At 46.9% G+C, this 72,089-nt stretch overlaps 2 protein-coding genes across 3 annotated transcripts; one reads left to right on the plus strand and one right to left on the minus strand.

Annotated features, from left to right (window-relative positions):
* Positions 1-18,144: 18,144 nt before the first annotated feature.
* LOC112900532 (trigger factor-like) lies at positions 18,145-35,224 on the plus strand. The gene is made up of 5 exons (XM_025969387.1): positions 18,145-18,309; positions 19,515-19,679; positions 19,862-20,053; positions 20,159-20,317; positions 35,132-35,224. Exons 1-5 carry the CDS (start codon positions 18,145-18,147, stop codon positions 35,222-35,224), a joined length of 774 nt encoding a protein of 257 aa, XP_025825172.1.
* Positions 35,225-48,096: 12,872 nt separating this feature from the next.
* LOC112901326 (trafficking protein particle complex subunit 6B) lies at positions 48,097-52,205 on the minus strand. Of its 2 annotated transcripts, XM_025970213.1 has the most exons (5): positions 52,076-52,205; positions 51,753-51,977; positions 49,611-49,728; positions 49,301-49,529; positions 48,097-48,457 (listed from the first exon to the last, which is right to left on the minus strand). In XM_025970213.1, exons 2-5 carry the CDS (start codon positions 51,902-51,904, stop codon positions 48,429-48,431), a joined length of 528 nt encoding a protein of 175 aa, XP_025825998.1. In that variant the 5' UTR covers positions 51,905-51,977; positions 52,076-52,205; the 3' UTR covers positions 48,097-48,428. The 2 variants fall into 2 exon arrangements, with proteins under 2 accessions (XP_025825998.1, XP_025825999.1); XM_025970214.1 differs by lacking the exon at positions 52,076-52,205 and having other exon boundaries at positions 51,753-52,069.
* Positions 52,206-72,089: the final 19,884 nt, after the last annotated feature.

The following is a 72,089-nucleotide window of genomic DNA, read 5'->3' on the forward strand; positions in this document are numbered from 1 at the left end:
GTCATGATACAACACATGACCCTGTCCATTATCCTTATAGTGATTGCAGAATTGTAAACAAGCAACTCCTATATCGCGCGAGTGACAGGAAATCACCCGACTTTTACCAGTCCTATTTAGCAGAGCATCTAAGCGATAAGGAATCGGGTTCAATACATTGGATTCCTAAGAGATCATGCAACTAGGGTTTCATTTCAACTCCTAGACGTAATGCAGGATATATAAGGTATAAGATTGCGTATTGTAGTAATTTGAAATACTGGGTTATGCACCGGGGCTTGCCTTTACTGGTGGGGCTGAAGTCAGAAATGTCAATATGTTTCGAACTTTGGTTCGGGGCTTCGGTTAATTCCTTGGTGACGTTTATTTGGTCTTCAGGAACATCCGCCGTAGACTTCTGGGAGATCTCGTAGGTACCGTCTCCGGAAGTAGTCATATCTACATGCAATGCAACATTTCATTCAGAGTATGCACATAAAACTACCTTACTTCACAATTCAATTGCAATCTAGCACTCATATAACACACTATTCACATAACAACCAAAAAGATCTGAACTAAACCTAGACAGAGCTATAGGGAAACAACTATTTAGAATCAGCTACTTGTTGAGGGTTACAACAGAGCTGATTAGAGACGACAGAGGTTTAGCTGATTGATAGGTGCATTGGTTCCCTAATTGATCGATGAAAGCATCGATTACTTCAGCAGAGGGATGATTCCTAAAGCAGTTGTGTCTTAATTGAGATGTGCTTAAGTGTTATTCTAGGTAACTAGGTGTGGTTGTATCGACTCGATTACGTCAGCACAACAATTGAGTGACGTATAGCCGAAAGGAGTGTGGTTAAGGGTATGTGACCGATAAGTATAAAGCCGACCTCTTAGTCGATAAATCGACTGATAGAAGTGTGTGGACAAGGATGGGGAAAACTAAGGACCGATCGGCCGTGTTTGACCGATATGGAAAAGCAACTAAGATCGGCTTGGATAGGTTGATGGCAAGAACCCTAAGATTGCGTGTCTACCTTTGATACATCAACTATGTGCAGCCGGTGTAGGACAGAACAAAGAATTGTATCGGCCGTAGCCGATACTAGAAAGGTAACAACCGTATTAGCTAACCAACCGATGGTAGAAGTATCGATTGACAGCTGTTACACACACTGAAGCATAGCCAAGGAAACGGATGCTCAGCGGCTGAACTGATAGCCAACGCTGAAGCATAGCCGCAGAGAAGTTTTGGCTAAGCAGTAGACACACAAGAACTAACGGGGATCCTTATACGACAAGGAACTTAAAGAAACAGCAATCAAGACGAGGATAATGTCTTGATGATAGGGATATGAGCACTCGGGTGACAGGATTAATTAACTGTCACACATCTCCATTTAAAACATATATCCTATAATTATTTCTCAGCTATATCATAAGCATACAATATAGAGCACAATCAAACATTCATTTCCTAACATTTGACCTAGACCACACATCAAAGATTTTCAATTCAAGAGCACAACATAAAACTTGTAGGGTTTGACTTAGGATTTCAAACAAAACTGATTTTACATTTTTATGAACTTTCTATGAAAATCTATGAAATGTAGAAGTTCACTAATTTGAAATAAAGAAAGTTTTGGAAATCTTACAGAAAACACCTTAGAACTTTCTAAAATGAAGCAATTAAGTCCCTGGTCCGGGAAAACAGATAACAGGAAGATAACGATGATATTCCAGCAAAGGAATCGTTGGCATTAAGAAGATTTAGCAGGTCAGGGCAAACCTTGGTTATGAAGGAGAACACGCGGAAAGTGAATTCCCGCGATGAATAGGATCGGCGATAAGATGAGCTCGACGATGACGAGATTCCGTGGTCGACGAAGAAGTTTGCCGGTAAGGGTTGCCGTGGGTGGAAGATGGTCGAAGGGGTAATCCCCGCGGTGACTTGTGGTTTTGCTCGGCGATTGATGAAGATTAGGAGCTGCTGGATGTCGTGGATCCCTGGGATGAAATGACAGAGCCGGATTGGTTCGTTATACCATCTCTTCCGCGAACCTCAAGGTTTTCCGGCTCATAGGCTGAGTCTTCTCTGCTCATGTACATGCAATGCCAAAGCATGGCTGACTGAACACCTCTGCTCGCACAAGAAGAAATCCTCCTTGACCAGACTGCTCCGGTGTGTGCACTGCCAGCATACTTGCACAACCATTCGCAAGGCTGCCGCTCCCGTTCGGCTTCCACACCATCGGCCTCCGACTTGCTTGCGTGTGGTCCGTTGCTTTGCATACGCACGCGCCTGCAGAAATGAGCCGAGTCGGCCACCGGTAGAACACTCTCGCTCGCATCCGTGGACGTGCTAGTCCAAATCCGTTCGGACCTTCGTCTTCGCTTTGCCACCTTTCCTCCGGCTCGCCATGCCACAACTGTTCTTCCGCTTCCACAAAGACCGAGGTCTGTCCGCATCAGGGCTGCGCCTTTCGTTGCCTTCTCCTCAACGGCTTCCGACGTCCTCCATACATGGCCCTACTGTTCCCGTGCGAATCCGCCCTGCACGCTGTGCAGCTGTTCCTCCGCTTCCAGCTGCCTAACCCGTGTTCGCCCGGCCTTGCCGCATCACTCCCGTGCTCACACACACGTGTTCGCGCACCCTGGGCCTACTCCTGCCTCGGCCAAGCCACTCGCGCGCGCGCGCCAATCGCGCCTCCAGCGCCCTCCGCGCGCGCTCCGCTTAACACCTGTCCACACCACCCACTTCCGTACGCCATCGCTTGCACGCTCGCACCACCCACTCGGCGTCGCTCACGTTCCTGCCGCTCCAGCTCTCGTACTTGTTCAACACCAGTTCGCTTGCATCGCACCGCATCAGCTCATGCCGGAGCCGTTCGCGCCAATTCAGCTGCGGTCGTCGCTCGTGCGCTCTGCTCCCGCGCACCCATTCCTCCTGTGCTGCCCAGCTCCTGCTCTCTCTCTCTCTCGCCGCAACTGTTGCACTCGCCTGGCGCCCATGCTCCTGCACCTGCAAATCCCGAACGCCAGAACCGAGCCGCCGCCAGCGTTCACTCGCCCTCGCGCCAGTCCCTTGCCGCACACACTCCTGCGCTAGCTCGCCCGGCCACCAGCCGCCTGCTGCCGCGTGCTCCCACCGCTTGCACCTGACCGAGCCTCACGCGCCCGAGCCACTCTCCGCCTGCGCGCCGCTCTGGCTCTGCGCCCGCCGCCTGCCCGCTCCGCGCTCGCACGCACGCGCCCCCGCACCGCGCCAACCGCACGCGCCCGCGCACTGCCGCGGCCCACCACCAGTGCCTGCTGAGCCTTGCGCCGCTCGGCCCCCGTGCACTGCCGCACGGGCCGTGGCCGCTCGCTCGGGCCGCTCAGCGCCCGAGCCCCGCCAGCTCGGCCGACCTTCGCGCACGCCTGCGCTCGGGCCTGCGCCCGCGCTGGAACCAACCGAGCCCGGCGCTGCCTGCTTGGGCCGGTGGAGGAGAGAGAGGGAAGGGAGTGGATAGGGATTGGGATGGTGCTGCCAGTGAGAGGAGGGAAAGAAGGAGACGGCAGGGAAGAAGATAAGGCACCAGTAATAAGGGAACAGAGAAGGGGGAATGGATTTCCCCAAGGACCTATACGTAAATATAGAAAACTGCAAGGACCTGTTTGTAAAACAAAATTTTCCGTTGATTTAAAACCCTAATGAAGTGATGCCCAAAACGAAAGTTGGAGAGTTTTTCAAACTCTACAACATTGCTTTAGGGCGCAAGTTCAAAAACTCAAAATTCATATTTTTACATGGGAATCTTTGAACAAAAGTCGGATTTGAATTGCTTTTGTCCTAGAGAGCGTAACTTTATAAAATTCAGGACCTAAATGCAAGCATTTATGACACGTCATCATGACGGGATAGACTCGTCATAATGATTGGATAGACGTGTCATGATGACTTGCACTTTTACACTTTAGTCCTGAGTAAATTTTGAAAGTTACTTTTGTAAATCAAACATTTGCATAAAAGGACTTGTACTTTTATAAAATTATATAGATATCCTTATTTTCACCACTTTACCCAAACTTTTTACGCACTTTAACATATACATTTCAAATGAAGCTTTTGGATACACATATATATATATATTTTTACCAAGGGTAAAATAAGAAAAATATGTTTGCAAAACTACCCTTTACTTATTTTGAAATCACCTTCCATCCAAACACATTTTGCAAAAACAACCCTAGGTTTTTCTGTAATTATAAAAATACCCTTTTTACTTGCACTTTAAATTTTCAAAAGCTTCACTTAAACACACATAAGCTTTATACAAACAAACACATATTTCACACTAACAAAATATATGCCTAGCATTATAAATACACGAACTGTCACAGCCTCCCCCCCTAAAAAGAATCTCGTCCCGAGATTCGGACGAAAGACTCTTAAGGGAAGAGAAGCAAATCACTCATCAAAAGTAACAGGAAGCAACCACACCAGGGAAGATTTGGACGAAAGACTCTTATATGAATGAGTTTGACGAGAGAAGAAAGAGAAAGGTGATCAAGTCCTCTCAGATCTAGGATCACCACATGACTACGATAAATGTCGGTGACATTCATCACAAAACTTATGGATAGCAAGTGAGAATGGTATGAGAGATTGATAAGTGATGTTTGAAACATTCCTGCTCAGAGTTTATTATCTGAATGATTCAGATGATGTTGATTGCAAAACATGCCTAGTTAAATCGATGCAATCAAGGGGTAATGATAAAATGCTCTAATTCAGAGTGCAATGCTCGATATATAACCATGAACATGATGCACTGTTGAGATGTATGATTACAATGATGGTGCAACATGAGGATGAGGGATCCCATGCACGACCGAGATGATGCATATGACACAATGCAATTACCATGATGTTGACCAAATGATGCATACACTATGATGCAAGGATGATGATACTTGCAATGTATGCACGTATGAAATGCATGAAGCATGATGCATACTGCTATCATGAGTTGATGATGCACACGACTCGCACCCTGCAACCGTTCTCTCGTAACTAACACCTGGGTAGTTCTATATCCTTAAGCAAAGATCAAAAGTTAGGACACTAGTAAGGTTGCACAAGAAGAGTTTGCAGTGGGGTTACGTTACATATACCTAGTCACCAGTGCGCCCCTAATGGCTTAATCATGTGACTGCAGTGCACATGAGGCCTTAGGTTCCGACATGGCATCATGGTCATGTGATTAAACACCACCACAAAAGAGGAATAGCAACCCTATAGTGCCAACAACAACAAGATAGGTTTAGGAAACCCAAGATACTCCGAAGTTGTATCGGAGGCACACCCGTTAGTTAGTCTACGGATTTTCGATGATGATGCAACACCATGCACTGACCAGAATGGTATGTGTTATGATGCATGACTTTTGCCGGGAGAATTGTATTCCAAAAGTAATTATTGTCATACATCTTTTTAGTTTATCCAAAATCATCTGAGCAAAAATTGAAGGTGCAGCTCTCAGATGTTGTAACCAGAATAACCAACAATATAAGGTACAACATCAGGAGAGGATAGATAGATCACTAGATGATGGATTGAAGGGTTTGATGATAATCATCAAGTTTCAATCATCAAAGGAGAAGCTTAATGTTTCTGCCAAAGCAGATTCAAAACAAGATCAAGGGTTTGATTTGGCTGTCAAGCCAAGATCGGTGATAGGGTTCAAACATAATCCAATCCACTTGATTCACAAAAGACCTTCTCACTCTAGGTTAGCCTAGCAGATTACGTTGGCTCCTACCACACAAAGTCAAAACAGGCATTCAGATACAAGCACATATTTCAGTACATCAACGTAACAACCAAGGCAATCAGGTCAATCCACGATAACATGATGCATGCACGTTCTATCATCCTCACAAACAAAAATAACTGCCAAGTAATCTTGGTCTTACGTGGTTAAGTACGGTGGCACAATATAAATATGTCTCTCCCTATATATATACTAGTCGATAATCCTACCCGTTCAGAACCTATCGAATCGTGGTTAGCATTCCTGTAGAAAACACAATATGTCTATATTGAACCTTTCATGCCAGCATGTCATGAAAGCGTCCCCAATCATTACTGTTCACTATAGAAACAGCATCTGTACAATTACCGCCGTACAGACAATGTTAACATACGTCGTCAAAACAACGTATTCACGGGGGGTACCACAAAATGCGGGGGTATGAACTGCGATCGCCATACCCTGCGCCGAACCATCTACTCCCAATGTAGTCAGCCGAGGTTGGTACATTGGCAGCATCTCAAGTAGGCCACTGCTTGAGAAACAGCGTTCGGTTCGCATCACCGATGGGAAGGCCAAGCTCCCTCAGTTGGCTGAGGATCCTTACCTCCTTACCTCATCATCGAAGATGTCGTTACAGAATGTAAGGTTGAGTTGTGCATGAATTTAAGTTTTGACAGAAAAGTAATGCTGGTAGTTAGGGTTATATATATATATATATATATATATATATATATATATATACATACATACTATAGCCACCTCTATTTCCCTCATAAACATTACCCTAGGGCTTTACGTACTAAGCTCAATTCTTAACGAATCCAACGCGACTTTGCCAAACATTTTGTTGGTCAAACTTTTATATTGAAAATATTTTTAAGGTAAAATGTATCTCCAGGGTAACCTTATAGCTCTGATACAAGCTGTGGCAAAACCAACCTGAATTATACCGGCTCAAGTACGCGAGTCCACTCCCGAGGGCTCCAACGTGCTTCAAACGGTATAATCCCTTGGCCTGTCGGGTAACGTCCCGATAAACCACCGATACACAGGATCAAATAAGGTTACCTCACACGAAGGTGAGTCCAGAGATACAATCACCATCACATTTTTACATCACAGGGATTTACATTACAAGAGTTTTCAAAAGCAGTACATTACAAACTGCTAAATCTATGGTTTTTGGCAGCAGAAAACATACGCGATGATTACGACACGTCATCAAGACGGATGCCATGCTAAGCCCAGGCATGACATCACTCGGTGTCTTCAATGTTGGCCGGGGACGGACCTCACTCCGCGGACCAACCTTCCAGAAGAGCACAGGGCCAAGACAGGGGAAGAGTAGGGGCTTCAGAGACTTTACCTGAAAAACAAGTCACTAACAAGACTGAGTATACTAATACTCAGCAAGGCTTACCCGGGATTGGGTATACTTTAGCCCGTAACTAGACTCATGAAAGCATTGCAAGGGTTCTGGGTTATTTTTAGCTGAAAAGCACTAAGAGTATAATCTATTCTCAAGTTTTAGCTTCCAGATTCTAGCTTGATTAGTTGTCTAGGTAAGCACCTATACTAAACAAGCAAGATAGAAATTAGCATTCATCAAGATTACTTTATCAACAGTTTTACTTTTTACTCTCTGTGGTAAAAGGGATAAGCAGTCTCAATCCTCGTGAGAGGCGGACGGTCCGAATCGAATTTAACCTTGCAAGGTAAACCTAACACACACGCTTGGAATACCAACAGGGCGTTCCGAAGCAACCGTTTCCCTCATATTCCGGGTTATGGATCGGGGCCACCACAAGCGACTGCAGGACCGTTCGCACATCACTCGTGCAGGACATACGTCTGTAGCGCGACTACAAAACCCGTATTCCTGTTTGCCATGCAGAACGTACTCCCACACATCGGTGCGTGTAAACATAAAATAAAAGTCGAGTGGTGGAGACGCGTCCATTTGCCGGGCCAATCGGGTACTAGGCTTACCGCTTACCATATTTCGCGGCATGTGGCTAGTACTTTCAAATGCTTAGCCACCACTACCACACGCTGCGACCTTATCCACTTTTAACAAAACAGACAGGGTAAACCTTCAGGTCATGATACAACATATGACCCTATCCATTATCCTTATTGTGATTGCAGAATTGTAAACAAGCAACTTCTATATCGCGCGAGTGATAGGAAATCACCCGACTTTTACCGGTCCTATTTAGCAGAGCATCTAAGCGATAAGGACTCGGGTTCAATACATTGGATTCCTAAGAGATCATGCAACTAGGGTTTCATTTCAACTCCTAGACGTAATGCAGGATATATAAGGTATAAGATTGCGTATTGTAGTAATTTGAAATACTGGGTTATGCGCCGGGGCTTGCCTTTACTGGTGGGGCTGAAGTCAGAAATGTCAATATCTTCCAAACTTTGGTTCGGGGCTTCGGTTAATTCCTTGGTGACATTTATTTGGTCTTCAGGAACATCCGCCGTAGACTTCTGGGAGATCTCATAGGTACCGTCTGCGGAAGTAGTCGTATCTACATGCAATGCAACATTTCATTCAGAGTATGCACATAAAACTACCTTACTTCACAATTCAATTGCAATCTAGCACTCATATAACACACTATTCACATAACAACCAAAAAGATCTGAACTAAACCTAGACAGAGCTATAGGGAAACAACTATTTAGAATCAGCTACTTGTTGAGGGTTACAACAGAGCTGATTGGAGACGACAGAGGTTTAGCTGATTGATAGGTGCATTGGTTCCCTAATTGATCGATGAAAGCATCGATTACTTCAGCAGAGGGATGATTCCTAAAGCAGTTGTGTCTTAATTGAGATGTGCTTAAGTGTTATTCTAGGTAACTAGGTGTGGTTGTATCGACTCGATTACATCAGCACAACAATTGAGTGACGTATAGCCGAAAGGAGTGTGGTTAAGGGTATGTGACCGATAAGTATAAAGCCGACCTCTTAGTCGATAAATCGACTGATAGAAGTGTGTGGACAAGGATGGGGAAAACTAAGGACCGATCGGCCGTGTTTGACCGATATGGAAAAGCAACTAAGATCGGCTTGGATAGGTCGATGGCAAGAACCCTAAGATTGGGTGTCTACCTTTGATACATCAAATATGTGCAGCCGGTGTAGGACAGAACAAAGAATTGTATCGGCCGTAGCCGATACTAGAAAGGTAACAACCGTATTAGCTAACCAACCGATGGTAGAAGTATCGATTGACAGCTGTTACACAGGAATATCATAGGCTCAAGGAAATGGATGCTCAGCGGCTGAACTTTTAGCCAACGCTGAAGCATAGCCGCAGAGAAGTTTTGGCTAAGCAGCAGACACACAAGAACTAACGGGGATCCTTATACGACAAGGAACTTAAAGAAACAGCAATCAAGACGAGGATAATGTCTTGATGATAGGGATATGAGCACTCGGGTGACAGGATTAATTAACTGTCACACATCTCCATTTAAAACATATATCCTATAATTATTTCTCAGCTATATCATAAGCATACAATGTAGAGCACAATCAAACATTCATTTCCTAACATTTGACCTAGACCACACATCAAAGATTTTCAATTCAAGAGCACAACATAAAACTTGTAGGGTTTGACTTAGGATTTCAAACAAAACTGATTTTACATTTTTATGAACTTTCTATGAAAATCTATGAAATGTAGAAGTTCACTAATTTGAAATAAAAAAAGTTTTGGAAATCTTACAGAAAACACCCTAGAACTTTCTAAAACGAAGCAATTAAGTCCCTGGTCCGGGAAAACAGATAACAGGAAGATAACGATGATATTCCGGCAAAGGAATCGTCGACTTTAAGAAGATTTAGCAGGTCAGGGCAAACCTTGGTTATGAAGGAGAACACGTGGAAAGTGAATTCCCGTGATGAATAGGATCGGCGATAAGATTAGCTCGATGACGACGAGATTCTGTGGTCGACGAAGAAGTTTGCCGGGAAGGGTTGCCGTGGGTGGAAGATGGTCGAAGGGGTAATCCCCGCGGTGACTTGTGGTTTTGCTCGGCGATCGACGAAGATTAGGAGCTGCTGGATGTCGTGGATCCCTGGGATGAAATGACAGAGCCGGATTGGTTCGTTATACCATCTCTTCCGTGAACCTCAGGGTTTTCCGGCTCATAGGCTGAGTCTTCTCTGCTCATGTACATGCAATGCCAAAGCATGGCCGACTGAACACCTCTGCTCGCACAAGAAGAAATCCTCCTTGACCAGACTGCTCCGGTGTGTGCACTGCTGGCATACTTGCACAACCATTCGCAAGGCTGCCGCTCCCGTTCGGCTTCCACACCATCGGCCTCTGACTTGCTTGCGTGTGGTCCGTTGCTTTGCATACGAACGCACCTGCAGAAACGAGCCGAGTCGGCCACCGGTAGAACACTCTCGCTCGCATCCGTGGACGTGCTAGTCCAAATCCGTTCGGACCTTCGTCTTCGCTTTGCCACCTTTCCTCCAGCTCGCCGTGCCATAACTGTTCTTCTGCTTCCACAAAGACCGAGGTCTGTCCGCATCAGGGCCGCGCCTTTTGTTGTCTTCTCCTCAACGTCTTCCGACATCCTCCATACACGGCCCTGCTGTTCCCGTGCGAATCCACCCTGCACGCTGTGCAGCTGTTCCTCCGCTTCCAGCTGCCTAACCTATGTTCGCCCGGCCTTGCCGCATCACTCCCGTGCTCACACACGCGTGTTCGCGCCACCTGGGCCTACTCCTGCCTCGGCCAAGCCACTCGCGTGCGCGCGCCAATCGCGCCTCCAGCGCCCTCCGCGCGCGCTCCGCTCAACACCTGTCCACACCACTCACTTCCGTACGCCATCGCTTGCACGCTCGCACCACCCGCTCGGCGTTGCTCACGTTCCTGCCGCTCCAGCTCCCGTACTTGTTCAACGCCAGTTCGCTTGCATCGCACCGCATCAGCTCATGCCGGAGCCGTTCGCGCCAATTCAGCTGCGGTCGTCGCTCGTGCGCTCTGCTCCCGCGCACCCATTCCTCCTGTGCCGCCCAGCTCCTGATCTCTCTCTCTCGCCGCAACTGTTGCACTCGCCCGGCGCCCATGCTCCTGCACCTGCAAATCCCGAGCGCCAGAACCGAGCCGCCGCCAGCGTTCACTCGCCCCCGCGCTAGTCCCTTGCCGCGCACGCTCCTGCGCTAGCTTGCCCGGCCACCAGCCGCCTGCTGCCGCGTGCTCCCGCCGCCTGCACCTGATCGAGCCTCACGCGCCCAAGCCACTCTCCGCCTACTCGCCGCTCTAGCTCTGCGCCCGCCGTCGCCTGCCCGCTCAGCGCTCGCACGCGCACGCCCCCGCACCACGCCAACCGCACACGCCCGCACACTGCCGCGGCCCACCACCAGCGCCTGCTGAGCCTTGCGCCGCTCGACCCCCGCGCACTGCCGCACGGGCCGCGGCCACTCGCTCGGGCCGCTCAGCGCCCGAGCCCCGCCAGCTCGCCCGGCCTTCGCGCACGCCTACGCTCGGGCCTGCGCCCGCGCTGGAACCAGCCGAGCCCGGCGCTGCCTGCTTGGGCCGGCGGAGGAGAGAGAGGGAAGGGAGTGGATAGGGATTGGGATGGTGCTGCCAGTGAGAGGAGGGAAAGAAGGAGACGGCAGGGAAGAAGATAAGGCACCAGTGATAAGGGAATAGAGGAGAAGGGGGAATGGATTTCCCCAAGGACCTATGCGTAAATACAGAAAACTGCAAGGGCCTGTCTGTAAAACAAAATTTTCCGTTGATTTAAAACCCTAATGAAGAGATGCCCAAAATGAAAGTTGGAGAGTTTTTTAAACTCTACAACATTGCTTTAGGGCGCAAGTTCAAAAACTCAAAATTCATATTTTGACATGGGAATCTTTGAACAAAAGTCGGATTTGAATTGCTTTTGTCCTAGAGAGCGTAACTTTATAAAATTCAGGACCTAAATGCAAGCATTTATGACACGTCATCATGACGGGATAGACTCGTCATAATGATTGGATAGACGTGTCATGATGACTTGCACTTTTACACTTTAGTCCTGAGTAAATTTTGAAAGTTACTTTTGTAAATCAAACATTTGCATAAAAGGATTGTACTTTTATAAAATTATATAGATATCCTTATTTTCACCACTTTACCCAAACTTTTTACGCACTTTAACATATACATTTCAAATGAAGCTTTTGGATACACATATATATATATATATTTTTACCAAGGGTAAAATAAGAAAAACATGTTTGCAAAACTACCCTTTACTTATTTTTAAATCACTTTCCATCCAAATACATTTTGCAAAAACAACCCTAGGTTTTTCTATAATTATAAAAATACCCTTTTTACTTGCACTTTAAATTTTCAAAAGCTTCACATAAACACACATAAGCTTTATACAAACAAACACATATTTCACACTAACAAAATATATGCCTAGCATTATAAATACACGAACTGTCACATCTTGTACCCCCATGAGGTGGGCCCCATCGTTGCTGATCCAGAAACCTTAGCGGTTACACCTTACTAACATGATCCTTTGTAACGGTCTCGTAGTGCGCTTGCTAGTCATCTCACCAAAGGAAGTGTGATGAACAACTAGCATAGCTCACGACTTGTGGGTAAAGTTGTGCAACCTCTCGAGAGTGTAAAACTGGTATACTAGCCGTGCTCATGGTCATGAGCGGCCCAGATCCTCCGTCTGATTAGTGGGGCTTACCTTTGGTGGTTTGGCTTGGTTCATCAGTAGTCTCATGTTTAATCTTGATTAATTATTTTGTAACTGGGGTTATGGTAATTTATCTAAATAGCTTTAATAAAATTTGCCAAGATTAAAAGCTAATGCAGTTGAGTCAGCTAACCTTAGAGCCTCATAATTCGTGTTATACTTGTTGAGTACAAGTTGTGTACTCACACTTGCCTTCTCTACTCTTCTGTTCTCTTTGGGATATCTTCGACTGCTGCTCAGTACCAGGTGACGTGGAGAACTACATCAGCGGACTCGATGATGTCTAGGCGTTGTCTCCCAGCCGACGTCCCTGTGGCACCCTATTCTTCTTGTATTTATTTTACGCTTCCGCATTCCTTGAACTGATTCTAGATTCAGTGGTAATAAAGATATTTATTTATAATTTATACACTTTTATTTCGAGATACGTGTTGTGATATCTTGATGATTCTGTTATATATATGCGTGACTTGATCCTGGCGCATATATGATTGCTCGGTTTATGTTCTTATAGATCGGGTGTGACAGTAACAGCGAGCAGTCCATCTGCCGCCACCGCTGGCCGAACTTCCTTGCCATCTCAGATGACAGCGAGGAGCTCTTTCCTAGCCTCAACCGCCTCGGAAGAATGAGCCTTCCAATGATGCGAGTTGAGGCTGAGGCACATGGAGAAGCTGAACCCTCTCAGGGCCTTGACAGCTCCCGCAGGCACGCACCGCACTGGGAAGGGTCGAGGAGTTCCTCCCTATACACATACCCGGCCGGTGGAAGCACTGACACATCCTCCGCCGGGAGCCGACGCCTCCCCCTTGGTCACCCAAGGCGCCTGGGAAAGTCGCGTCGCCTACCCAACGGAGACGGCACCCTGACTACGCACCCGCTTAGCCTAATCACCCGAGCAGAACGCTCGGAGGGTCAAGCTTGGGAACGACCCGAGTGGACGGCCTCGCCCGCGCGCTATCCCTTGCCGCTCGCAAGCATTATTCTAGCACCAGATGCTAAAGGGACCACCAGCTCCGTCAGGCGAACGCACACAGGTGGTCGAAAGCAACTCCATTATTCGAGGCAAGGCTCGCTCATGACTCAGGATGAGTTCAAAATGAGGTGCTAGAAGCCTCCATTTATAACCGCTCAGGGGCCCTCCCATCTAATGAGCCGGTTTCACCACGTGACGCGCGGCTCCACCTTAAAAGAAGTAAAACCTTCACAAGAGGAGCAGGGGGGAGCACCACCACAGCGGACCAACGTGACGGGTCACGTAGCCCTCGATATTCCATGCTAAGGACACGCAGCTAGCACCGCTACGGCGCACATATTACACAGGTTGACTGGGTGACCCTAGTTGACCCACGGTCACAAGAGGGGACCCCTTGAACGCTGCATTCTCTACAGATGAGATAGAGCGATGCGATCCCTCAGCTCGGGCGAAGGTACAGCGCAGCATGAAATAGCGCCTTAATGATTAAACAAATCATCAAGCCGCTCGGGGGCCTCTAACGGGTCCAGGGACCCTGGGGTCCTAGCTGGCCCACTTCTCATTGACCTGTCCTAGGCTGTGGATGGAATGAGCACCCGTCTAAATAAAGCAACAACTTCATCTAGGCCGCCTCAACCCACAACCCCGACTGACAACCCGGTCGGGGTGACCAAGGCCCATATCCCCGACTGTGGGAACAGTCAGAGGTCGGATTAGTACCAAGGCTCCGACCCGGCACTCTGACTGGGCACCGCCTTACACGTGCTAGCCTCCCCGACTGGCAGGCCGGTCGGGAGGCCAGGCCTGGCTTACCAGTGAACCCCAGGAGTAGGTGCGGAGGATAAGGATGAGGCTCGGGGTCAACTTGTCGTACACGGCAAATCACTCCCTCCACGGGGACTACAGTCCCCTCTGTGATGGCAGCAGGGCGCTACTATTCTACCCGCCTATTCTCGACGGGACGCAACATCATCATGATACGGCCAGCACGCCCCCGTTGCGGCGGAGTGACCGAACGAGGCGCCAGGGATGGGGCATGATAGCCATATCGTACCTATCGATGCCCCCCATGACTTTCAACTGATGGGGCGTGACGCACAGGGACAAGACAAGATGATTGCCCCACAACACATGTCTTGGACAGTGATCGCCGGAAGGCTCCGACTGACGGGTTAGGTGGACCCGACTGACAAGGCTGACGATCCCGACCGGCGGGGTGGGGAGCCCTCTCATTTATCTCTACACCCTTAGTTCCCGTGTAATGATGCCCTCCTTGGACTATAAAAGGGAGGATCATCCGCCTAGGAAAGATATCAGACAATCCAACATCCGAGCAGATAACGCACCATATCTTCTGCTCAAAAGCTTGTAACTCCCCAACTCTCACGAGCACTTAGGCTCAAGCAATACATCGGATCGAATCCCGACTAGATGTAGGGCACGATTGCCTGAACCAATATAAATCTTGAGTTATTGTGTGCTAGGACAGATCTGATCATGATGCGCGATATTCATTTCGAGTAGGTTTAGCTGCCGGCCATTTCCGGAACCGACACGTAGCTACGAATAGCTATTTCTAAGAGTGGGTAACGCGCCCACCTAGTAAACCTATTTCCAGGGGCAGATCATGGGCTCACCCGCTCCTAAAAATGTATTTCCCGGGGCGGCTCAAAAGCTACAGTAACATCCTCGTATTTGTGAAAGCGTGTCGCATTTTCGGTCTCTCTCAAAAAAAAAGGGACGCTCTTACAAATCTTTTGTATTAGTGAATCCCAATACTAAACCTAACCCTAATGGATATCCCAATAGGACCAGTCAGCCTAGCCGACAGCCCATGACAAGCATGGTTTCATCTAAAGGTATGCCTTTACTGACCTTACTTCGTAGGCATGGTCGATGTGACACCCTTTTATCGTAATTCGTAAGTGAACAACAGAAGATGCTAATGGTTTTTCTTTTGGGTTGGACTATTTTTCTAGTCTTAGTTTCCAATCATGATCCTGCCCCCCTTGATCAGCACCTAAGCACCTCAACCCACAAAGTAGATGGATGGTGTCTGGAAAATAAGTTGATTTCAGTGGGCAGATTGGACATGGCCCTTCCTTGTACTGGAGGCTGAACATAATTCAGGTGGATTGTCCATCCTCAAGGATACTTTAATTTGAAGTACGAAGGAAGACTTCTCACCTGCATGTTTCTGTTTCATCAGTACATGGGCATGCGTTGCAACTAGAGGCATTTTATTTGGGTTTACGAGTTGTCATGACACGGTCGTATTCAGCAAGTATAGGAAATAACAAATAAGCTTATGTTTGTCATCAAGCTGCAGACTGTTTCTTTCATAGATCTCGACATTTGCCAGTGGGCAGACTTGCAATAGCTTTCCATCTACTTTGACAGGTTGGTGCTTCTACTTCCTTCTGCGTTCAGAGTATGCTACAGAATTAGTGACACTATATGAAGAAATAATATTTTTTTTTCGTTGCAATATGTGATTTAGGATCATCCTTTCCGAAGGATACTAGAAGTTTCACAGCTGGCTTATGAAGAGGTGCTTCATTTTTCTGTTAGAAATTAATTCAAGCTGTCTAATCTTCAGATAGTGAAGGACTAACATGGCGTGTGGACTAGATTTGCATGTAAAGTTGTAGTATTAGAATGGGTGCCTAGCTGGATTGGTTAGGTGGTCTAAATAGAGCTCCTCACGTATTGGGTTCGACTTCCGGTGCGAGCGAATTTAAAAAATTCCACTCGCCTACCTATATGCCAAACCACATGGAAAATAAATTCCGGTCCGCTCCAGCCCACTCTCACACGGGTTACAGTATGGGTAACGACACCCGTATGTAAAGGTGGGGTAGGGGTTTGTTGTCGGTCAAAACCCACCGGCGAGCAGTGACAGGCAACACGAGGAGCAAGGAGGCTCCCGGGGCTGCTGGTGGGCCCCGGTCCCTCGATCAACGGCCTAGGATCCGGCACACACCCTGACGTCTGGGTTGCTAGACGTGCCACCTGACCTTGTACCTGATCAGGGAGGTGTGGGAGTGATTTCGGTTAGTTTTCCTGCATGCATAGACACATTCAAATATTAGTCCGAGCTGTAATCGGCTCATTGGGTGATCCCCGATATCGGCTGTAAAGAGCCGATTGTCCTTCAGAATCAGATCGGATCTTAGTGTTTAAACAAAGCGCATATATCCGATGGTAATATAAACTTGCTCTATAATCAATAAGCTAATTCAATCTACAACGATTAAGCTTTCACTGCATAACCGGAACATCCTGCGCATGGTTAAGCCTCACACATACGGAGAATGACAGAACAATAATCTAAACAGAGGACTAAAAACCAACAAAAGATCTGATTCCCGGAACCATCCCTCTTTAGATTAATATAAAGCACCTAGCGTATTATCGGATCATTTAACTCATTTGAAGGGCCTAATCATGCAGATATTAAGCTAAATCCTTGACGAGCAAAGACTAATCATAAAAGATTGTATCTACTATTTGGAAACAGAGCAAGGTGCTGCCCTTATACCCAAGATCGAGCATGAGGACAGCTAAATGTTTACAGATGATGAACAATGCACGGATATAGTATGGAAAGCCGATGCATCCCTATAAATGATAGGATAACTAGTGTTACTCGTCATCAACAAGGCTTCAGTACGAGAAACACAAAGGTAAACAAGTAGGAACGATGCTGCCCCGATCACGCGGAACGCGATCGGGGCTGCACGGCACTTACCTGAGAGAAACCCTGAAACAGGGGTGGTGATGTGCCGAGAGTTGTTTGTGAATGGTTGTTTGTTCTTTTTCATTCATAGTCTAGGGTACATATTTATAGTTCGGAGACTTGCCTCTACCACCCAATCCTAACTAACTACGACACAAATCCTGGCTATCTCTATCTCAACTAACTTAAACGCACACATCTATCTAGATACATGGCCAATCTTGCCTTAGACTGCCCACGCAGGAGCCGATTCGCAAGCCCATTCTAATTATCTTCTAAGCCCATCTTGCTCGTGGCCCACCTTCTGGCCCAGCTAAATTATGGCGATAACACATGCCCCCTGGTTTCGGCAATAATTATTCCAAAACCATTCTTTTCTTTCCTATCACCTCGCCTCTTCATCTTCCAAAATTCGTACACGCGTGTCGCTTCCACTTCCACGGGATGTGGCTGTTCTGCATCTAATTCCTTGCTGTCATGGTGCCGATTCACATTCCACCCTATCTTCATAAGCCTACCCCGGTAGTTTTTATTTTCACTCACCCCCTTCCTTCAGCCATTAGCAACCGCACCAATACACCCTTCCTTCTCTCATAATGGCTTCTTCTTCCTCTGCTTCCTCCATCATTTCCTTCGAATCTGAGTCCACTCGAGAAGCAACTCCAGAGTATGACCCCATCGCCGCCTACGAGGCCTACGCTCATCTGCATTGGGATGCAGAGGAGTGGGACTTCTAGACTTGGTTAGAGGATGATGAATCCCTGACTGACGGTGAAGATCTCCAGCTTCTCCTCGGCAGGGAGCTGGATGAAGACAACAAGGACAACATATCCTGGGAGGGAGACCTCTTTTCTTCAGAGGAAGAAGCCGATACCTCATCAACCGAAGAGGACTCGATGGCAGGGGGTTTCCTGCTTGGTGGATTGTCGGAGGATGACGACGATGATGATGAGGAAGCCGAAGACGACAGCAGCTTCAGCACCAACAACAGCGGAGACGATGGCGGCAGCGATGACGACAGCAGCGACGCGAGCGCGACTCCTCCGATCAAGCGCTGCAAAGTCTCAGACACCTACCAGTGGTAGATCGTAGGATCAAGCCGATAGATCGGCTATAGGAGCAATGGCTCACCTTTTGCAATGACCTTCCCTATGAAGGGAACCTTATGTTTAGTCAATAGCTGTTGAGAAGCCGATTCACCGGGAGCCGATGGCAACGCATCGGTTCCTTTCCTTAAAGTGCCGATCCGGATCTAGGTCGATACTCAAATCGATTCTATTCTCTGCTATAATTCGGAACTTTCTCAAAATAAATCTACACGGGTTCCCCGAATCCAAGTTGCACTCCAAAACCCTTGCTCATAACTCCAATCGCCAAAACCCGGACCAAAACCATAGAGCATGCACTCGACACTTGCGCAACAAACCCTAGTCCAGTTCCCCGGCCTTCGATCTTCGTTGGGGCTTCAGATGGCGGGATCTTCGAATGCCGATGCGGGCGTCCTTGGTCTGAAGGTAAAACTCTGACCTTCGCTAATTTAATGAAGTGATTATTTGAACCTTTGAAGTATTAAATGATTCTCTCCTGCTATTTGGCTCTTTTCAATCCTTTAGGTTTTAGACATTCTTTTGCCGCATCCTTCTTCCTCCAATTCTTTCTATCTTGCGCCTCACTCTTATGAGCGTCTGATAGATCTGATTTCTTGTGAAGCCAATCGAATCCCGTTCGTGAGCCAAAATATAGATTTAGATTCTTGGGCCGACAGCCTGCGTGCCTGGCCAAATCCTCCCGAGGGCTGGGTATCCTGGTACAATAGAGTGGCAAAAACCTACCAACCCATATGGGAGACCGTAGGAATAGCCGATGCTCTATCTCTGTCACTGTCTCCCCTTGAAAAGAATGAGAACCTTCTGAGGACCATCGGCTATTTTTGGTCTGATGCCTTGAACTGCTTCTTATTTGGCCATGGGCCGATGACCCCAACCCTTCTAGATGTGGTGATGATCACTGGCTTAGACATTGCATCATCCAGCCCTTCTTCACCTCCCAATCCCCGTTGACTTATCCTTCACTTCTTTGGCCATCAGCTTCAAGGACTGGTGGTCGATGTAGAAGACTCATGTCTTCCGGAAGGCCTTGGGGCTAATGCTGTAGCAGATCAACACCGAATATGAAGCCCCTGAGGAAGAGGTATTATCATCAGTTCAGTATTTCCTCATGATTCCGCTATCCTTTTCTTCAATTCCATTCATTTTCTATGCAACAGGAGGATGGTCCGGAGCCCAAGAATGATAATGGCTCCACCTTCAAGTTCTCACGAATTGTTCCCATGACCCTCTTTGGCAAGAACGCGCCTCCCCCGTCAAAGGCCATAATGCAGATCAAGCCTGGTTCTGCAAAACTGGCTTTCAAGCGAAAACAAGTCTCCAATGTTGCTGCCCCCCCGAGCCCAGGTGAAGGCGAAGAAGATGACTGTCAGGAAGATTCGAAAGGAGGCCGGACCATCTTCTGTGGAATGAGAAGCTCCGAACATCAACCAGGTTTGCATGGTTCCTTTAGACTTATTCCTTTGAACAGGTATATTTTGACTCAATTACTTTTTCTTGCTTGCAGGTTGATGTCGTGGATATCTCCAGTGGAGAAGAGCCAGCACGCCAAGAAGTCCCCACTCTAGAAGCTCCAGAGAACCCTGTGGCAGCAATCAACCCCTTGGTCAACCTCCAGGACCCGACCCTGGAAACTGCAGAGAGTCTTGCCACAACGGTCGACACTCTAGTCAACTTTCAGGAGCTGCAGGAGCCGATGGTCCCCTCATCGGCTACCAACCCTTCTCCAAAAAGGGTGTGTCTGCAGGAGCCGATCGCCACCTCTTCGGCTATCGATCCTTTTCCGACAAGGGTGCGTCTGCAGGAGTCGATCATCGCCTCATCGGCTCTCGATCCTTCTCTGACAAGGGTGCATCTGCAGGAGCTGGTCGTCGCCTCATCAGCTACCGATCCTTCTCCAATAAGGATGTGCCCGCAGGAGCCGATCATCGCCTCATTGGCTATCACTCCTTCTTCAGAACAGGTGTGTTTTCTCACCGAGCCGTTTGCGTCTCCCTTTCCCTGTGCTGTACTAATTTTCTACCTTCTTCCAGGGTCTAATTCTGAATCGAATTTAACCTTACAAGGTAAACCTAACTTACACACTTGGAACACCAGAGGGTCGTTCCGGAGTAACCGTTTGCCTTTCATTCCGACTCGTGGATCAGATCCACCACAAGCGACTGCAGGAACATACGCACTTCCAAAGTGCAGGACATACGTCTGTAGCGCGACTACAAAACCTGTATTCCTGGTTGCCCTTGCAACACGTACTTCCTCAATCGAATCAAGTAACCAGAAGAACCAAATACATGTGGTGGGAGGTATGTCCACTCCTCGGGCCGATTGGTTACTAGGCTTACCGCTTACCATATTTCGCGGCATGTGGTTAGTACTTTCAAACGCTTAACCCCGATCGGCACACACCACGACCTTATCAAAATTCAACAACACAGACGGGGTATCACCTCAACCATGATACCTCACAAAACTCCCGTCCGTCATCCTTATAGTGATAACAGGAATGTAAACATTACATTTCATATATCGCGCGAGTGACAGGGAATCACCCGACTTCTACCGGTTCTATTAGCAGAGCATCTAATCAATATGACCTCAGGTGCAATACATTGGTTCCTAGGATCCATGCATCTAGGGTTTCAAGCAATTCCTAAGAACTTAATATATAGAATTACGTAAATAGATATAGATTGCAGTATAATTAAAATAGTGGGTCATGTCCGGGGCTTGCCTTTACTGGTGGGGCTGGGGTTAGTCAAATTAATAACGTCCGAACTTTGGTTCGGGCCTTCAGAGAATTCCCTGACGAAGTTCGCGGGGTCTTCAGGACAACCTCCTTCTGGCTCCGGGATTAGCTGGTAATTTTCATCGGCGAGAGTGGTCGAGTCTACATGATATGCAAGATGGAGTTTAATGGATGCACACACTTTCATCTCAATTCATAGTAAAGTTGCAATCCAAAAGGTTAACACTCAAGAACTCATGGTACAAAAAGGAACCTAAGCTTTGAATCATTTACATTCAACTTATGATTATAGCATTGATTTAATTGGAAACAGAAATTAAATATTTCAAGTTCAAATTAAATTCAAAATTGAATATGAACCCTGGATAATTAGGATTATAAAGTTTTGAAAATTTAAACACAGATCAATTGTATATTTAAAGATGCTGACCAGGAGATCTAATTAGATAAGTTGTAAAGGGTATACCTAACTAATTCTACTATAAAACCAATTAAATTGATTAACTTAAAATAATTTAAATTACAAAACAAGATTAATTTTGAAAATTCCACATCAATGCATACTTATCTATAGAGATTGCATACCAAAAATCATGATCAACAAAGTTAACATGCAGGAACTATGAATATTACACTCTCTTATCTTAGATCTAACATAGATTCCAAACATATTTAGTTTCATATCAAACTTACTTAATAAAAGTTGTAGGGTTCAAAATCTAGTTTCCAACAAAACTGGTTTTGCAATTTTTGGAATTTCCTACAATTTTCTATTGAATTTACAAGTCAGCAATACCACTCACATGAAATAACAAGCATTCGTTTACTTCTATTTTAAACACAGCACAAATCATATACTTTCATAACATGGTCACAAAACAAGAGTGATATAGTTTCAAATAAGGATTCAGGTCCAATAAGTTTTACATTTTTTTGAATTTTCTATGATTTCCTAGGAATTTTCAAAGTTCAGCACATTGAAAAGGAGAAAGAATCAAAATCTTTCATATAGGCCCTCAGAAAAAGTTGGAGCTTCACAACTATGCCCTTCTGCCATGGCCGGCCGGGGCAAGCTCGGTCTTGGCTCAAATCCGGCGAGGGAAGGGCTCGGATGGCAAGGGGAAGGGGGTGGGGAGTGAAAGGGCACCGAGACGCACTCGTTTGAAGCCTTGGTCGGGCTTGGGGAGGTCGGGAAGGGGGTCGCCGGCGTGAAGCCGAAGGGCGGCGGCGGGGTGGTACTGGGAGCAGAGCTTCGGCGAGAGAGAGAGGCGCAAGAGGGTGGGGACTAGCTTCAACAGGTCCTAGGGCAGCTATATATAGGGAGGAGGAGGTAAGGGAGGGGCGTAAGGCCGAGGACCACGGCGGCGTGGAGGGGTCGGCCGCGCAAATGGCTCGGGCGGCGGCGGCAAGCGCGTGGTGGCGCGAGGAGAGGCCACGGGGGCGGGCTAGGGTGGAGAACAGGGCTAGGGCGGCGCCTGGGAGTGAGGGGGGCAAGGGGGGCTGCACTGTAGTGGTCGGAAACCGAGGAACGGCGGCGGCGGCGCAAGAACAGAGGAGCAGAAGGACTGCCAGAGGAAGAAGAAGGGTGGAGGGGCGCCAAGGACTTGATTGCAAATTACAAAAACTTTAAGGGCCTGAAAGTAAAGCTAAATTTCCCACTGTTACAGGGTTCTAATGGAAAAATGGCCAAAATAGAAAATGTGTAACTTTTCAAGCTCTACAACATTGCTTTAGGGTTTGAATTCAAAAACTCAAAGTATACATATTTATTTTGATAACTTGGACTAAATTTGAACTTTATAAAAGTTTTGTCCTTCCCAAAGTAAAACTCACATACTTTTAGACTTACATGCAAGTTTTCAAAACTATCATGATGACTAACATTTTTACATATAAACCCCTAGTAAACTTTAAAAGTTACTTTTGCAACTCATACATCTTGCACAAAAGGACTCATATTTTTATAAACTTACACATAAGGTCTTATTTCTACAATTACATCCAACCTTATACATTTCAACACATGCATTACATTTCATAACCTATTATGGTACAATTTGACACCTAGGGTGTCACAGCCTCCCCCCTAAAAGGAATCTCGTCCCAAGATTCGATTGTAGAAAGAATCAGACGATTAGGTTTGGGGATTGGCTTGAAGGAAGTTTGGGAAATTTTGTTGAAGATAAGATTCTGTTTCCCAAGTTGCTTCTTCTTCGGTGTGGTGATCCCACAAAATCTTGTACATCTTAATCGTCTTTCTCCTGGTGGCTCTTTCCTTAGTATCCAAAATTTGAATAGGTTGCTCGATGTAAGACAGATCAGGCTCAATCTCAATGGCGGTGGTTTCAATGATCTCCGTAGGTACTTTAATACATTTCTTGAGTTGAGAGACATGGAAGACATCGTGAAAGGCAGCCAATTGAGATGGGAGGCGAATTTTGTAAGCCACGGGGCCACAGACCTTAAGAATCTCAAAGGGTCCAACATACCGTGGTGCTAATTTCCCTTTTATGCCGAAACGCTGAACACCCTTGGTAGGAGATACTCGGAGATAGACAAAATCTCCTGTTTGGAATTGCAGAGGCTTCCTTCTTTTATCTGCATAGATTTTCAATCTGGACTGAGCTATTTTAAGGTTGGCTTGAATAATCTTGACTTTATCTTCGGCTTCGACAACTAGATCTGTCCAAAGATTTTGCGTTCACCGGTCTCGGACCAACTCAAAGGAGTTCGACATCTGCGACCGTATAACGCTTCAAAAGGAGCCATCTGAAGGCTAGATTGATAACTGTTGTTATAAGAGAATTCAGCCAGAGCAAGATATTTGTCCCAGCTTGTACCATAATGAATAATACAAGCTCGGAGCATGTCTTCAAGAATTTGGTTGACTCGCTCAGTCTGTCCATCAGTCTGGGGATGATATGCAGAGCTTCGAATCAGTTTGGATCCAAGAGCAGACTGTAGTTGTTCCCAGAAGTGTGCAATGAATTGTGCCCCCCGATCAGAAATAATAGTCTTAGGGACACCATGCAACCGAACAATTTGATCAAGATAGACTTCAGCATACTTCTTGGCGGAATAAGTAGTATGTACGGGAATAAAGTGAGCTATTTTTGTGAGTCTATCAATGATTACCCATATGGAGTCATGTTTTTGGGAGGTGTTAGGAAGACCAACAATAAAATCCATACTAATGTCTTCCCATTTCCATGACGGAATGGGCAATGGTTGGAGTGTACCAGATGCCTTGAGATGACTGGCTTTAACTCTCTGGCACGTATCGCACTCGGATACATATTTAGCAATTTCTCTTTTCATTCTGGTCCACCAAAAATTCCGTCGTAGATCTTGATACATTTTGGTACTACCAGGATGAATAGAGAATTTAGATAGATGGGCTTCATCAAGGATTTGCTTACGAAGTGGATGGTCTTGAGGTACAACAATACGATTGTTGAACCATAGAACTCCTTGATGATCGGTGTTAAAACACTTATATTTGGCTTCTCCCAGAGATAACTTTGATTTGATAATTTTGATGCCCTCATTATGTAGTTGAGACATGATGATTTTATCTCGAAGGGTAGACTCGATCGATAAAAGATTTAGACTACCTTGAGGAATGATTTCTAAATGGAGCTTCCTCATCTGATTGCAGAGAGTGTCACTGAAGGTTGCTATGGATAAACAGTGACAATGTGCCTTGCGGCTAAGGGCATCCGCAACCACATTGGCCTTGCCAGGATGGTAGTGTACCTCAAGATCGTAGTCTTTAATCAGTTCTAACCAACGCCTTTGCCTCATATTTAAGTCAGCTTGAGTGAAGATATACTTGAGGCTCTTATGGTCAGTATAGATGTTGCACTTAGCACCCATAAGATGATGTCTCCAGATCTTGAGAGCATGAATAACAGCTGCCAATTCAAGATCATGTGTTGGATAATTTCGTTCATGGTTCCGAAGTGCTCGGGATGCATAAGCAATGACTCGGTTGTTTTGCATAAAAACACAACCAAGGCCAGTTCCCGAAGCATCACAGTAGATATCTGGTTGAGCCAGCACTGGGGCAGTTGTTAGAAGTCTTCTCGAAGTGTGGAATGCTTTATCACACTTATCATCCCAGCGGAACTTAACCTCTTTCTTAAGCAGTTCAGTCATAGGTTTAGCTATCTTGGAGAAATCTGGAATGAATCGGCGATAGTATCCTGCCAATCCGAGGAAACTCCGTATTTGATGGACCGAAGTTGGAGGCTTCCAATCCATAACTTCCTGGACTTCGGTTGGGTCAACCGATATGCCTTCACTAGAGATGGTGTGTCCCAAAAATTTCACACTACCCAGCCAAAATTCACATTTTGAGAATTTGGCATAGAGGCGATGATCACGTAGTCGTTGAAGAACGATGCGTATGTGATCAGCATGGTCTTCATTAGTCTTGGAATATATCAGAATATCATCAATGAAGACCACGACGAATTTGTCAAGTTCCGGCATAAAGACTGAATTCATGAGATACATGAAATACGCCGGTGCATTGGTAAGCCCAAATGACATAACCAGATATTCATAAAGTCCATATCTGGTTGAGAAGGCCGTTTTTGGAATGTCACAAGGCCTAATCTTGATCTGATGATAACAAGAGCGTAAGTCAATCTTAGAGAAGACCTTAGCTCCAGCTAATTGATCGAACAAAATATCAATGCGGGGAAGTGGGTACTTATTTTTGATAGTGACCGCATTGAGTGGATGATAATCAACACATAGTCTTAGGCTATTGTCCTTCTTTTTGACGAAAAGAGCAGGACAACCCCAAGGTGACGCACTTGGGCGTATAAAACCTTTATCAAGAAGATCTTGAAGTTGAATTTTCAATTCAGCCAATTCATTTGGAGACATGCGATACGGCCTCTTCGAAATAGGAGCGGTGCCAGGTTGACGTTCAACAATGAACCCGATGTCTCTGTCTGGTGGCATCCCAGGCAAGTCATCTGGAAAGACATCGGGATATTCACAGACTACTGGGATATCTTTTACTTTGACGTCTGTGATGGCATAAATGCAAGGGTGCAAATACTCTTGCTGAGGCAGATAGAGGATAATAACTTCTTGATGTGGTGAGTTAATCTCAATAACTCGGGATGAGATGTCTAACAGTACTCCATGTTCTGTCATCCAATTTGTCCCGAGTATAACATCAATACCCTCTAGATTTAGCAGTACTAAGTTAGTCTTGATTAGTTTACTGCCTAACTGAATTGGCACACTTTTAACCATTTGGTTAGAAGTAATCTTTCCTCCAGGGGTAGAAATCATATATGACCCTTTAGTAGAACAGAGATCAAGTCCTATTCAGGTACCACAGTTGTTACTAATGAAACTATGAGTTGCTCCAGAATCGAATAATGTAACAACTGGGTTATGGTGTATAAAGAATGTACCCGACATAATAGGAGCTCCATCCGGAAGTTCTGCAAGGGTAGTGAAGTTAACTTGTCCCTACCGGACTTGCATCATTGGCCTCTTACCCTTGTTCTGGTCATTCTGACTGGTACTCTGCCCTTGATTAGGCTTCTTGGGCTGCGGACAATCTCTGATGAAGTGTTCCGCACTTTCGCAATTGAAACCGTGATAGGTGTTGCTTCTCTGTTGGATTTGTTGAACATTTGGCCGTGGGCCAAATTGTTGTGGTTGTTGCAGAGGTACAGGAGGTTGATACTCTTCTTGTTGTTGAGATGGCTTGGAAACCAGTCTGCCGATCAGGGTATTTTGCTATGGCGCTCTTGGCGATACATTCGGAACCAACTGATACTGCGGGGGTTTAATGCTCGCAGGTCCAGTGGAGATCCTTCGCTTCTTTTCGGCATGGTGTGCTGTAATACAATCCTCCTGAGTTAAAGCTATGTTAACCAGCTCACTAAAGGTATTCGCCTTGATAAGATTCAGATATTCTTTGAGCTTAATATTCAAACCTCGACGCAAACAATCTTGCTTCTTGGCATCATTATCAGCATGATAGCCCGCATACTGACACAGGTGATTAAAAGCCTGTGCATATTGCAGTACGGTGCGGGTGCCTTGAGTAAGTACCAAGAACTCATTCAGTTTCCGCTCCATCAGCCCTTCAGGTATATGATGTGCCCTGAAGGCATTACGGAATTCTTCCCAGGAGATAACATGGCCATCCGTTTGCATAGCACAATAATTATCCCACCAGATACGGGCAGCTCAGCGTAATTGTTGGGCAGCAAAATGAGCCTTGTTGGAGTCCGCACATGGAATCGTAAGAAGAGCAAACTTAGATTCAATGGTGCGGAACCAAGCATCGGCATCCAAGGGCTCCTCCGCTTTGCTGAACAGCGGGGCCTGAGTACTGAGGAAATCTTGATAGGTTGCTACCAGAGGTTCATCACAACCTCGTGACTACTGGTGTTGTTGATTCTGCTGTGCTTGTACCAATAAGTTGAGAAGTTCAATTTGCCGAGCCATAACCTCGGCTAGATGTGAAAGTGATAGGGATGGTTGTTGGAAATTGCTGGATTGATCTGCCCGGAAACCTTTCGGGGTTCCATGTGTGGCTCCAACCATCTGAAACAAAAATTCAGATGATAAAATTTATTTACCCTGCTGAAGACTTACAAGGTAAATAGGACGAGACAACCGGTTCTGATACAGCAAAGGTTGGAAATCAGAAAGATACTTAAGATACTTGACCAACACTACCACAAGAATCCCGTTAACCACACCAGAGATTAACAACCTACCACATATCCTTAAAAGAACCAAAACACACATTGTATTTGATGATGAGTTTTACATGCACGTTCTACTCGTCCTCACAATCCAAAATAACTGCCAAATATCTTTGGACTTACGTGGTTAACTTCGGTGGCATTATACATACGTCTCTCACTATTAACTAGTCGATAAACCCTATCCGTCCTAGTTTCGTAATCGTGGTTAGTGTACCTGCAGAAAACCACAATACATATATCCAATGAACCTTTCATGCCAGCATGTCATGAAAGCGTTCCCATTCATTACTGTTCACTATAGAAACAGCATCTGTACAATTACCGTCGTACAGATAATGTTAGCATACGTTATCGAAACAACGTATTCACGGGGGTACCGCAAAATGCGGGGGTATGAACAGCGATCGCCATACCCTGCACCGAACCATATACTCCCAATGTAGTCAACCTAAGTTGGTACATTGGCAGCATCTCAAGTAGGCCACTGCTTGAGAAACAGCGTTCGGTTCGCATCACCGACGGGAAGGCCAAGCTCCCTCAGTTGGCTGAGGATCCTTACCTCCTTACCTCACCATCGAAGATGTCGTTACAAAAAGTAAAGTTGGGTTGTACATGAATTTAAGTTTTAACAGAAAAGTAATGCTGGTAGTTAGGGTTATATATATATAGCCACCTCTATTTCCCTCATAAACATTACCCTAGGGCTTTACGTACTAAGCACGATCCTTAACGAAACCAACGTAGTTTTGCCAAACATTTTGGTGGTCAAACTTTTATACTGAAAGCATTTTTAAGGTAAAATATATCTCCAGGGTAACCTTATAGCTCTGATACCAGCTGTGGCAGAACCAACCTGAATTATACCGGCTCAAGTACGTGAGTCCACTTCCGAGGGCTCCAACGTGCTTCAAACGGTATAATCCCTTGGCCTGTCGGGTAACGTCCTGATAAACCACTGATACACAGGATCAAATAAGGTTACCTCACACGAAGGTAAGTCCAGAGATACAATCACCCTCACATTTTACATCACAGAGAATTACATTACAAGAGTTTCCAAAAGAAGTACGAAGTTTCAAATCTAGAGAAAGGATTACACACCGTTAAAGCTATGGTTTTTGGCGGCAGAAAACATACGTGATGATTACAACACGTCACCAAGACGGATGTCATGCTAAGCCTTGACACGACATCACTCGAGATTATCAGTATTGGTCGGGGACGGATCCCATTCCTCAGACCAATCTTCTGGAAAAGCTCAGGGCCAAGGTAGGGAAAGAGTAGGGTCTTCAAGACATTACCTGCAAAACATATAACTAGCAAGGCTGAGTATACTAATACTTAGCAAGGCTTACCTGGGATTGGCTATACTTTAGCCCATAACTAGACTTATGAAGGCTTATAATAGTTCTAGGTTTAGTTTTAGCTGAAAAGCAACTAAGAGTAGATCCTTATTTTCAACTTTTAGCTTTCAAGTTCTATATGATTATCCATTCTAGATAGGCACTTATAACTAAGCAAGCAAGGTAGAGCTCTTTATCTCAACCATCAGTATTACTCATCATATAGTTGCTCTTGTTACTCTGTGTGATAAAGGGATTAAGTAGTCTCAATCATCATGAGAGGCGGACGATTCTGAATCGAATTTAACCTTGCAAGGTAAACCTAACTCACACACTTGGAACACCAAAGGGTCGTTCCGGAGTAACCGTTTGCCTTTCATTCCAACTCGTGGATCAGATCCACCACAAGCGACTGCAGGAACATACGCACTTCCAAAGTGCAGGACATACGTCTGTAGCGCGACTACAAAACCCGTATTCCTGGTTGCCCTTGCAACACGTACTTCCTCAATCGAATCAAGTAACCAGAAGAACCAAATACATGTGGTGGGAGGTATGTCCACTCCTCTGAATCTCAACCATCAGTATTACTCATCATATAGTTGCTCTTGTTACTCTGTGTGATAAAGGGATTAAGTAGTCTCAATCATCATGAGAGGCGGACGATTCTGAATCGAATTTAACCTTGCAAGGTAAACCTAACTCACACACTTGGAACACCAAAGGGTCGTTCCGGATAACCGTTTGCCTTTCATTCCAACTCGTGGATCAGATCCACCACAAGCGACTGCAGTAACATACGCACTTCCAAAGTGCAGGACATACGTCTGTAGCGCGACTACAAAACCCGTATTCCTGGTTGCCCTTGCAACACGTACTTCCTCAATCGAATCAAGTAACCAGAAGAACCAAATACATGTGGTGGGAGGTATGTCCACTCCTCGGGTCGATTGGTTACTAGGCTTACCGCTTACCATATTTCGCGGCATGTGGTTAGTACTTTCAAACGCTTAACCCCGATCGGCACACACCGCGACCTTATCAAAATTCAACAACACAGACGGGGTATCACCTCAACCATGATACCTCACAAAACTCCCGTCCGTCATCCTTATAGTGATAACAGGAATGTAAACATTAAATTTCCTATATCGCGCGAGTGACAGGGAATCACCCGACTTCTACCGGTTCTATTAGCAGAGCATCTAATCGATATGACCTCAGGTGCAATACATTGGTTCCTAGGATCCATGCATCTAGGGTTTCAAGCAATTCCTAAGAACTTAATATATAGAATTACGTAAATAGATATAGATTGCAGTATAATTAAAATAGTGGGTCATGTCTGGGGCTTGCCTTTACTGGTGGGGCTGGGGTTAGTCAAATTAATAACGTCCGAACTTTGGTTCAGGCCTTCAGAGAATTCCCTGACGAAGTTCGCGGGGTCTTCAGGACAACCTCCTTCTGGCTCCGGGATTAGCTGGTAATTTCCGTCGGTGAGAGTGGTCGAGTCTACATGATATGCAAGATGGAGTTTAATGGATACACACACTTTCATCTCAATTCACGGTAAAGTTGCAATCCAAAAGGTTAACACTCAAGAACTCATGGTACAAAAAGGAACCTAAGCTTTGAATCATTTACATTCAACTTATGATTATAGCATTGATTTAATTGGAAACAGAAATTAAATATTTCAAGTTTAAATTAAATTCAAAATTGAATGTGAACCCTGGATAATTAGGGTTATAAAGTTTTGAAAATTTAAACACAGATCAATTGCATATTTAAAGATGCTGACCAGGAGATCTAATTAGATAAGCTATAAAGGGTATACCTAACTAATTCTACTATAAAACCAATTAAATTGATTAACTTAAAAGAATTTAAATTACAAAACAAGATTAAGTTTGAAAATTCCACATCAATGCATACTTATCTATAGAGATTGCATACCAAAAATCATGATCAACAAAGTTAACATGCAGGAACTATGAATATTACACTCTCTTCTATTAGATCTAACATAGATTCCAAAAATATTTAGTTTCATATCAAACTTACTTAATAGAAGTTGTAGGGTCCAAAATCTAGTTTCCAACAAAACTGGTTTTGCAATTTTTGGAATTTCCTACAATTTTCTATTGAATTTACAAGTCAGCAATACCACTCACATGAAATAACAAGCATTCATTTACTTCTATTTTAAACATAGCACAAATCATATACTTTCATAACATGGTCCCAAAACAAGAGTGATAGAGTTTGAAATAAGGATTCAGGTCCAATAGGTTTTACATTTTTTTGAATTTTCTATGATTTCCTAGGAATTTTCAAAGTTCAGCACATTGAAAAGGAGAAAGAATCAAAATCTTTCATATAGGCCCTCAGAAAAAGTTGGAGCTTCACAACTATGCCCTTCTGCCATGGCCGGCCGGGGCAAGCTCGGTCTTGGCTCAAATCCGGTGAGGGAAGGGCTCGGATGGCAAGGGGAAGGGGGTGGGGAGTGAGAGGGCACCGAGACGCACTCGTTTGAAGCCTTGGTCGGGCTTGGGGAGGTCGGGAAGGGGTCGCCGGCGTGAAGCCGAAGGGCGGCGGCGGGGTGGTACTGGGAGCAGAGCTCCGGCGAGAGAGAGAGGCGCAAAAGGGTGGGGACTAGCTTCAACAGGTCCTAGGGCAGCTATATATAGGGAGGAGGAGGTAAGGGAGGGGCGTAAGGCCGAGGACCACGGCGGCGTGGAGGGGTCGGCCGCGCAAATGGCTCGGGCAGCGGCGGCAGGCGCGTGGTGGCGCGAGGAGAGGCCACGGGGCGGGCTAGGGCAGAGAGCAGGGCTAGGGCGGCGCCTGGGAGTGAGGGGGGGCAAGGGGGCTGCACTGCAGTGGTCGGAAACCGAGGAACGGCGGCGGCGGCGCAAGAACAGAGGAGCAGAAGGACTGCCAGAGGAAGAAGAAGGGTGGAGGGGCGCCAAGGACTTGATTGCAAATTACAAAAACTTTAAGGGCCTGAAAGTAAAGCTAAATTTCTCACTGTTACAGGGTTCTAATGAAAAAATGGCCAAAATAGAAAATGTGTAACCTTTCAAGCTCTACAACATTGCTTTAGGGTTTGAATTCAAAAACTCAAAGTATACATATTTATTTTGATAACTTGGACTAAATTTGAACTTTATAAAAGTTTTGTCCTTCCCAAAGTAAAACTCACATACTTTTAGACTTACATGCAAGTTTTCAAAACTGTCATGATGACTAACATTTTTACATATAAACCCCTAGTAAACTTTAAAAGTTACTTTTGCAACTCATACATCTTGCACAAAAGGACTCATATTTTTATAAAATTACACATAAGATCTTATTTCTACAATTACATCCAACCTTATACATTTCAACACATGCATTACACTTCATAACCTATTATGGTACAATTTGACACCTAGGGTGTCACAATTTTCCTCCCCTCTCTTTCCTTCTCCTCCTCTTTTCTATTTCCCGCCTATTTTCTTTTTCCTTTTCTTTTCCTTTTCCCTCCCTTTTCTTTTTCTCCCCTTTTCCCTTTTTCCTTTCTTTTCTTTTCCCTCCTTCTCCCTTCTCTCTCTCCTTCTTCCCCCCCCTTGACGCACGCCCGAACGCCGCTCGGCCGCCCCTGGCCGCGCGCCGGCCCTGCCCACGCCGCGCGCGAGCCCCTGCCCCGGCCTCCCTCCGTGACACACACGCGCAACACATGGCCGTGCGCCACGCCGTGCCGCCCGCCGCTCGCACCCCCGCCCCTGGCCCACGCCTCGCCGCGCCGTGCGCGCACGCACGCGCCCTCCCCTGCGTAGCCGCGCCGCCCGTCGCGTGCCGCACCACCGCCGCGCGCGCTGTTTCCCCGCCGTGCTCCGCGTGCACGCTCGCCATTATGCCGTCCCAGCCCCCCCCCCCCCCACGTGCGACGCCTCAGCGCCCTCGCCACCACGCCGCACCACGACGGTCGTGAACGGCCAAATGCCATTAATGGCCGCCCGCGGAGCCGCCGGCCGACCCCCTCCCCCCCCCCCCCCCCGCCTCACCACCTCGGCCGCCTATAAATAGGGCCGAGGGGCACCCCGGCACCCCCACAACCGCCGCGACACACCCAGCCTCTACCCCCCCCCCCTTTGCCCTAGCGCCGTCCCGCCGTGCCCCCAAGGCCGCTGCCGCCGCTCCCGTCGCCCCACCTCCACACGCCACCCCGGCCCAAGGTAAGGCCGGGAACCGATCCCCCTTACCCCCCCTCTCCCTCATTCCCCTGCCCCGGGCCGCCCTTGGGCCCTGGCCAGCCGAATTGGCCGCCGCCGTTGCCCCTCCCCCCTTCCTCTGCTTCGGTCACGGGGAGAGGAAGAAGAACAGGGAAAATATGCTTGATACCCCCCTGCCTTGTTCCCATTTCCAAATAAGAACCTTCCTCTTTTTACTTCCTTTTGCAAAAGGAACCCTGCCCTTTCTATTATTTCAAACCGAACCCCTCCATTACATAAACCTAAATATACCCCGACACCCTTTAACATACCCTGAATGTTTCTAGGGTTCACAAATAGGTCCTTATCCTCTCTAGATAGTTACGAATAAGTCCCTGGACCCCTGTTTCACCCCCGAACCCTATTTTAACTCATCATTTTATGCGCCAAACAACCTCCGATTAACCCGAAACTTTACTACACCCTTCTTAGCATAGTTTTGACTATGCCATCAGGAAACCACCCAAAAATATCGTCCCTATCTCCATAACTAATCTGTTTCCGACTCGAACTCAACGATAAAAGCTTTTAGTTCGTTCGATTGATTGGGTGCCTGTTTGTTTGCGTCGTAGGACACGGAGTGAACGAGGAAGGTCCCGACTGTGATCAAGCGAACGAGGACCAGTTTTGCGACCCCGAACCCGAGGGACAGTGCTTCGATCAGGACCTCCCGCAAGGATTTGAAGATGGCAAGTTCAATCCCTCCCTTTGATGCATGTTTCTGCCCTAGTTTTTATGAACACGACCCATTGGCCTGTTTTATAAAAATGCATGGTTTTGCTTGAGAAAGCATGGTAGGATAGCCACCCTTATTTTGTGATAACCTGGTTAAACCTTAGAGATAGGTCAAATGACCCCTTGATGGATCCTGGGGTGGCTAGTCAGGTCTAGCTAAGGTGGGTAATGGCTTTGTTGGGATCTACACCGACACTAAGGTGATCGTGCTGTGGTACCCCACCTGTGGGTAAAGTTGCACACCTCTGCAGAGTTAAAAATCTATTCGAATAGCCATGCCCACGGTATTGGGCAAGTTACGGTGTGGTCACATAACTAGTGTTTCTCTCTAGTTGAGGTTGGACTGGTGTGGGTTGTTTGGAAAGTGTCCGGCCGTTGTGCCATGTGCTATGACGGACTGGGAGTCCGGTAGCAGCTTAAAACTTGGATCCTGTGTGGATCAACATCATGTGCTCCTTGGTATTGGAAAACTTGTTTTGAAAATGTTTTTAAATGAACCTTTGCATACATCCGAGTCTTTCGCAAATGAACCATAACTTTATCATTGGATTGTCCTGTGCATTGATTTCTGTTATACCCCCCTCCGTGGGTGTGATTGGACTTGCTGAGTACGTTTGTACTCACCCCATTCTTACTTTTTACAGCAGAAGATCCAGACTACCTCCCCGAAGACGTCGAGTAGGGTTTCGTCCTGCACCCAGTCTTGCCTGTGGTTAGGGCCACCACGGGAGTTCCGCATGGCACAAGACTCTGATGACCCTCTTTTCGTAGCTAGTGTAGTAGTGTGGGTCTTAGTTGTAATCCTCACGATAGTGGCGCTTCACTGCCCATTACCGCGTAGAGTTGTACGGTGATGTACCATCTGATGTAATAAAAGTGTTATCAGCCTCTTGGGACTGATAAAGCATCACTTTTAAGTCTTCCCTGATGGGGTGGACGCTTCAGTCAGGTGCGGACAAGGACGACGAAGCAGTGATTGCTGAAGCTGACCGCGTCCGATTTGAAGCTATCGCAGCCATCGACGAGTTCCTTCAGTAGGCTACTTTGTAATCACTTCTTGTAGCCGGTTGTCTTCCCAATTAAATTCTAAAGTCGATGGTTATACATCAGCTATTTGACCAACTTAGTGTGTTGGGTACGAAATATATATATATATATGTATATATATATATGTATATATATGTATATTTGTTTATACGCGGGCCGACTGCACGTGTCGCCCCCTTTCCTTGTGTCCAGCCTGATGCATAACATCGGCTTCCACCTGTACGGGACATCAGGTTGTATCGGCTCATAGCCTGATGCGTAGCATCGGCTTCCACTCGTTTGGGCCAAGTGAATGCATCGGCTTACAGCCTGATGGGTAGCATCGGGTTCATTGCACATCATCCCACATACATGGGAAATATTTCTTGAGATGTTGACCATTGACCGCCACTGGAAACTTGACGCCATCTAACTCCTCGAGCATATATGCGTTCCCAGGTAGGACTTGGTCAACTCTATAAGGCCCATGCCAATTTGGAGAGACATATGCTGCATCCTTAGTCCCCAATGGTAGCACCGCTTCCCAAACCAGGTCTCCAACTTGGAATTCTTTTGGCTTGACTTTCTTGTTGTATGTGCGGGCTACCTTGGCCTTATTTTCTTTGATTTTCTCAAGTGACCAAAGTCTGAGCTCCGTAAGGTCCTCAACATTGTCATTCATCAGAGCAACATATTCTTCAGCTGTTAGGTCATTTTAGAACTCTATGCGTCTCGAGCCGGCCATAATCTCCCATGGTAATACAGCCTCCTATCCATACACCAGGTGATAAGGAGAAGTTCTTGTTGCTTCGTGGCACGAAATACGGTATGCCCATAATGCCTCTGACAATACTTCATGCCAACGCCTAGGATGCTCATCAATCTTTCTCTTGATCAACTTGATAAGGCTCTGATTCGAGGCTTCCGCTTGTCCATTTGCTTGAGCATAATATGGAGATGACCTGATCAGCTTGATGCCCATGTCAGTAGCGAACTTTTTGAACTCCTCTGATATGAAGAATGACCCTCCATCTATTGTGATAGTCTGAGGAATCCCGAACCTGTGAATGACATGCTCTTTAACAAAATTAATGACATCCTTAGATGCTACTAACTTCATAGGGACTGCCTCCACCTACTTGGTAAAATAATCTGTGATAGACAAAATAAACTGGTGGCCTTTGCTAGATGGAGGATTAATTTTGCCAATCATGTCCATGCCCCAGCCTCTGAACGGCCATGGTTTGATGATAGGGTTCATCAGTGACACTGGTACCATCTGTATCTTCCCGAAACTCTAACATGCCTGACATCCTTTATAATATTTGAAGCAATCTTCAAGCATGGTGGGCCAGTAATACCCTGATCGTCCAATTAGCCACTTCATCTTATGAGCCGATTGGTGAGTCCCACAAGTGCCTTCGTGGACCTCATGTAAGAGCCGATTCGATTCGATCGGTCCCAAGCATTTCAGCAACAATCCTTCTAGGATCCTGTAAAACATGTCATCCCCTATCAGGACGTACTTCATGGCCTTGTAGCGTATCCTCTTAGGTGCCCCCCAAGCCGAATCCTTCAAGTAATTGAAGATATCGGCTCTCCAGTCTCCTTGGTCCAGCAGGTGGACCTGAAGATCAGCTCTTTCTGCCACAGCCTTGTATCCCGAAGCCATCTGTGCAAGATCATTGGCCTCTAAATTTTATACCCTAGGTATCCAATAGAAATTTATGTACCTAAATTGGGTCATCAGCTCCTGACATTGTACCCATAACGGGAAGAGCAACTCGCTTTCACACCTGTACTCCTCTGTGAGCTGAGAAATCACCAACTTTGAATCCCCAAAAATCTCCACTGCTTCAGCTCCAGCCTCGAGAAGCAACTCCATACCCTTTCTTACCGCTTCATATTCTGCAAGATTGTTGGTGCAGGCGGTAGGTAATCTGATCGAAAAGGAATAGTTGCCCCCCGAGGCGACACGAGTAGGATACCTATGCCACATCCATCTCCACAAGCAGATCCGTCGAAGTACATGGCCTATGCGCGCACGGAGAGTGCTGCTATATCAGTATTGATCCTTTCTGCAATGAGATCCGCCAACGCTTGCCCTTTAACTGCCTTCGCAGGCTGGTATCGGATATCAAACTCTGACAATGCAAATATCCACTTCCTGAGTCGGCCTTTCAACACAGGAGCCGATAGCATGTGCTTGATAACATCCGATTTGCAGATGACAATCATCTCGGTTGATAGTAAGATGTGTTGAAGCTTTGTGCAGGTGAAGAACAAACATAGGCACAACTTTTCAATGTCAGGATATCTGGTCTCTGCATCCAGCATCCTTCTGCTGAGGTAGAACACAACCTTCTCTCTGCCGTCATGCACTTGTATCACCATTGAAGCGATGGAGGTGTTGCCTACTGATAAGTAAACATAGCATGGCTTACCCTGTTGGGGTGGAACTAACACGGGTGACTTTGACAAATACTCCTTAATCTCTTCAAAGGCCCGTTGTTGCACTGCCCCCCAGCGAAACTCATCATTGGCTTTAATCTTTACGAACTCTATAAAAGGCTCAATCCGCCCGGAGAGATTGGAAATAAACCTTCTGACAAAGTTGATTTTGCCAATGAGCTGCTGGAGCTCCCTCTTTGTAGTAGGCGGCACCATGGTTTTTACAGCTTCTTGCCTCTTTAGGCCAATCTCGATTCCCCTTTCATGAACCAAGAAACCCAGGAACTATCCGACCGATACGCCAAAAGCGCATTTCTTCGGATTCATCCTAAGCTCGAACTTTCTGGTTCATCCCAGAACTTGTCGTAGGTCTTCCAAATGTCCTTCAACTGATGCAGCTTTAACCACGACGTCGTCAATGTATATCTCCACTAACTTGCCGATCAGGTCATGAAAGATATAATTCATGGCACGTTGATACGTAGTGCCGGCATTCTTCAACCCGAAGGTCATGACCACATACTCGAACAATCCTACTACCCCAGGTACTCTGAATGCAGTCTTGTGCATATCTTCCGAAACCATGAAAATCTGGTAGCCAGCATTGCCGTCCATGAAACTCAAAATCTTGTGACCAGCAGCCGTGTTGATCAATGTTTCCACGATAGGCATCCAGTATTCATCCTTCGGAGTGGCTCTATTGAGGTCTCTGAAGTCCATCCAGACTTGCCATCGGCCATCTTTCTTTTGCACAGGTACAACGCTTGAAATCCACTCGGCATATCTGCACGGCCTGATGAATCCTGCTTCTAGCATTTTCTCCACCTCTTTCTTGAATTCTCTTAGAACTTCAGCCTTCATTTGCCGCGCTCGTTGCTGAAATGGCCGAAATCCCTTCTTGAGAGGGAGCCGATGCTTGACTATGCTCCTATCCAACCCAGGCATCTCCATGTAATCCCAGGCGAAGCAATCTGCATACTCCTTCAGCAAAGCTATCATCGGCTCTCACAGATATGGTCTTAACTTCTTGCTGATAAATGTTGGTCGTGACTTATCCCCAGGACCAATGTCAACTTCTTCGAGCTCATCAGCCGATGTAAACCCATATCCTAGCTTCCCGTCATCTGTCAAGTCAATGCTGCAAATGGGCAAAGAACATGAGGAAAAGAGTTTCGGCCGATCGTTAAGATCAGCTGCCTCATAATTTTCATTAATCCTTGAAGCCTTACAATCAATGTATGGCCGGCTGCTAGAGCGAGCCTCCTTGTGACCGCTACAATAATCATGTAAAACACTTGTCATGAAAAGTTTACATTTATTTTTTGTGGCTGATCGCGGGGATCGGCCTTGACAAGCGCGTCAAAACAGCTCGCCCTTTCTGTTTCATCTATTCTGTAAGGCCAGTGGATAAGACCAGCCTCACCCAGTTTTTTGTAGCTTTGATGCGGTCACAGCCTTCCAAACTGATCCCTGAGATCGGCTATTGATCTTCTGCATCCCAGATGCTCATGGCGGCGTGTGAAATCTCCACTGAATCGTCTGCATGGACCACCTCTACTTCGTCTCCATCCTATTGAATCAGACATTGGTGCATCATGGAAGGGATGTAGCAGTTGGCGTGAATCTAATCCCTCCCAAGTAGGACAGTGTATGTACTCTTGCTGTTGACGATGAAGAAAGAGGTGGGAATAGTCTTGCTTCCCACGGTCAGATCCACACTAAGGACACGTTGTGCCTCTGATGTTTGGCCGTTGAAATCGCTTAGTGTGACATTGGTCTTGGTTAGATCTCTAGTGGACCGCCCCAACTGACGCAGCACTGAGTATGGCATTATGTTGACCGCTGCTCCTGTGTCGACCAACATCTTGTTGACAGGCTGGCCGTTTATGTAACCCTTGAGGTATAAAGCCTTCAAATGCTTGTAATTCTTTGCTCGAGGCTTCTCGAATATGACTGGCCGCGGCCCCAAGTCGAGCTGGGCTACCGGTAACTCCTCACGGTCTTAGGCCCTGAACTCCACAGGGAGTACAAACACCATATGTGCGTCAGCCGATGTCTTCGCATCGGCTCTTGTTGGCTTTGGACGCCACTCTTTCTTGGGAGGGCGCGACTCCCTTTTCTGGGTGTAATGAACTTTGTTCGCCAAATCCGAGCGCGCCTTTCTTAGTGTCTAAAGATATTTGGCCTCAGCTTCCTCCAGACTGCGCAGCCGCTGTACCCTGCATTTCTGGGAATGGTTAAGTCCATCAGGGCACCAGCGCGGCCGGTGATACTCATCCTCCTCCTCTTCAAAGTCCACCCTTTTGCGTAGTGGCTGAATTTGCTCTTGCTGGGGCAGCACAGGTCGCAAACACCAAAACACCGAGACCCCTTTTGCATCACGCTTCTGAGATCTACACTCCGGGTAATCCTCGACAGTAGGCAATCGGCTCATGCCAGAATCCCAACAATACTTGAAGAACGGGCACCGCCAATGATCACGCGTGCCAGAATGTGTCTTCAAGCTCTTCCCAGTGCGGCATTCATATTCTTCATCCTCCGGTTCATGCTGGAGACATTGTTGATACTAGTATTCATACTCTTTGAGGAGATCGGATGAAGCCGGCTGCTAATTCCTGACGTGCCTTACTTGTTCCTCCATGACATATCCCTTTTCCCCTTTTTAGGGCCGATCGCAGGGATCGGCCTCTTCATTCTTTGTATGGCGACACGGCGCAGGCCCTGCCATATTAATGCCAAGTACAAAATCCAATTGTCGTCTCGCAGGTCTGTCATAACCTTCTACCATATTCACGCTTGGGAAAGGCTGGGTATCGACTTTCATGGCATTTTTGCCTAAGATCAATCGGCCTTGTTCAATAGTCGATTGGATCTGCCGACGGAGTTCTTTGCAGCCGCTGGTGTTATGAGTGAAAGAATGATGCCACTTGCAGTATGATCTCCCTTGCAGCTCTTGTGCTCTAGGAAACTTACAGCCTTCAGGTAACTTCAACTGCTTCTCCTTCAATAAAAAATCAAATATATGCTCAATTTTGCTCACGTCGAAGTCAAAACCTTTTATAGGTCCCTTCTGCTTCACCCACTTACAGGACATGGGATTTGCCCCCCGAATCCACTCCGCAACTACTACTTCTTGGTCATCCCCAGAGTCTTCAGTGTCTTCTGCATCGATCAAGGTCACTTGACGTTTAAACCTATCCTTGTACAACTCTGGGTGGCGCTGCTCGTATGTCGTCAATTTCTGCACCAAGTGCGCCAAAGAATTGAACTCCAATTGGAAAACCAGATCCTTGATCGACTTCACCAATCCCAAGGATGCCAGCTCGACTGCCTCTTTTTCTGAAATGCGGGTGGAGTAGCATCGGTTCTTGACCTCTCTGAAGCGCTGGATATATTCTGCCACGATTTCTCCTCGCTTCTGCCGAACTTGTGCCAAATCGGCAATCCCGGCTTCCACAGCTTCCGAGTGGTACTGGACGTGAAACTGCTCCTCCAACTGCTTCCAGGTGCGGATCAAGTCAGGGCCCAATGATGTGTACCATCCAAAGGCTGGCCCTATGAGAGACTGCAAGAAGAACCTTACCCGCAAGGGATCCGACATTGAGATCATCCCTAACTGCGCCAAGTATCGGCTCACATGCTCGATGGAGCTAGATCCTTCTGCTCCACTGAACTTGGTGAACTCAGGGAGCCGATACTTAGGCGGCAGAGGGATCAAGTCATATTCGCTTGGATACGGCTTAGTATAGCCGATTGCTCGCCTTTTTGGTAGAATACCAAATTGATCCCTTAAAATGGCGCTGATTTGTTCTACCGTTTGTGCTCCTGGGGCCGAGTGCGTGCTGTCATGACTGGGCCCAGTGGCGTAAGTAGCTAGCCATGCTTGTTTATCCAGATGTACCGGATTATTGTTGTCCGGTATATACGCACACATATACCCATGTGGGATTTCCTTGGGCGGCTCGCTGAAGAACTGATGGTCCACCGGATCACCTCCCACCTTGTAGATGACGTAAGCCGGTGAACTGTGGAACCCTAGGTGTCAATTAGATCAAATCAATAGAAATAATGTTTGGTATGTGTGAAATTGTGTGGAAATCTAGCAAAATTTTGAAATTAAGGGTATTTGTGTAAATTTAGGAAAATACAAACCCTTTTATGTAAATTAGTTGGGACATAAAGTAACTTTCCAAAAATTACCAAGGGTTAAAGTGAAAAAGTGAATGTCATCATGATCAGCATTAAATGCTTGCAGATAAGCCCAAAAAGTTATAAAATTTGCTTTATTAGGACAAATTTTTGTAAAAATTTGATTTGAATGTAAAATGGTGAAATAAAACTGTGTACTTTAAGTTTTTGAGCTTAATCTCTAAAGCAAAGTTATAGGTCTTGAAAAGTTTTACAACTTTCATTTTGACCATTTTCTCATCTGAGCTTTGTTTTAAAAGTTATAAACTCTTTACAATGCAGTCCCTGTAATTCTTTGGTTTCGCAAATCAGTCCTCGGCTCTTTCTTCTTCCTTCTTCCTCCTCTGGCATCTCCCCTGCTTCTCTGCTCCTCTACTGCCGCGCCGCCGCCCACCTTTCCCGGCCGCCCCTCGCCACCTCCTGCTCCTCCCTCGCCTACGTGCCTCCCCACCGTCCCTCCACCGCCCTGTTTTTCTCTGTTGGCACCTCGCCCGAGCGCCACGCTGCCTGCGGTTCTGCAAGCACCGCCCGCCGGCGCCTCTACCGGCCGCCGTGCTCCTCTAGTTTCCCTCCCCCGTAGCGGCTCAGAGCCAAGGCTCAGCTCGCCCTGGCTTTTCCCCTCCATCCCCATTGCCTATAAAAGGGCTGATCGGACCACCTCGCGCACGCCCAGTACCTCGCCGCCCACCATTAGTGCCGCCAAGCTCGGTCCACCGTGGAGCTTCCCCCTCCGCCCTCTCCCTCCCCAAATTGACAGCGCCTTCACCTTCCACGGCCTCCACCGCATCCTCCCGACCCGGCCCCTCCTTTCCCCGGACGCCGGAGCGCCGCCGCCGCGGCTCACCCCGGCCGCCGGCTCGGCCTCACGTCGGCCGCCCATCTCCGGTCATCTCAGGCCCGCCCAAGAGCACTGGTGCGTAGCCCGTAGTGCCCTCATGCTTTTCCTCCCCTTGCCCCTCACCGCCGGCGAACTACTTGGCCGGAATTTGGCCGGCCCGAGCCCCCCCACCGCCGGCCATGAACATGGACCCAATTGCTTCGATTGAAATTTTTCCAGGGGGTTATGTGTTAAATGTAGGGGCTGGTTTGTAAAGAAGTGACTGTTATTTCATGTGTGTGCATGCTCTGTCTTGTAAAATTCGTAGTAATTCACAGAAAAATCCAAAAATGGCAAAACTAGTTTTGTTAGAAACTAGATTACCAACTCTATAACTTTTGTTAATATAGTTTAGTTTGAAACAAAATACTTTTACCTCTATTTTAAACCCAAGATTAAAGGGTAGTATATGCTTAACTTTAATATTTCATGCTTTATTGCTTATGAAGTTTGGCATGAATGTTCTATAAGCTCTAGGTAACTTTGTGCAAAGTTTCAAACTCAAATCGAATATAAACTTAACTTCTTTTAATTTGAATCTTCAAATTTAAAATATAAACTAAACCCATTGTATAACCTTTTCCAATTGGGATCTTTTGTCATTCCCTAATGTGTTAATGCTTGATGTGTAAATAAATTTTCAAGACTTTATTATCTTTTGCTTAAAATGTTGAAATTAAATTTGGGTTTAGCTTCAAATTTAAATGTTTCAGTTCTTGTTTGCAACAATTTAGCAATATCTTTACAATTCCTTTGTAAATGGTGTTGCAAACCTAAACCCTCTTAATTTTAGGAATTAGTGTGTTTATTTAAAATAATCCACCATGCTACTTAAGGTAGATAGATAAATATTTAGGGTAACTAACCATGTTGCTTAATGTGACTAAGTAAATTATTTAATACTCGATAAATGACTGCCCAGTATGAGAGTTGTGTTGTTTGCTAGTATGTAATGTTGAATGTATTGGATTGCAACTTTATCGTGAAATAGAATATAGATTTATGCATTTCCTAAGCTGCATCCTTTTGATTACATATAGACTCGGCGTTTCTCGCTGACGGTGACTATCAGATCCTCCAAGAACCTGAAGTGGAAATCTCTGAAGCCGCCGGGAACCTCACTGAGGAATTAACTGAAGCCCCGAACCCGAATTCGGGAGAATTTATTAATAGTTCTGACCCCAACCCCGCCAGTGAAGGCAAGCCCCGGACATATCCCATTATTTTCTGTACACTGCAACTTATGTTTATTTATCTGTATTTATGCATTAAGTCTAGGAATTGTAATGAAACCCTAGATGCATACTTCTAGGAACCAATGTGCTGAATATTAGAACCTGAGTCCGACTAATGCTATGCTAATAGGACCGGTAGAAGTCGAGTGATTTCCTGTCACTCGCGCGACATAGGAATTGATTATCTTCATTCCTGCAATCACTATAAGGATGACGGACGGGGTATGTGTAATTTCATGGAAGAAAGTGATACCCCGTCTGTGTTGATGAATTTGGTTAAGGTCGCAGTGTGTGGTAGTGGTAGTTAAGCGCTTGAAAGTACTAGCCACATGCCGCGAAATATGGTAAGCGGTAAGCCTAGTAACCAATCGGCCCGGCAAGTGGACTCGTCCCCCACCACTCGACTTTTATTTTATGTTTACACGCACCGACTGTGAGAGTACGTTCTGCAGAGCAGACAGGAATACGGTCATGTAGTCGCGCTACAGACGTATGTCCTGCACATTGGATGTGCGTATAGTCCAGCAGTCGCTTGTGGTGGCTTTGTTCCACGACCCGGAATGAAAGGCAAACGGTTGCTTCGGAACGACCTGTTGGTGTTCCAAGCGTGTGAGTTAGGTTTACCTTGCAAGGGTTAAAATTCGATTCAGAATCGTCCGCCTCTCACGAAGTTTGAGACTGCTTATCTCTTTTACCACATAGAGTAAGAAGAGCAATGTTTTGATTATCAAAGATGATGTTTGATTAAAGATTATACTATGCTTGAGTAGTTATAGGTGCTTACCTAGAATGGATAATCAACTAGAACCTAAAAGCTAAAAGTTGAAATTAAGGATCTACTCTTTATTACTTTTCAGCAAAAGCTAAATCCAGAACCTTTTGCAAAGCCTGCATGGTCTAGTTATGGGCTAAGTATACCCAACCCCGGGTAAGCCTTGCTGAGTATTAGTATACTCAGCCTTGCTAGTTATGTATTTTTCAGGTCATGTCTCCGAAGAACCTACTCACCCTGTGCCTTGGCCTTCTACTTTGCCTGATGGTTGGTCCGTAGAGTGGGAACCGTCCCCGGCCAACACCGACCCTAACGAGTAATGTCATGCTCGGGCTTAGCATGATGTTGATACGAGCGACGTGTATAATTATCGTACTTTGATTTCCGCTGTTTTGCACTCAAAGGTTATATATGGTTTGTAATAACTGTTAGCACTCTAGTACTTATGCTATTCTGAAAACTTTTATAATGTAAATGCCTGTATAATGAAATGTGCTGGTGAATGTATTTCTGGACTCACCTTCGTGTGAGGTAACCTTATTTGATCCTGTGTTCGGTGGTTTATCGGGACGTTACCCGACAGGCCAAGGGATTATACCGTTTGAAGCACGTTGGAGGCCTCGGAATTGGACTCACGTACTTGAGCCGGTATAATTCAGGTTGGTTCTGCCACATGAACCGTGTGCCTTCGAAGCCGCAAGCGCATAAGGCAGCGGTGGCCTGGCCTGGAACGGCAATTCTCCTTTGTGACTCCCCAGGGTAGGTCCCGTTGGAGAGTACTGATGCTTCATGATCTCCTGGACCACGCGCAGCGCGACAAGCTCAAAAGCGTTCACAGGCTCTTGGAGTGCCGATGCAGTGAGTGGGCCACCATGTAGTTTACCTCCTAGCGCAAAGCTCTGGTACGATCTTCTAAAGGGGTGGATAGATCCACGTCATCAAGAGCGCCTTCAGGTGAGAACCCCTTCCACCTAACATCGTGGTGGCGGGTTCTCTCAAAAGAGCCGATGAGATTGGCTTCGAAAAGAGCCTTAATCTCATCGTACTTCTGCTTGTGTTCAGCAGACAGCTCCTCGTACGTGATTGGATCCTCCCTCGTCATCCCGACGGCGGAAGTTGATGTAGTTGATTAAGAGAGTCGATGAAGAGGGCCCCACTGGGCATGCCAGAATGTGTTGTCGGTCAAAACCCACCGACGAGCAGCAACAGGCAACACGAGGAGCCGGGAGGCTTCTGGGGCTGCTGGTGGGCCCCAGTCCCTCGATCAACGGCCCAGGATCCGGCACACGCCCTGGCATCTTGGTTGCTAGGCGTGCCACCTGACCTTGTACTTGATCAGGAAGGTATGGGAGTGATTTCGGTTAGTCTCCCTGCATGCACAGACACGTTCAAATATTAGTCCGAGCCGTAATCGGCTCATCGGGTGATCCCCGATATCGGCTGTAAAGAGCCGATTGTCCTCCAGAATCAGATCGGATCTTAGTGTTCAAACAAAGCGCATATATCCGATGGTAATATAAACTTGCACTATAATTAATAAGCTAATTCAATCTACGATAATTAAAACTTTCACTGCATAACCGGAACATCTTGCGCGTGGTTAAGCCTCACACATACGGCGAATGACAGAACAATAATCTAAACAGAGGCATAAAAACCAACAAAAGAGCCGATTCCCGGAACCATCCCTCTTTAGATTAATATAAAGCACCTAGCGTATTGTCGGATCATTTAACTCGTTTGAAGGGCCTAATCTTGCAGATATTATGCTAAATCCTTGACGAGCAAAGAGTAATCATAACAGATTGGATCTACTATTTGGAAATAGAGTAAGGTGCTGCCCTTATACCCGAGATCGAGCATGAGGACAACTAAACGTTTACAGGTGATGAAAATGCACGGATACACTATGGAAAGCCGATGCATCCCTATAAACGTTAGGATAACTAGTGTTACTCGTCATCAACAAGGCTTCAGTACGAGAAATACAAAGTTAAACAAGCAGGAACGATGCTGCCCCGATCCCGCGGAACACGATCAGGGCTGCACAGCACTTACCCGAGAGAAATCCTGAAATAGGGGCGGCGAGACGCCGAGAGTTGTTTGTAAATAGTTGTTCGTTCTTTTTCATTCATAGTCTAGGGTACATATTTATAGTCTGGAGACTTGCCTCTTCCACCCAATCCTAACCGACTACGACACGAATTCTAGCTATCTCTATCTCAACTAACTTAAACGTACACATCTATCTAGATACATGGTCAATTTGGCCTTAGACCGCCCACGCAAGAGCCGATTTGCAAGCCCATTCTAATTATCTTCTGAGCCCATCTTGCTCGCGGCCCACCTTCTGGCCTAGCTAAATTATAAAATTATGGCGATAACAGGGTTCGAGGGTTTTCTTGACCTACGTGGGAAGATCTTCTCCTTAGTTGATGCCCGGGGCTCTCATATCCCCACATGTCAAGTTTTTTTTTATACTTTTAGTAGTATTAAAGGTGCTGTTGTGCTATACTGCTATCGACCTGTGAACAAAATTGATGTTGTCGTAACTTCCGAATTAGTGTTGATTTTGGCATAACAAAATTTGTAAATATCAAGAAATGAATGTGCACATTGTCAACTCCACAGCACACTTTCGCTATATAATTCGTCTTGCGCATAAATTTCTTAACATGATGCACACTGCTGTAGATTGACACTAATGTTTTGTCACCAACACTAGTGACTCATGTACTCCCTCATGCATTTTTAGCAAAATTCAGATACATTAGTAGTGGTGAGAAATGATCTTATTGTCCCTATTAAGTTTGTAGTATTTGCGATTGAAAGCCATGTTATCTGGTTGATTCTCTGGATCCCAAACAAATGCGTATGCACTGGACCTATAAAAATAACATCAACTAATCATTTGATTGGCTCGTAAACTTCTTCCTATAATTTTTTTTCTATTGGTGTCAGTGTTGATTCAACTAGGTGGGCCTCATTAGAAGTTAATGGTGCATGAGATAAAATTTTAATACTAAAACAGGACTTATATCTGAAGTACACTGTCTTGCATAAACCAATGTGTTAGCATATATTTTCTCTATTTTTAAATAACAGTTAGGATTAGATAATTGAACAAATGTCTTAAAACGGTCTTAGCATATATTTTTTCCATTCTAAATGACACTTAGGACAAGATAATTAAACAAAATGTCTTCAAAATGGAAGACGGTGTTAGTACATATGATGACGTTCATACTGTCTTGCACAGTTAGTACGTTATGATGATGACGTTCATAATGTATTGCACATAGTAGGTATTCGTGGCTGCACCAAGTGTTGCCCAAGCGAAACCTAGTCCCTTCCCGGATAGTTCCAACAGGATTCTGATAGCCTGTCTGAAAACATACACATTTCACAAGAACTTCAGAGTAAACACTTCAATTCATGTAGGATTCATTACATTCCTGAATTTCAAACAGGACCTATGATTGACTACATCCAAATATGATCTATACGAAAGGAACACGAAAGTGCTCCACTTTGGTAGATGAAAAAAATCACATAAGAGTTACACCCGATCTCTGCAATAAGGTTATGAAGGCGAAGGAAAAGTCATTTTGAGACAATGAAAACCGGTAGGTGTCAAATGACTTGAACCATAAGCCAGCACTTCAACATTGTACTTGTATCATTTCTCACAGTTCATGTCTTTATGCGCACCACAAAGGAACCTGTCAGCAGATAATTTAGATAATGGTGAGAGTTCTCATAAGGATAAAAAAATTCATGCAATAGCCATTCAAAATATAACATGGGGTGTATCTACACGTATAACTGAACAAAGAAATGTGTTGTAATTTTCCGTGCTGCATGACATAGATTATGAGTTGCTTGCTTAAACTAGACAGTGGCAGGCCTAATAAGCTCTTCCTCTGATAAATTAGTTCACAACTATGTATTCTTAGGAGGTTTGGAGGCCACTACTTTGAAAGTGTGCAAAAGGGTGAAATTTTCCTTTTAACTCAATCCAGACAATTTATCCATTTAAAGTTTTTCCCCACTAAAACTGAATGGGAAAGTAGTATTCATTTGTAATACAAAACAGTATTCATTTTTAATACAAAACAAACTTGTCCATAAATACCAATAGCAGAGATTCCAATGAGTTAATATGGTGATAAAACCACATCTTATGGTCACAAAAGCATATCATAGATCACAATTGATCTAGTTTTGATTATATGGTTATAAAAAGCTAATCCATAAATCACAATCAATCTAGTTTTTAATATCGAATCTACTTAGATTCCACTATATATAAGTACACTTGTTGTAGATTCCACATTGCCACTTCTAAAAATAAAGTATGGTATCTTCAAATGACCAAACCAAACACTATAAATCCTGAAGCTCAGAACAATAAGCACCATACTTCAGTACTTGTTTTAACTTGGTTGATGTAAGATGTGCAGTGCAAATTAACAGCACCATCTAACAGATAAGCAAAGCATGATGTCTTATAAAAAAATAAACACGAACCACATCTCACAAGGTCATGAAAAAGCTCAGCTTACATGCTGGAAGGTTTGACATATCTGCAGAGACAGAGCATGGAATTCCTAAGTTGGTCAAGGCACCTCTTATTAACCCGCATGGGAAATACAGAAGCATGCTTGTTGTTTGGGCTGCAGTATCACCCAATGGTGCAGAGTCATTGTCAGTTACATCTGTGCTCTCTGCAGATGGATCTAGAGAAACACGAGTAAGCCACCGGAAACGGTTATCTTGAAGGACAAAGGTACCCTGCATATACAGTAGTCCAAGAAATCTGAGTTTTCTAACAAGAAGGAAAAAAAATCAGGCATGAGGTATTCTGTGCATTACCCTGTGATTTGTTTTCAGATTATCAATCTGCTTCTTGAACAGCTCTGACCAAAAATCTTTGCAGATAAATTTGATTGCTTCAAGATGATCACTAAATCGAGGGCGCTCCATGGTATATCTGAATATGAATAGAAGTTTTAGTAAATCAACTATAAATAGGGAATCAGGAATATAACATATTATGAAACAAAATAATATATGAAAATCGGAAATAATAATATGGTAAAGGGCATCAGACCAAGAAATTTTAGAAATTGAAAAGCAATGCAATAAAAGTTTTTGGTGGTTGGAAAAATTCATAAAAAACTCAATAGTGCAAAAAAGAGAGTTTTACCATGCAAAAAAAACATTTAATAAAGGCAATGTTCTATTTATTTACTTGACTGAGAAAATCTTCATTGAATATACAAGAAGATAAGAAATGCAGCTTAGCAATCCAGTGTATCATATCATATATAATCCAGAAAGGACTACATATGCAGTTTGCATGGAATTATTAGCTATGGCTGTGAAGAGCGGATCTGGTGCAGTGGTAGAGACTCTCCACTTGTGGCCTGAAGGTCCTATTAGCTATTAGCATTTTGCAAGGGAAAGGCTGTCTAGAATTCCCTTCCCCAAATGCCATCTTGTGTCAAAGCTTTCAGCATTGAGTACGCCCTTTTTTTATTAGCTATGGCCATCAGTGGTTCCAGGGAAAATATGTTATATTATCAGTCATGCCAGTTCAAAGAAGTGTGAGCAAGAGAATGTGTCTATGAAATAATGATGGTTCTCATAAACTCTCATAGTCAGCCTCCGCTCCATCCCAGAAAACTTAAGTACCTCACCAGTGACAACATCATGCCAAAAGCTTTATAGTAAAACTCAATTTCTAGAACCAGAAAGGGGAGTACTTAGTGTGTTCACTAGTTCCCTACAGGCTACAGCTAGGCCTTATGAACGTTATGAACTTGCTTCAAAGGATAAGCTGCAATCCAAACTGCTCAAAATTGCCTTTATTTTCAACTGACAAAATGTCAGGTGTCCTGCACCGAGCTGAAGGCTCATAAGGCTTACTCCATGAATGCAGACATGCATGACATGTTAATGCTGTACACTTGCCAAATCAATTGACCATGCACACTACTGGGTTAGAGTAGAAGAGAAGGCATAAGGCTTGTAAGGTACTCAAACTAGCTTAACTTTTTTGTTTGCCTCAAGATTGTATTAAGACAAAGTGAGCCAACTTTCAGCATCTTTTCGAGCTTGGAGAAAAAACAGGCACACATGAAGCTTATTTTGGCTCACATGATGTCACTCAGGTTCTACTATGCCATTCGGTCTGATTCTGACAGAAAGACAAAAAAAAAATCTAGGATTCCTTCTAATTGCACGGTGTTCAATGCAAGGTTTTAAAGATTTTATCTTAGACATATGGCACCCAGAGGCAAATACACGCTGAGTATGAAACACACCTAGTTTGGCCTCCAAATATGAGTTAGCTCAGTTTTCGAAAAGGGAAAAGGTGGCTCAGCTCCACGATCAAATGTGTCAAATTGCATATATTCATAACCTTTAGGTATATCGATAGCACTAGCTGTTTGAATAACATAACTGTTTGAGAATTGGATTCTTTTAGCTTAAGTTCCGCAGTGGACCAGTAACATAACTGTTTGAGAAGATTGTTATCATCTGCATCACTGATTATACATGTGCCCTGATTTAATCTTGAGAGGGGTAGAACCAAGGTTTCGGCGTTTCACTAGATGACTAGGCCCTTGCGGAACCACAAGTGTGCCTGTTTAAGTCTTTACCCGAAATATGGATACCGTTTGCAAACACCTGAACTCACAGCAAGCATCCTACTCGGATGAGGTCCAGATCGAGTTCTTTCAGCCCTAGTACCGATCAAAATGCAATGGCGATTTGGAGAAATTCCATTAATCCAAGGTTCCCAAACTAAAAAGGCTGTACCATGAGGTTCGGGCAGGATGTTGCTACCAAATCTGAGAGCCTGTACTCACTAGATCTCAACTAGGAGAAATGTTTCGAGGTTTACCCGTATCAACAAGAACCACATGAGACGGATCCTGGGTTAAGGCTTAGATCTGGGAACCCGAGCCACGAATGAGGCAGACGAAGAAGCGAGGGTTTTGGTCGTACCTCTCGGAGAGCTGGTGGCCAACCTGGAAACCGATGGCCTCGATGCGGCGGGCAGCGAGCTCGGGCTTGGTAGCGTACAAGCGGCCGCAGTAAGCCGCTACCATCTCCATGACCACCCCGTCGACGCAGCTCTCCGCAACCTCCCGGACCATCTTCGTTGCCCTGCTTCCTCGTCGGTGGCCTCCCGATTGCGCAGCGCAGGACGAGAGAGGAAGGCGGGGAGATCTGGAGGGAGCATCCAATTTTCAGCGTCGAATCTTTAACCCAAGCAAGCCATCCCATCCGAGGGAGGAGTAGAGGAGCGGAGGGACTAGGGAGCATACCACGGCGTCTGGCTGTAGCACCGGCTCCCGAATCGCGGTGCCGTATGCGTGCGGTGGAGGCTAGTGCAGGTGCGGCCCAGGTAGCGGAGGGAAGAGGGAGTCGAACCTTGGGACCGGATCTATTACGCCATGTTTGCTATGGCTTCAATTCCAAACTGCAGCCCAGTTGAGTGGAGCCAGCCAAACACCTCAATTCCAAAAATTAATGAATCAGCCCAACTCATGAATTTGGTGAAGCTGCAGTTTATTTTTTAGCAGCTTAGTTGCAGCTCCGTTTTCCTACAAAATCAACATAGACATAAAGAAAATTACCCACCACTGCCACTGATTAAAAAACACATTTCGATATTCTTTTCTTCCACGACCCACCCGACCTGTGACTCCCTGTCTCCCTGCCCGCTCGTGCAGGCCGCCCCTTTCTCCCTTGCCGTCTGTCCTTCCCGCCACCACTGCCCGCGGCTCACCATCCCCGGCCGCGCCACCCCGCCATCCCCTCCTCACAACTTGCCGCCACCACGGCCCGCGGACCCTTCCTCCCTGGCCACGCCGCCCCGTCCTCCCCTCCCCGCAGCACCGCCGTGAAGCGTCCCCTCATCCGAGGTGACTTAAATATGATATAAAAATCAGTCCCAGGAGGCTGATACACATTTATTACATCAGATGGTACATTACCGTACAAACCTCCGAGGAGGCGGGCATTCGATACAAACGATAACTAGTAATAAAACAGCTATGGTAATACACCAAAGCACGACCCACACGGGATCCATCTTGGGCTCAGAGCAACACGCTAGCAGAAGCATCTTGCGGGGGGGCTTAACACCACAGGCAAGGTTGGGTGCAGACGCAACCTCTATTCGACGTCTTCAACAATGAAGTCCGGGTCCTCCTCTAAAGAAAATCACAAATATGTATCGGGTGAGTACAAAGGTACTCAACAAGTCCAACCACACCCGCGGAGGGGAAATAATAGAGATCATGCACGGGTTTATCAAGGGTGAGGTTAGGGTTTATTTGCGATAAAGCAAGGTATTACACATGCAAGGGTTTATTAAATAAAAGAGTTTTCTCAAGATATTTTTATAGTAATCGGATAATAAGTGGGGTTGATCCTACACAAAGGATCCAAGTTTTAATGCTATCGGACTCCCCGTCCACCGTAGCTTACCGCAAAACTGCCGGGCACTTTCAAAATAACTCACGCCACCAAAACCAATCATCCCACAATATCTATTGAAGTGACCATGCCGTAACGCGTCCAATGCCGTGGACACGGCTATTCGAATAGATTTTTCCCTCTGCAGAGGTGGTACACTTTACCCACAAGTAGGGTACCGCACTACGAGCACCTTAATGTCGCGGCGGATCCTAACAAAGCCATTACCCACCTTAGCTGAATCTAACTAGCCAACACGGAAGCTACCATGGGGTTAATGACCTATCAACAAAGTCATAACCGCGACATAACTCACACAGATCATATTCCTTTTCCATGGTCTCCCGTTGCTCACCCACTCTCCTTTGGGCTAGCAGAACAACTAGTGGGGTTTATGCTAAGCCGTTGCCCACACAACGGTCGAGTGGTTGTACGATAAATAGGTTAGGCAAGATGACACCTCAGTTCATCCTTATATTGACCAGACGGACATCTCCCGACCATGCTTAACCACAAAGGTACAAGCACACTAGTGGCATTTCACACAGAAAACGCCGTCCATCTCGTTAGATTATATCTTTCTTTTATTTTCTCAAAATCCCGTTTTAGCTTTTAAAACACTCGTACCCTTATTTTTGGTAAAGCGCTTGTGGTCGTGGTTCAAAATATAATAAAGGGGATAACAGGTATTAAGCCTCTCTAGCAGTGGTTAACGTCTAACAGAGCAAAATCTAGGTCATCAAGGAATAGTCGTAGCAATCAAGGGGTGGCTACCCAACCATGTCTTGCAACAGAACGATGCATTTTATAAAACAGGCCAATAGGTTGCATTTATAAAACTGGGATAAATATGCATCAAAGGATGGGATTGGACTTGCCATTCACAAAGCCTTCCGGGAAGTCCTGATCGAGGTACTGTCCTTCAGGTTCGGGCTCGCGGTACTGGTCCTCGGACTCTTGCTCATAGTACTTCTCGTCGAGAGTTCTCCCTCGGTCACTTCGTGATCTACGGCGCACACAAATAAACATTCCATAAAGAAGAGAAATAAAGGTTTTATCTACAAGCCCGAATCAAGAATAACTTAAGAAACAATGGTAGAAAGAATATTTCTAGGAGATTTCTTGATGGCGTGGCCGACATTATGTTAGAAATGGCGTGGTAAAGTTTCGGGGCAAACGGAAGGTTTTTGGCGCATAAAATAATAGGCCGAGCGGGGTTTAGGGAGCGAATAAGGGTCCAGGGGTCCAATTGTAATTACTGTTGGGAGGGGAGGGCTTGATTAGAATTTTTGGGAATACCTAGGGTACTCTAAAAAGGGTCAGGGGTTTAATCATAATTATTTTGTGTAGTGGAAGGGTTTATTTTCTAAATAGAGTGAACATGGGGTCTATTTGGAAAGAGGGAGTAAAGAGAGGGAGAGCTCTTAATGGAATAGGCAGAAGGGCAGGGGGCTCAGGGCAAATTTGCCCTTCTTCCGCCTCCTGTTACCAGGAACAGAGGAGGGGGAGAGGAGCCGGCGGCGGCGCCGATTCCGGTGGCTCCGGGGCACGGCGGCGGCTGGGGGCAGGGGCAAAACGGAGAGGGGAGCAAGGGGAACCTATTCCTCTACTCACCACGAGCCGGGGTGGCGCGAGGCGGCCTGCCCACGAGGGCCAGTGGCGGCGGGCGGAGGGCCTTGCGGCGGCAGCGATGTAGGGCCGGGGAGGGGGAGCTAGGGACGATGGTGGAGGTGGTGGTGGTGGCGGGGTGCGGCGTGGGGGTATTTATAGGCCGGCGAGGGCGGGAAGGAGGGGGCGCGGTGGAGGCCGGTGAGCTCGGAGGCGGCCAGTAATGGCGGTGGGGGCGGCGGTGGCGCTGGGTCATCGCTGCGTAGGGTGGTTGGTGGCGCGTAGCGAGGAGGGGCGGCCTGGGGGATGCGCTGCACAGGGGGAGGCGGCCAGTGGCGAGGCGACGCGCGGCGGCCAGCTCTGATCCGCCGCGGTACGCCGGGGCAAGCGCGAGCGCTGAGGCGGCAAGGGGGTACGACGCGCGCAGAGGAGGGCCAAGTTAGGCAGCTCCTGTGGAGTCGCCAGGAGGGGTGGTGGTGGCCGGGCGCTCGGCGTCGAGCTCTGCTCGGCGTTGTGCTGCGCGTGCAGGGGAACGAGGGAAGGAGCAGGAAAGAGAAAAAGAGAAAGGGGAAAAAGAAGAAGGGGGGGAAAAGAGGAACAGGGGAGAAAGGAAGGGAGAGGGGGGGCTGCGTCGGCGGGATTCGCAGCGACGGTCACGAGCGCGGGGTTGAGCACGCGGCACGGCGCGTGGGTCGAGGAACAGAGAAAGGATGGCGGTTAATTTTTGGATGTCAGACGGCGAGACGTCGGGAAATGTTTTGGGCGATTAAGAGCTCAGACGGTAGAGGGTTTTAGGAGCGATCCGAGCTTGACAACGAAAAAGTTTTGAAAATTATTTTTAGCGAGTGATTTGTACTGTAATTTAAATAGGGTAAAAACGTGGGCATTACAAACCTACCCCACTTAAAATGAATCTCGTCCTCGAGATTCGACTGGTTCCTAAATAGATGGGGAAACTCTTTCTTAAGGGCATCTTCGCGTTCCCATGTAGCTTCTTCCACCCCATGTCTGCTCCACTGAACTCTGCAAATCCGCACTTCAGAGTTTCTCGTCCTTTTTATGACAGTGTCCAAAATCTTGACAGGCACTTCCTGGTACCGAAGATCTGTTTGTAAAGCTATCTCTTCTTCCGGCACCCGTTCCCTCTCGGGTACCCTCAGGCATCTTCTCAGTTGGGATACATGGAATACTGGGTGTATGTCAGCCATTCCTTCCGGTAGCTCTAGACGGTATGCCACAGCTCCAATTTTCTTCAGTATTCGGTACGGTCCAACGTACCGAGGGGCTAGTTTCCCACGTACCTGAAATCTCCGAGTCCCTCGAATAGGTGAAACCTTGAGATAGACGAAGTCTCCTGGATTGAAACTTACTTCTCGTCTCTTTCTGTCTGAGTAACTCTTCTATCGCGATTGGGCGGCCTTCAGTTTCTCTCTAATTTCGGCCACTCTTTCTTCCGCTTCCTTTATGAGTGTGGGTCCAACTAGGGCACGCTCTCCGACTTCTGACCACATCAGGGGGGTTCTGCACTTTCTCCCATATAGAGCTTCAAATGGGGACATGCCCAAGCTTGCTTGATAACCGTTGTTGTACGAAAACTCAGCATACGGTAAGCTTTGTTCCCAATCCTTGCCATAAGTAAGGACACATGCTCTCAGCATATCCTCCATAATCTAGTTCACCCTTTCTGTTTGACCATCGGTCTGCGGGTGATAAGCCGAACTGAAGTCCAACTTGGTGCCCATGGCCTTATGCAAACTTTTCCAAAACCTAGAGGTGAATTGGGTTCCTCTATCCGAAACAATTCTGCTAGGCACGCCATGCAGCTTCACTATGTTGTCCATATAGAGCCGGGCTAGCTTTTCACCACCATAGTTGGTCCGTACAGGTAGGAAGTGAGCGACTTTTGTGAGCCGGTCCACTATTACCCATATGGAGTCATGTCCTTTCTGTGTCTTGGGTAAACCTACTACAAAATCCATTTCTATCTCATCCCATTTCCAAACCAGGATGGGTAAGGGTTGCAGCAGTCCTGCTGGCCTCTGATGTTCGGCCTTGATTCTTTGACAAGTATCACAATGGGCGACGAACCTTGCAATGTCCGCCTTCATTCCATTCCACCAATACCTTTGTCTTATATCCACATACATCTTGGTGGATCCTGGGTGGATGGAATATGCTGAGTTGTGGGCCTCATCCATAATAATCTGTCAGAAGTCTCCTTCCTTGGGTACGCAAATTCTATCTTTATACCATAAGGTTCCTTTATCATCCACTCTAAAATCCGGTGCCTTGTTTTCTCCAGTATGCATGCGGATCCTCATCAAGTTCTTATCTGAACTTTGAGCCCTTCTGATCTTGTCCTCCAAAGTGGGTTGAACACTCAACTTGCGACTGGAACCCTGGGGGACGATGTGCATATTTAATCGTGCCACTTCTTCTTGTAGGTGGGCATCCTTAGGTCCATAAGATTTCCAGCTTAAGGCATCTGCTACCACGTTTGCTTTACCAGGATGGTAATGAATTACCACATTATAATCCTTAACTAGTTCTAACCACCTTCTTTGCCTTAAGTTCAAATCTGGCTGGGTGAAGATGTACTTTAAGATCTTATGGTCTGTGTAGATCTCACACCTATTCCCAATCAGATAGTGTCTCCAAATCTTGAGGGCATGTACTACCGCTGCAAACTCCAAGTCATGGGTTGGATAATTCTGCTCATGAGGCTTGAGTTGTCGGGAAGCATATGCCACTACCTTCCCACCTTGCATAAGGACACATCCTAATCCTTGACGGGATGCATCACAATAAATGACAAAGTCCCGTTGAATGTCTGGCAAGGTTAGTACCGGGGCGGTTGTCAGCCTCCCCTTTAACTCCTGGAAGCTTCTCTCACATGACTCGGTCCAGGTGAACTTCTTCTCTTTCCTGAGTAGCTCCGTCATGGGTTGGGCTATCTTGGAGAACCCTTCAATAAATCTCCGGTAATATCCGGCTAAACCGAGAAAGCTCCTGATTTCACTAACATTGGTTGGTTGCTGCCAATTGGAGACCGCTTCAACTTTTTCAGGGTCCACTGCCACTCCTTCCGCGGTCAAGATATGACCGAGAAATGCTACTTTCTCAAGCCAAAATTGACACTTGCTGAACTTGGCGTATAGCTTGTGCGCTCTCAACTTTCCCAAAACCACTCATAGGTGCTGCTCATGTTCTTCGACACTCTTAGAGTAAATAAGTATGTCGTCAATGAAAACTACGACAAACTTATCTAACTCTTCCATAAACACCTTATTCATGAGGTTCATGAAATAAACGGGTGCATTGGTGAGTCCAAAGGACATCACCGTAAACTCATATTGCCCATAGCGGGTGACAAAGGCCGTCTTCGGAATATCACTTTCCTTAATCTTGAGCTGGTGATACCCTGACCTTAAGTCTATCTTGGAGAAATGCTTGGCTCCCTTCAGTTGATCAAAGAGGTCATCAATTCTGGGGAGGGGGTATTTGTTCTTGATGGTGACTTCATTCAGTGCACGGTAATCCACACACATCCTCAAGCTCCCGTCCTTCTTGACGAACAAGACCGGAGCTCCCCATGGTGATGAACTTGGTCTAATGAAACCACTCTGTTGTAACTCTTCCAGTTGCTTCTTTAGTTCTGCCAATTCAGAGGCTGCCATCCTATATGGTCTCTTAGCTATAGGAGAGGTCCCAGGGACAAGGTCAATGACGAACTCTATATCCCTATCTGGCGGCATTCCCGGGAGTTCTTCCGGGAAAACACCTAAGTATTCATTTATTACTGGAACTTCTTCCAAGCATTTAGCTTCCATACTAAAAACCATTGGGTCCGGTCCACTTCCCCGAGTATGCCAGGTTACTTGTACTCCTTCGGGGTTGGTTAGGTGTACCACCTTGTCAGCACAACTTATAAGGCCATTGTGCAGGCTTAGCCAATCCATTCCAAGGATCACATCTATACCTTTAGACTTTAGTACTACTAGATCTGCTAGGAACTCTACCCCACTTAAAATGATCCTTACCCGAGAACAACCCAGTCGGCACCTAATGTCACCTCCAGGCGTTCGGGTTAATAGGGGTGTTTTTAGTTGTACTGTAGGTATATTGTGCTTTTCCACAAAACTTGAGGATACGAATGAATGTGATGCTCCAGAATCAAATAATATTGTTGCCAAAACTGAGCTGACTAGGAACTCATCGAGCACTACGCCCTGAGCGTCCTGAGCCTCTTGCGTGTTGATGTGGTTGATGCAGGCCCGTCCGAAGGACTGCTGGGGCGGCCCCATCTGTTGGTTGTTGTTGCCGGTATTGTTATTGCGGATGGGTACACGGTTGGCTCCTGATAAAGCTGGCCTTGGTCCATTCACCGAGTTGGAGAGGGTTGATGCTGCCGGCTTGTTATTGGCATATGGGCAATTGGCAATGAAGTGCCCTGTCTCACGGCAGTTGAAGCATGCTCGGGCATTGCTGCTGGCGGTAACCTGGCTTGCATTGCTTTGTGGGGTCTTTGTGGTGTTCTGACTTTTGAACTGTCTAAGCTGGGTGCTGGGGGCTTGAGAGCCAATAGCTTGTGACTGGGTCCTGTACTGCATAGGGGCTTGGGACTTAGTCACTGGAAGGCCAAAGTGCCTTGGTTTCTGGAAACGGTCCTGCTGGCTAGCCTTGGTTTCTAGGAACTTACGCTTATTATCTCTCTTTTCCTCTGCCATGGCTCTCTCGGTGATGATAGCCATGTTCATCAGTGTGTTGAAGTCTGGATAGATGCATGGGGAAAGTAGCTTTTTAAGTTCTGCATTTAACCCCTTTCTGAACATATCCTGCTTCTTTTCATCCTTGTCTACCTCTTCTGGTGCATAGCGAGCTAGTTCTATGAACTGGTGTGTGTACTCCTCAACGGACTTGTTGCCTTGTTGCAGCTCACGGAACTCATCTGCCTTGCGCTTCACAGTGGCTGCTGGAATGTGATAGCGACGGAATTCATCCACAAACTCCTTCCAAGTGATGGTGGAGGCATCCTGAGCAGCTGCACAGTAGTTCTCCCACCAAGCCAAGGCAGTTCCAGTGAGCTGGTGAGCAGCCAAACGGACCTTGTCACGGTCTCCATGCTCAAATGGTTCGAGTTTTCTCTTGATAGTACGCAGCCAGTCATCTGCATCTAAGGGGTTGTAGGATCCTGCAAAGGTGGGTGGCTTGGTCCTCAGAAAAGCCGTCAGTTTGTCATTTGTACTCTGCTCACGGGGCCTTGGGTTGGTGATGACATTGGTCAAAGCTGCCAGTAGGAGGTTCTGGTTGTTCAATACTTGCACCAGGTCAATGGCCGGTGGGGGTGGGGCATGACGTGCTCCTACTTGGCTTTCTCCTCCTTGCTGACTCACTTCCTGATCTTCCTGATCTTCATGGCCGGGGGCTTGTCCTTGCATACCCTGTTGTCTCTCCGCACTCGGAGTGGTATGTGCCTGTCTTTGGGGGGTCCTGTTGTTATGCCTGGGGGCCATCTGTGGATTGGGCAAAACCTTTATGAGACTTAGATTTGGAATTAAGTGATATTTATTCTCAAAAAGGCAGACTCCACTTACTGCCGGCAATCGCACCGACTAACAAGCATCAAGTGCAAATAGTTTTATTTATTACACTGGGGTACAACACTTGGGAGGGTACAGCTAAAACAAGCACTACACGATCTGGTACAAAGGGCACGACAGATGGGTGGGCACAACTCTAAGCTCGGGGCCGGGACGGCTTCATCCCTGGGGCACTTCTAAGGCATACTACTCATGGGGCGAGTCGTCTTCTGGGGCGGAGTGCACTTCCAGAGGAATGAGTAGCTCATCCTCGTCATCCTCGAGGATCCCATTTTCTTGGGGCTGTTCGATAGCTCCTCCTTCTACGGCTGCAGCTGTCCTTCCGGCACCTTCAGGTGAAGCTTGCAGGGTCCTAAAAAGTCCTCCCCATCCTGTGATGGGTGTTCCAATTAGAACTTGGGTCTCCCCGATTGCCGGGACGGGCATTCCACTATTGGTCCATTCTTGCATGCACTGATCCTGGATCTGCTTGAGGCTTTCATGAGCGACGGCCTCGCTACTTATAGCGGCCACGGTCCTTGCTTCGGCTTGAGCCACCCGGATTTGGTGCATCCTCACTGCAAGCTCAGCTTGTTCGGCCCGGTGGGTTTGCTCCCTTAAGATTTGGGCTTGCTTGTCGAAGAGCTTATCCAAGGAGACGAGGTAGGCGACCACATGGTACAAAAGGTCTTCCTGATGGCGGCGCCGTTCCAAGTTCCTCATGCGGGCCTGCCAGACTTGCGTCCTGATGACCGGAGGAAAAAGCCTCATTGGTGTGGGAATGAGGTGTTCCTCGAAGATCCGGCACAGGTAGCGGAGAGCCTTTCTGATGGCCAAGGGATAGGCATCCCGATGTTGAAATCCTGTGGCAGTCACTCGCCACAACTCGATGTCGGGGTGGCGGGCGCTTCTGGCGATGGAGAGAACCACCCTACAGCGACGAGTACCGAGGTGTTCGTACTCCCTGCTGTAGTACCTTGGGCGCTCGGTAATACCGAGGCGCTCCAGGGAGTCGATCAAAAGGCGGGGAAAACTAGGTTCCTCTTGGCAGACGCCCTGGGTCCACCCATTCTCGGCCATCTGAAAACAAAGGTAGAGTGAACAAGTCTTGCGCACAAGGTAGGGTACAAGAGGGACAGATGGTCTTTATTAGGATTGGGTACATTTTCCAAGGATACATTATTACTAGGGTGATAGCTCTAGTTTAGGTACTCTACTCTCCCCAAGGGAATCCTTCCCCGATCCGGTTAGGTCGCTTCTTTGGTGGAAGGCATTGCTCCTACCTCCCCTTCGGTCTGAGTGCTCTTATCCCAGTGGGTTTCCTCGGGTTCTCCTTCCAGTAATCCAGCTTCTCTTCTGTGTGCTTTGATACGTTCTCTTTCTTGAGCGTTGCTTCGCCATATGTCTTGGAGAGAGGCTAGGAAACTCTCCACTTGAGTCTCAGCTTCTATTGCTCTTCTGCATTGAATTTCCAACTCTTGCTCTGCCTTTTCTGCCCTACGGATTTGGTGCTTCAGTTGTTTTGTCTGTTCGCTGTAAAGTCGGTCTAGGCCGGTGAGGTAAATGGATAGGTGGGAAACCGTATCTTCTAGTTCTTCCTCTTCCCTCCCTAATCCTCTCATCCGGGCAATCCACGAGCATCCTCTCCCTCCAGCAGGTGGGAAAAATCCCATGGGAGTTCGCTGAAGATGATGCCTATAGACCACGCGTAAGCATCGCAGGGCTTTTCGGGCAGCCTTTTGGAAGGTGTCTGGGAACCCAAAGCCAGTGGTGGAGATGAACTAGGGATCCACGTCAGGGTAAAGTGTGCTTTTTCCCACGAAGACCATCAGGTCACACCGAGGGGTCCCTCGGAAGCTGTGCTCCCGGTAGGTGTACTCCGGTGGGTCCATAACTCCGACGCATCCCAGGCTGCGTAGCAATAACTTCGGAAGGCCAGGTTCTGCGGGGCAGATCCCGTCACTTCATCCATTGTCAGCCATCTGGAATCAGACAAGGGCCAAAAGTAAGTGTCGTGTGAAAAGGTGGGCTAATTGGGGAAAGACCTAGCGGGAAATGGCTTAGAAAATATCCTCGGTCTTAAGGGTCGCGTCCTACAGCCAACTTACGGCTCTGATACCACCTGAAGCGTCCCCTCATCCGAGGTGACTTAAATATGATATAAAAATCAGTCCCAGGAGTCTGATACACATTTATTACATCAGATGGTACATTACCGTACAAACCTCCGAGGAGGCGGGCATTCGATACAAACGATAACTAGTAATAAAACAGCTATGGTGATACACCAAAGCACGACCCACACGGGATCCAGCTCGGGCTCAGAGTAACACGCTAGCAGAAACATCTTGCGGGGGGGGGGGGGGGGGCTTAACACCACAGGCAAGGTTGGGTGCGGATGCAACCTCTATTCGACGTCTTCAACAACGAAGTCCGGGTCCTCCTCTGAAGAAAACCACAAATATGTATCGGGTGAGTACAAAGGTACTCAACAAGTCCAACCACACCCGCGGAGGGGAAATAATAGAGATCATGCACGGATTTTATCAAGGGTGAGGTTAGGGTTTATTTGCGATAAAGCGAGGTATTACACATGCAAGGGTTTATTAAATAAAAGAGTTTTCTCAAGACATTTTTATAGTAATCGGATAATAAGTGGGGTCGTGGTTCAAAATATAATAAAGGGGATAACAGGTATTAAGCCTCTCTAGCAGTGGTTAACATCTAACAGAGCAAAATCTAGGTCATCAAGGAATAGTCGTAGAAATCAAGGGGTGGCTACCCAACCATGTCTTGCAACAGAACGATGCATTTTATAAAACAGGCCAATAGGTTGCATTTATAAAACTGGGATAAATATGCATCAAAGGATGGGATTGGACTTGCCATTCACAAAGCCTTCCGGGAAGTCCTGATCGAGGTACTGTCCTTCAGGTTCGGGCTCGCGGTACTGGTCCTCGGACTCTTGCTCGCAGTACTTCTCATCGACGGGTTCTCCCTCGGTCACTTCATGATCTACAGCGCACACAAATAAACATTCCATAAAGAAGAGAAATAAAGGTTTTATCTACAAGCCCGAATCAAGAATAACTTAAGAAACAATGGTAGAAAGAATATTTCTAGGAGATTTCTTGATGGCGTGGCCGACATTATGTTAGAAATGGCGTGGTAAAGTTTCGGGGCAAACGGAAGGTTTTTGGCGCATAAAATAATAGGCCGAGCGGGGTTTAGGGAGCGAATAAGGGTCCAGGGGTCCAATTGTAATTACTGTTGGGAGGGGAGGGCTTGATTAGAATTTTTGGGAATACCTAGGGTACTCTGAAAAGGATCAGGGGTTTAATCGTAATTATTTTGTGTAGTGGAAGGGTTTATTTTCTAAATAGAGTGAACATGGGGTCTATTTGGAAAGAGGGAGTAAAGAGAGGGAGAGCTCTTAATGGAATAGGCAGAAGGGCAGGGGGCTCAGGGAAAATTTGCCCTTCTTCCTCCTCCCGTTACCAGGAACAGAGGAGGGGGAGAGGAGCCGGCGGCGGCGCCGATTCCGGCGGCTCCGGGGCACAGCGGCGGCTGGGGGCAGGGGCAAAACGGAGAGGGGAGCAAGGGGAACCTATTCCTCTACTCACCACGAGCCGGGGTGGCGCGAGGCGGCCTGCCCACGAGGGCCAGTGGCGGCGGGCGGAGGGCCTTGCGGCGGCAGCGGTGTAGGGCCGGGGAGGGTGTAACACCCTAATATAATTTTCCCTAATTTTAATAAAATTATTTGGGCTCAAATAAAATTTCCAGAGTTTTCCCTAATTTATCTCGCATTTAAAGTAATTTTATAACGCAAGTAATTAAAATTTATTATAGGATCAACTTGCTTGTGCATTCATGCTGGAGCATTGTTTTATTTGTGTGGGGTTTGTTAGTTTTGAATTCAAATTTATTTGAATTCAAATGGATTTGTTTGAGTGGTTTGAGTGTGGAAAAGAAAAAGGAAAGAAGAAAAGAAAAGAAAGGAGAACAGCGGGCCCAGCCCAAGACCTCTCCCCTCTTCCTCTCTTCCCCTCGGGCCCCTCCTCTTCTCTCCCCTCCCCACGTGGGCCGAGCCGGCCCGTTTCCCCCAGCCCCGCGTACCTCCTCCCTCTCCTTTTCTCGTTGCCACATGAGCCCGCCTGTCGGCACCCGGTTCCCCGCTCGCACGCCGCGCCCTCCCTCTCCCCTTTCTCTCTGACAAGGCGACCCCACACGTCAGCTCTTTCCCCTCCTCTGCTTTCCCCTCCGCAACGCCCATGCAGCCCGCCGCCGGGATCTTCGCGATGCCCGCGCCTGGGCCGCATGCCGAGGGTTCCACCGCCCATAAGTGGGACCCCAGACCCCCGCGCTCTCATCCCCCACCCGTATTCCGCCGCCTCCAACCCTAGCACCCCACCCGTGCCACGTGGGGACAGAGCTACGGCGCCGCCGCGTTTCGCCGCCGTGCCGTCTCCTCGCCGCCTCCCGCCATCGCTCAAGCACCGTGGGTTGGCCCCGGTGGGGTAAGGACCCTCTTCCGCTTCCCTTTTCCCCTCAGTCTCGCCTTTTCGCGGCCGCGCGTGCTCGCCGGTGCTCCCGAGCCACGGGCTGCCGCCGCCTGGTCGCCACGGCCAATTTGGCCCTCCCCGAAACCCCTAGGCCTATTCCCCGTGCTTCCCTCTCTCTCCCCATGCTAGCCGTGCCCTGAATCGAGGTCGGAGGAGTCCAAACGCATGTACTCCGGCGAGCTTCCGTCGCCTCCACCGCGCCCAACGACTCCCCACCGCCGGAGCCGGCCGGAGCCCCTTCAGCCGTCCGATCCGAGCCTATGGTCTGGATCTAATCCAGACCGGTACGCAATCCGAGCCGTTAGATCTCAAAGCAACGATCTGGATTAGATCCAGATCCGCATTAGATCCCCACCGCCCGATTTTGATCCGGTGGACCGCGTGAGTCTCAGCCTTAGATCTCTCTCAACCGACCGATCTGGATCCGACGGCCACGGTGCGCGCGTACCCCTTCGCGAGGTGGATCTAATTCGAGCCGCCCGATCTTGATCTAATGATTCAGATTAAAACGTACCGCTTCAGCCAGCCTTTTTGCTAAAGAGCCCTCGGGTTTTCGGGAAATCAACCCGCAGTCCACCCATAGTTCAAAAATAATTACGGTTAGGTCCTTTTCTTTCTGTTTAGACCCCTGAGCTTTCCAGTTTTAGCGCCCGCAGTCCATGCCGCATGTTTTCACGTGCTAGCCCCTGTGTCTACCCTTTATTTACGTTTAGGTCCTCAGTTTTTGCACAGAAACCCCTGTAGTCCAGTTTTTCTCGCAAATAGGTCCCTGGATCTTGATTTAAGCGTAGCTTTCGCGTTTTAGCTCCGTTTTAGGTGTTCTTTATATCCACGCGATCGTTGTAACGCGTAGAATAGTTTTAGGCCAGTTTTATGTGCTGTTCCATTGTATTGGTGTACTGTTTTCTTATAGTTTGCTTTTGTTATGCATGTGTGTATGTGTGGACTATGCTTGATGATCGTGAGTAGACGCGGAGCCTTTGGACCAGTACCAGGAGCAGCCATCTTCCGAGCAGTTCGAGCAGCAGCCGGGAGAGTACAAGGAAGGCAAGTATAACATGAACTTCCTATCACTTTTAAATACACTTTCATACTGCATTTTAATTCTGTATGCCTATAAGGATTTCCTAGCCACCTTTTATCCTGTATATTATCCTTTGGGTTGCATTCTTGGTTAGTTGTGCTAGGTTGCTGCGCCATAACACATCTTGGTCCTTTTTAATTAATTTGATTAATGGTCTTATGCAACTTAATTCTGGAGCCGACCCTCTGTGTTGTGTGCTTGAGTGGTTTGTGCGTCCTTAAAAATATGTTTTTGTAGAAACATGGTTTAGGGGGCCAGCACGGTGCTTAGTGCTTGGTTGGCCACTCTCCATAAGGACCGGTTCATAGAGCGATAACCTGGGACAACCGCGCAACCACAAGACTGGAATAGGATGGTCTTGACTTATTAATTAGGTCGTGTTGGTTCAGGAGTAACTTACCTGCGTGGGCAAGAGGGGTGGTAGGCTTCAATGGTCCCTGCTCCTCCGGCTTGGTCTGTGCTGTGTGCTTGTACCCCCGGAGGTGGGCCCCATCGTCGCTGATCCAGAATCCTTAGCGGTTACACCTTACCAACGTGTCCTTTGTAACGGTCTCGTAGTGTGCTTGCTAGTCATCTCACCTAAGGAAGTGTGATGAACAACTAGCGTAGCTCACGACTTGTGGGTAAAGTTGTGCAACCTCTCGATAGTGTAAAACTGATATATCAGCTGTGCTCACAGTCATGAGCGGCCCAGATCCTCCGTCTGATTAGTGGGGTTATCAACCTTTGGTTAGGGAGATTCCCCGGGTGGTTTTGGTTTGGATGGTTCTCAGTAGCTCTTAATTAATAATGATTAATTCTTATGCAATTTGGGTTTATGGTAATTCATCGACTTGTAGTAATTAGCTTTAATAAAATTTTGCCAAGATTAAAAGCTAACGCAGTTGAGTCAGCTAACCCTAGAGCCTCATAGTTTGTGTTATACTTGTTGAGTACGAGTTTGTACTCACACTTGCCTCTCTACTCTTCTGTTCTATTTCGGATATCTTCGACTACTGCTCAGTACCCGGCAACGTGGAGGATTACATCAGCGGCTTCGACGACTTCTAGGCGTTTGTCTCCCGGTCGACGTCCCTGTGGCGCCCAGCTCTTTATGTATCTCTTTTACGCTTCCGCAACTCTGGAACCGATTCTTGATTCGGTTGTAATAAAATAATTCATTTATGATTCATTTACGATTTATATTAATGTTATTCGTGATATGTGTTGTGATATGTTGATGATTCTGTTGTATATATGCGTGACTTGATCCTGGCGCATATATGATTGCTCGATTTATGTTCTTTATAAATCGGGTGTGACAGAATTGGTATCAGAGCCATATCGACTGTAGGACGAAGCCTAGGTAGAATCGGTCGAGTTTTGGACTTCTTTTCTCTTGCCTTGCTTCCGCAAATCCTCAACCATCATGTTTCTGCTTCTATTCTTTGAGTCTTAAGCCCTAGATTTGCTATCCCTCCTGTCTTTTCTGAGAAGTAGCTTGAGTTTTCCCGTAGACGTTGGTCTGAGTCACCTAATCCTGTAATTTATAAGTTTAGGTTGTCCCGATGAAAATACGCTAGAACGAGTGTGTTGGTCGAGTAGTGTGGAAAATTCGACTAAGTTGTGAATATTGAATGCTTGTTATTGTGCAAATGTTTGATTTGGATTTTTGGTTGATTGCATAGTCTAGTAGTTAAACTTGTTCATGCAAAGCGACCTAACCCAACTTGAACTAAATAATAAAAATTGAGTTAGAACGTTGGGGGTAAAACCTATATTCCTTTCTTTCTGTCATATTCTTCCGAAGTTTCATTTCCGCAGCCGCACGATATCTTTCTCTCATAACTTTCGTTTGTTGCAATCAGATGGTGAACACCAGGCACACCGGTTCCGGTTCTGACCAGCAGGAGTAGAACAACCAGGGTACTGGTCAGCCGCTGCCGATGCCGCCACCACTAACCCCGGAGCAGTTCTTCCAGCTCCAGATGCAGATGATGGCGACCCTGAACAATACTGTTCAGGCTCTGCAGCACATCCACGCCCAGCCACCGCCTCCTCCGCCGCCTCAGCCTCGTGATCGGCGTGCGGATTTCCTGAGAGGTCATCCTCCAACCTTCTCTCACGCCATGGACCCACTCCAGGCAGACGACTGGCTTCGTTCAGTGGAGCGCCAGTTGGTTGTTGCGCAGTGCGACGACCGAGAGCGGGTTCTGTACGCAGCAGGGCAGCTGCGAGGCTCCGCTCTCGACTGGTGGGAGTCCTACCCAGCTCAGGACCGCGACTCTCTCACCTGGGTCCAGTTCCGTGAGCACTTCAGGAACCATCACATTCCTGAGGGCATAATGAAGATGAAGCAGAAGGAGTTCCGTGCCCTTAAGCAGGTAAAACTAAATGGAATTCCCTACAATTTTCTTTGAGCTTGATCTATCCTTGATCTCTTTTCGTAAGCTTGGCATGTTGAGCGATTTCTACCCTTGTTATCTGTGTTCGTTATTTCAGGGATCGATGACGGTGACGGAATACCGTGACCGTTTCCTTCAGCTTGCCCGCTACGCTCCTGCTGACGTCGCTCGTGATAGCGATAAGCAGGAGTACTTCAAGGAGGGACTAGATGATCACATCCAGTATGCGCTGCTGAACCACCGCTTCGATAACTTCAACCAGCTGGTTGATGCGGCCCTCAACACCGAGCGTAATCGCCGGGAGATTGAGGATAAGAAGAGGAAGATGGCTCCATCCTCTTCGGGCAGCAACACTCGTCCCCGCTATCAGCATCCACCGCAGCAGCAGCAGCAGCAGAGGCCGCCCCAGCAGTACCAGCAGCGGCAGCAGTACCCGCCTCGTCCTCAGCAGCAGCAGCAGGCGGGACAGGGTCAGAGGCTTCCAGCGCCTCCGGCTCCACCAGCTCAGAGGCAGGGAGCGCCCACTCCTCCTCCTGGGCAGCAGGCTCCAGCACTCCCACGAGTGTGCTTCCACTGCGGCGAGCCGGGGCACTACGCCAACGTCTGCCCTCGGAAGGCGCAGGCAGGACAGCAAGGGCGTGCAGCTCAGCCCAAGGCCCCAGCTCAGGGCAGGGTGAACCACGTGACGGCCGAGTCAGCGGCCGAGGCTCCTAACGTAGTTATTGGTACGTTCATGGTCAACACCCATCCTGCTACAGTGCTTTTTGATACTAGTGCTACGCATTCTTTCATCACCCAGTCTTTTGTTGAGCATCATGGCATTCCTACTAGCACATTAAAGAGGTGCATGTTAGTATCTTCACCGGGAGGGCAGTTGAGGTCTCAGGTTTTCTGTCCCAGAGTCAGTGTGGCCATAAGGGGGGGTAGATTTTAGTGCAAATCTGATGGTGCTAGACTCCAAGGGCATTGATGTGATCCTCGGGATGGAGACTCTTGCTAAGTGGGGAGTCCGGATAGATTGTGCTTAGAGGACTGTTCTTCTGTCAGCACCGGATGGTCAGGAGGTCACTGTTGGAGCCACAGAGCCTTCTGGATTTCTTCATCAGATGGAGGCTAGACCCACGGATGGTATTCGCGTGGTGTCTGAATTCCCGGATGTCTTTCCGGATGATTTGCCAGGTATGCCGCCTGATCGCGACATTGAGTTTTCTATTGACCTCTTGCCTGGCACAGCTCCTATTGCTAAGAGGCCCTATTGTATGGCTCCCATCGAGCATGAGGAGGTTAAGAAGACTGTCGATGAGTTGCTAGCTAAGGGTTATATCCGTCGCAGTTTCTCTCCTTGGGCTTTTCCTGTATTGCTTGTAGAGAAGAAGGATGGAGCGAAGAGAATGTGCATCGATTATCGGGATCTGAATGCAGTCACTATCAAGAACAAGCATCCATTGCCCCGTATTGAGGATCTCTTTGATCAGCTTCAGGGTGCTTGTGTGTTCTCGAAGATTGATCTGCATTCGGGTTATCATCAGTTGAAGATTCGTTCTGAGGATATCCCGAAGACGGCATTCACCTGCAAGTATGGGTTATACGAGTATACGGTCATATCTTTTGGTTTGACCAATGCTCCGGCTTTCTTCATGCATCTGATGAACAAGGTTTTCATGGATTATCTGGACACCTTTGTGGTGATATTCATTGATGATATCCTGATATATTCCAAGTCAGAAGCAGAGCATGAGAAACATCTGAGGCTCGTGTTGCAGAGGCTCAGAGAGCACAAGCTGTATGCCAAGCTCAGCAAGTGTGAGTTCTGGATTGACGAGGTTCCGTTCCTCGGTCATGTTATCTCCAAGGGAGGTATCGCTGTGGACCCCGGAAAGGTGAAGGATGTGCTTGACTGGGTTGTACCGCAGACAGTGAAGGAAGTCCGCTCTTTTCTAGGCTTAGCTGGATATTATCGGAGGTTCATTGAGAATTTCTCCAAGATTGCGAAGCCTTTGACTTCCTTGCTAGAGAAGGGTGTGGATTTCTTTTGGACTGATGAGCGTCACAAGGCCTTCGAGGAGCTGAAGGAGAGGTTGACTACGGCGCTAGTCCTTACTCTGCCAGACCAGAGCAAGAGGTTCACAGTGTATTGTGATGCTTCGAGAGATGGTCTTGGTTGCGTCGTGATGCAGGAAGGCAGAGTGATAGCTTATGCCTCGCGGCAGTTGCGCCGGCACGAGCTGAATTATCCCACTCATGATCTGGAGTTAGCCGCAGTTGTGCATGCTCTGAAGATATGGAGGCATTACTTGTTTGGGTAGAGGTGTGATATTTACACCGATCACAAGAGCCTCAAGTATATTTTCACTCAGAGTGAGCTGAATATGCGGCAGAGAAGATGGCTAGAGTTGGTCAAGGATTATGACCTGGAGATTCACTATCATCCGGGCAAGGCTAATGTTGTGGCAGATGCTCTGAGCAGGAAAAGCTATGTTAAAATGGCCGTGGCTTTTCAGATGCCTCAGGAGTTATGCGAGGAGTTTGAGCAGTTGAGTCTGGGTTTCTTGCATCACACCTCGAGTACATCATTCGAGGCAGAACCCACTCTAGAGGCAGAAATCTGGCAGCATCAGAAGGAAGATAAGAAGCTGCAGGAGATTCGTGAGTTGCTCAAGATTGGCAAGGCTCCTCATTTCAGGGAGGATGATCAGGGTACCTTGTGGTACAAGGGTCGTATATGTGTGCCGGATGTAGTAGATCTCAGGAAACTGATTCTGAGTGAGGCTCATGATACAGCATATTCTATCCATCCAGGCAGCACTAAGATGTATTACGACCTCAAGGAACGATTCTGGTGGTATGGAATGAAGCGTTCCGTTGCGGAGTACGTGGCTATCTGTGACACTTGTCAGCATGTCAAGGCAGAGCATCAGAGGCCAGCAGGTCTATTGCAGCCATTGAAGATTCCAGAGTGGAAATGGGAGGAAATCACTATGGACTTCATTGTTGGCTTGCCTCGTACTCAGAAAGGGTACAACTCCGTATGGGTAGTAGTGGACCGGTTGACGAAGGTTGCCCACTTCATTCCGGTGAACACTACCTACTCCGGCGCTAGACTCGCAGAGTTGTACATCTCCAGGATTGTCTGTCTGCATGGTGTTCCTAAGAAGATTATATCTGATCGAGGATCTCAGTTCACTTCACGGTTCTGGGAGCAGTTGCACGATTCGTTGGATACGAAGCTGCGCTTCAGTAATGCTTATCATCCTCAGACAGATGGGCAGACAGAAAGAACCAACCAAGTGTTGGAGGATATGCTTCGAGCCTGTGCTATTCAGTATGGCACCAGCTGGGATAAATGCCTGCCGTATGCAGAGTTTTCATATAACAACAGCTATCAGGCCAGTCTGAAGAAGTCTCCTTTTGAAGCCCTATATGGTCGGAAGTGCAGGACTCCGCTGTATTGGGATCAGATTGGCGAGAGGCAGGTGTTTGGTCCGGATATTGTTGAGAAGGCCGAACAGCTGGTACAGCAGGTGCGAGAGAATCTGAGGGTCGCTCAGACTCGTCAGAAGAGCTATACGGACGTTCGTCGTCGAGATCTGACCTTTGCAGTGGGTGATCATGTATACCTAAAGGTCTCACCGATGAGAGGA

The sequence above is a fragment of the Panicum hallii genome, chromosome 7, assembly GCF_002211085.1.
Source record: "Panicum hallii strain FIL2 chromosome 7, PHallii_v3.1, whole genome shotgun sequence".
In the NCBI taxonomy this organism is placed as follows: domain Eukaryota; kingdom Viridiplantae; phylum Streptophyta; class Magnoliopsida; order Poales; family Poaceae; genus Panicum; species Panicum hallii.

What these genes read in the sequence shown, in the direction of transcription:
- LOC112900532 (XM_025969387.1), top strand. Translation starts at nt 18,145, where the DNA reads ATGGCAGGGGGTTTCCTGCTTGGTGGATTGTCGGAGGATGACGACGAT. An exon ending in AGCGAAAACAAGTCTCCAAT is followed by an intron (nt 19,680 to 19,861) that starts GTTGCTGCCCCC and finishes TCTTGCTTGCAG; the next exon opens with GTTGATGTCGTGGATATCTC. An exon ending in TCACTCCTTCTTCAGAACAG is followed by an intron (nt 20,318 to 35,131) that starts GTGTGTTTTCTC and finishes TGGACGCTTCAG; the next exon opens with TCAGGTGCGGACAAGGACGA.
- LOC112901326 (XM_025970213.1), bottom strand. Translation starts at nt 51,904, where the DNA reads ATGGTCCGGGAGGTTGCGGAGAGCTGCGTCGACGGGGTGGTCATGGAG. An exon ending in GGCCACCAGCTCTCCGAGAG is followed by an intron (nt 49,729 to 51,752) that starts GTACGACCAAAA and finishes ATTCATATTCAG; the next exon opens with ATATACCATGGAGCGCCCTC. An exon ending in ATCTGAAAACAAATCACAGG is followed by an intron (nt 49,530 to 49,610) that starts GTAATGCACAGA and finishes CTGTATATGCAG; the next exon opens with GGTACCTTTGTCCTTCAAGA.